Source organism: Balaenoptera acutorostrata, chromosome 3 (assembly GCF_949987535.1).
Source record: "Balaenoptera acutorostrata chromosome 3, mBalAcu1.1, whole genome shotgun sequence".
Classification (NCBI taxonomy): domain Eukaryota; kingdom Metazoa; phylum Chordata; class Mammalia; order Artiodactyla; family Balaenopteridae; genus Balaenoptera; species Balaenoptera acutorostrata.
Genome location: NC_080066.1, coordinates 67157112 through 67227449, shown reverse-complemented (window position 1 = coordinate 67227449; position 70338 = coordinate 67157112). Strand labels below are relative to the sequence as shown.

At 53.3% G+C, this 70338-nt stretch overlaps 1 protein-coding gene across 8 annotated transcripts; it reads right to left on the bottom strand.

The window, feature by feature from the left end:
* Nucleotides 1–21724: 21724 nt before the first annotated feature.
* Nucleotides 21725–69984, bottom strand: TLE3 (TLE family member 3, transcriptional corepressor). 8 transcript variants are annotated; one of them, XM_007197792.2, is made up of 20 exons: nt 68887–69984; nt 68246–68346; nt 67669–67732; nt 66629–66673; nt 48758–48820; nt 47100–47204; nt 39270–39474; nt 37674–37690; nt 33852–33971; nt 32876–32926; nt 32084–32236; nt 31528–31669; nt 30772–30971; nt 29855–29931; nt 28815–29064; nt 28176–28423; nt 27170–27317; nt 26197–26347; nt 25015–25091; nt 21725–23921 (listed from the first exon to the last, which is right to left on the bottom strand). In XM_007197792.2, exons 1-20 carry the CDS (start codon nt 68908–68910, stop codon nt 23814–23816), a joined length of 2349 nt encoding a protein of 782 aa, XP_007197854.2. In that variant the 5' UTR covers nt 68911–69984; the 3' UTR covers nt 21725–23813. The 8 variants fall into 8 exon arrangements, with proteins under 8 accessions (XP_007197854.2, XP_007197849.2, XP_007197848.2 ...); XM_007197787.3 differs by having other exon boundaries at nt 30787–30971; XM_007197786.3 differs by having other exon boundaries at nt 31537–31669.
* Nucleotides 69985–70338: the final 354 nt, after the last annotated feature.

Sequence of the window (70338 nt, the reverse complement as noted above, 5' to 3'; positions counted from 1 at the left end):
CCCAGGTTCCCCCATTGTCAAACAGAGAGATGTTCCACCACAAAGCCGTGCAGATCAAATAAGCAAAGGAAGTCAAAGGGCATCGTAAAATATAAGAATTCTGCACATCTGGAAGTTTTTACTTAAAATTGTTTCTCGCCTGTAGAGGGATGGGATGTTGACAGCCAAGGAAGGGAAGGAGAAGGCTTCTCTGGGAGGGGCTTGGGCTCCCCTCCCTGCCCCTTCTCCGCATTCTCCCCACACTCTGGTTGGGCCTCCTCTGGAGTCTCTCATCCTGAAAACCTAAGAGGCTTCACCTAGACCCTGAGGCCCAGCCCACTGGCACTGATTTCTCACCCAGGATTTCTTTTTATTTTATTTAATTAATTAATTAATTTTTAAAAAAGATGTTTTTGATGTGGACCTTTTTTTTTTTAAGTCTTTATTAAATTTGCTACAATATTGCCTTTGTTCTACGTTTTGGGTTTTTGTTTTTTTTTTTTGGGCCGCGAGGCATGTGGGATCCCAGCCCCCCATCAGGGATCGAACCCGTGCCCCCTGCAGAAGAAGCACAGATTCTTAACCACTGGATCGCCAGGGAAGTCCCTCACCCAGGATTTCTGCTCAGGCGTGTGCTTCTTGCTCTCTCCGGCAGGGAAGCCACAGCCTGAACAACAAACCCACGGCGTTCTCCAAGTGGCACCTGGAAGAGACCCCAGGAGCCCAGGCCCCGCCCGTGGCCAGGATTCAGAGACTGGAGGATCTGCTGACAGGACTCACCAGGGTTCCCCCCAAAGCCCGCCTCCACCCCACGCCCCAATGTCAGCTTTGGTCCATCTCCTTCTCTGCATTCATTAATTACTTTTTAAAAGTCAAATGATTTTTTAAATTGATGCTGCTAATTCTTCTCACTTTTCGATCCTAAGGATGTGTATCTATGGGTAAATGAGAAAACATGAAGGAACTGGCTGATGGAACACCTAACTTGGATCATCAAGGAATTCTAAGGACCTGAAATTTATTAACCTCCCATAAGACAAAAAGACTGCTGGGGACCATCACAGCTAGGGACACAGGGCTGGCCCACAGAGCAGGCCTCTGCTTCGGCAGCTGAGCTGGGTGGGGGGCAGGGGCCCGCGAGGCTCTGGTGCCCCCTAAGGGCCCCCACCTGATACCCTTCAACCTTCTGCCTCCACCAGCCCCTCCTGACCTTCAGCTAGTGCCTTCTCGCTTCATCAGGGCTCCACCAGACTGTCCCAGAAGCTGCCGGCCCCTAAGAGGCAGCAAGGTTCAGGTGAAGGCAGGGCAGCGCAATCAGCCAACCTTCGGCGCCTGTCTGTCGGGTGAGCAGAAACGCTGCCCTCGCAGGGCTGCTGAGAGAAGTCAGGAGGCTGATACGCAAAATCCCCATCGAGGGACGAGTCCTCACCTTCCCATCTCCGCCCAGCCTGCATCCCTGGACCGTGCACTGGGCACTGGGGATGCAAGATGAGTGACACACGGTCCCTACTTCCATGAAGGTCACGGTCCCCCTCTGAAAACTGACCATCTGGGTTCTGGTGGCTGGAGCAAGAACTGGACCACGTCATCAGGGAGGGAACCGTGACAGAGAGAGGCTGGTGTCCCCGATCCCTGAAGGACTCAGGGCTCTTTACGCATAGCCAGGAGGTCCTCTAGGGCCCTGTGGAGGCCGCTTGGAGGCCTGGAGACCAGGAGAGCAGCTGCCTCCATATTTTTTCCTCTTTGTCATCATTTATTGAGCATGTAATATGTGCCAGACAGTATGCCAAATGCTGTATATGTATTAACTCATTTCATCCTCCCGATAGCTCTATGGGATGAGTGTTATTGTTTATTCTACAGGGTAGGCAGTTGAAGCACAGAGAGGTTAAGTAACCTGTCCGAGGTCACACTGCTGATCGGTGATGCAACCAGACTGGACACAGGCGTCAGGTCCAGAGGCTGCACTCAACCGCCGTAGTAACGACTCCTCTAACAGGCATGATGTATATAGCACAGGTCATCATGAAGCAAATGTTCGTGTTAGGAATCCTCCTGAAAGCTTACTGCCCTACTTTACATTTGAGAAGTTAGGCCACTGAAGTGATGATAATTAATTTTCATTGATTAATTAGTAGGAGCCAGGAACTGTTCTAAGCACTTTGCATGTTTTCACTAACTTGGTCTCATACTGTCATGACCCCGATTTTACAAAAAGGAGGAAACTGAGGCGTGGAGAGGCTAAGCACCTTACCCAGGGTCCCCCAGCTGATCGCTGGCAAAGCCACCGTCTGAACTCGGGAGGTCTGGCTGTAGAGTCCACATTCTTGACCACTCTGCTACACTGCCCAGGGTGTGCAAAGTTAGTAACTAGAAGAGCCCAGGCTCACAGCCAGGTCTGTAGGCCATCTGTCCCGAGCGTCGGCCGCTCCCACCTGCTCTGCCCTGGCTGTGATGCCCTTTCCAGGTTAAGATCCTAAGCAGGATCCCAGGCCTCTGGTTCACTGCCTGCCAAAGCAGGGGGTCCTTTCTTTCTGGGCCCTCCTTCCTCCAAACAGGCTAGAAGGAAGCTCTCTTGTCCCTCCAGGGCTCTCCAGCTGCCTCGCTCACCTGGGCTTGGCCTGCGCTGGAGTTCACCTGCCCTCCAAGCCTTCCGGCCAGACTGAGCCCCTACTAGACCCCTGAGGAGCCACGCCTCTGGCTAAGGAGCCGTCTGTGTTTCATTGTGGGGAGCCTCTGGCCCCTTTGCATGGGTGCTCATACTGTAGTCGGTGCTCTTCCTCGGGCTGGTTGTGCACTCCGCCTTCCTGAAATCAAGGGCCCTTGTCTTCTGGGCCTCATTTGCCTTCGCTTCTGGGCCACCTTTCCCCAGACTCACGTCTACTTCCCTTTACCCACCAGTTTCTCCTAAAGGGGCACCATCGTGGCGCCCTGGCCTCCCCACCGCCTGAGTGAGGCTGCCGGTGGCACCCAGCCGGCCAGGACAGGCTGCGTGGGATGGCAGCTGTCACAACTGCACAGCTGGGCCCAGGTCGGGTGGACCCAGAACAGCACAGCGGCCGATCGGAGCTCTGCTGGCCAAGGGCCAGGAGAGATGAGCTTCCCAGAATCCTCCAGAAGCAGCACAGAGGAGGGGCCAGACAAGCTGCACACTTGGAGTCTCACTCAGACCCTGCTCGATGACCTTGGCCACCTACCAATTAATCTGTGTCCCAACTCCACTGACTGTAAAACAGGGGCACAGGTAACACCTTGAGGGCAGCCGTGAGGATGAAACCCTGCCACTTGGCAGAAGTGAAGGGACTCTCAGAGGTCCCTTCTAGCTCCAGCAGGTAATGATTCCGTGAAAACCAGGCAGGTCAGGCTGTATAATGCCAGCATCACGTCTCCTCCAAAACCAACAGACTTCTGCTGGTCACTCAGCATGTGTCATGTGAGACAAAGAGGACTCTCCATGTCCATCCCCAAACCCCCTCCTTCATGCAGGAGCCAGGGTGCTGAAACGCCACCACTGCAGGCACCCCTGGGACTTGCACACCGCTCTCTCCAGGCATCTCTTTTTAAAAGAAAAGGTTTCGAGCTGAGTGTCTTCTCTTACAAAAGGCAGCCCCACCGCATCATGGCCCCTGGATGGGCGGGAGGCACAGGCCTGAAAGCCAGGAGGAGGCACAAAAGAGGGGCCAAGCTCAGGCCTGGAAGACAAACCTCACCAACTCCCATGGGTGGCTGGGGCCAGCTTGGCATGGCCATACCCCTTGGCACCGAGTAAGGGTTTGTCATCCTCACAGGGGCAATGCTTGGCTGTTCACAAAGCACATTTTTACGTACTCTCTTCTGAAACTTCGCAACCTGGAGAGGTAGGTCTATATAGACCCATGTCACAGATGAGGACGCCAAGGACCGGAGATATGGACTCCTCCAATATCACCAGCATATCAGGGGCAGATCCAGGGTAGACGCAGTTCTGGCTCCAAGCCCAGCGCTCTGCCCACTGCACTGCCACCTGAAGCACCAGCAAGAAGCCGTGGTCAGCAGCCCAACCATAGCGCCCCTGCATCCCCCATGGGGAAAGCTTAAGGCGGTTCAAAGACTCTAGGCCAGCAAGCATTTGGCTAAGTCACAGTACTTAGGATTCTGACAGGTCCCGGTAAAAGCCCTCATCCCTGGGGGAAGTCTTTGGTGCCAAAAGGGAAGGAGGAAAGTCCCCGGGGTGGGGGGGCTAAGGGAGGACAGGCTGGGCCCTCACAGAGCAGAACCCACCCACAGCACTGGAGCAAGCAGCAGAGCCTCCAGAGGGTAAGTCCCAGGCTGGGGTGGCAGGTGGCCCGTCAAGCACTTTGACTGCAGAGGGAGGTCTGTGCAGGCCCTGCTTAGATGCAGCTTCAGAGCAGCTGCTGGCTGAGCAGCAGCGGCTCCTATGAGTCGCCTGCATTATGGGGGTGTCTTCGTCTCCAGGAGCCCCATAGCTCAGGGATCTACATGGTCTCCCTAATGAGACAGGAGAATCCCTTCCCTTCATCTCGGAGGGATCGCCAGCGAGGTCCAAGGTGAGCAAGCCCAGCACCAGACAGGGGGCATACAGAGGGGGGCCGCCACGCTGCAGGGTCGGGGGTGTACTCACGCATGTGTGCGCGTGCGAGGGGGTGTGTCTGCGGGGGTGATGAGTGGAGAGAGTGCAGCTGTCAGTGGGAGCCCTGAGGTGTGTCAAGCGTCCGGGCCTGTGGCTGTTTCTGAAAGACAGAAACTGTGCGTGCGTCTTGCTCACCCCACCCACCACTCCCTCCATGCCTATCACAGTGCACCATCACCCAGCTGTGCGGCCCCAGGCAAGGTACTTAACCTCTCTGTGTTTCAGATTCCTCTTCTGTAAAATGGAGCTGGCACTGGGCTTGTGGGAAGGATCTGATGCGACAGCGAAAGGACCTGGTGTGCTCTCTGTGCTTGGCGTCCCTTGTGCCCCCAGAGCATCCGAAAACATGAAGCCTGGCACCTGAGGTCCTCCTGGCTCACCGGCCATTGGGAGAAGGAACTTTTGATCCTAGAAACCGGAACCATCATCAAAAGACGTGAAAGGAGCTGGAAGACGTGACCCCTGGGGAATGTTGTTTACGGAGCACACTTCACGAAAGTAATCATTGTTTTCTCTGAGAAGCAGTTCTCTAAAGGGCCCTTGAAATACCTTACCAAGAAATACTCCAAGAAGAACAATCCCTGTGACCTGCTTTGAGGGATGCCTCCGACATGGGGACTCACGAACCTCGTTCATCCAGATCCAAAGGGGAAGGTGGATCCAAGGCCAAGGACTGGGCGGGCTCCTTTTGTAGAGCTCAGCTTTAAAGCACAGGGTTTAAGGTACCTAAGCAGCTCTTTGTGAATGAATTTTATTATCTTGGTGTAGAAATGTGCCATTCTCAGTCACAAAAGAAAAAAAAACTGAGCACAGAAGCACAGTGCTGAGCACATACCAAGTCTCCACAAATGGCAGCTAGAGTCATTTTTATTATTATGTATGTACTATAAATATTATTTATAGTATACATAGATACTAAAAATACATAGATATTAAATACATAGATATAAATAATATGTTTATTTTAATATTATTATTAATATATATTATCATGCAGGCAAAAAATGATGTTACCTGGAAGAGTGGAAGAAGCAATCAGGTGACCCCCAAATTCATCACTTTGGACAAGAGGACAGGGGCTCAGAGGGGAAATTTGGCAAGGCCAGACCGGCCAAAGTTATGCAGAAAGTCAGGGACGGGGCTGGGATAAGCTCCCTACCTCCTGACTTCCAGGGGCCTGTCACGCTCTAGCCCTGCCCCCCTCCCCACTGCGGGTCAGAGCCCTCTGTGGCCCAGCAGGGGGACCAGTACCCACCACCCCCCCGCAACCCTGATCTACTCGGTCTTTAGGCTGGTGACTCCTGGCAGTCTCACCCTGGCTCAGGGAGGTCCACTCGTATCAGCTCAGCGCTGGGAGCCAGGAGACCCCAGGGCCATATCAGCTGCCCACCCACCCTGCTGCGAGGGACCCTGAGGCCACCCAGCAGAATCAGAACACCCTGGGAAGTCTCCCTTCACCCCTCACTCTCACTTACACATGGGGGTCTCGACTCATCTACGGCCTCGGCCTCCAACTCAGAAGGGGCAGTAGCCCACAGGGCCATGTGAGCCTGGGAGGTCACAGGTCCCCACAGACCCCACCAGGGTCTTGGTGGCTGCTTTCCCGGAAGAGGCCTGGTCCCAGCACTCACTTTCCCTGGCTGAACACTACCATGTTGGGATGAGAAAAAACTTTGAAGTTCTGGAGCCAGTTTTGCTTTTCTCTTGGGCACCAGGGGCTAGGGAAAGTGTAGAGGGATATTTAGAATCTATCCATTTTATTTGCATACTTAGCAGGGGGGCCAACAGACTCAGACACACCTGGGTTTGAAACAAAGCGACCCACTTACTAGCTGCCTGAGCTCGGGAGGTTCTTCAAGTTCTCGGAGCCTCAGTTGCCCCCTCTGTACAATGGGGTAATAAGGCGCTATCTCCTGGAGTTGCTGGTAGAGGCGAGTGAGACCAGGCTTGTAACAAAACACCACAGACGTCAACGCACTGTGATGGGGGAGTGGGGCCCAAAGCTGTAACTATTTGCCCGTAAGAGTCTGAAAGAAACTTCACCAAAATTTAAGCGGGGGTGGGAGTGGGGGTGGGTATCATTGAGGGGCAGGATCTCAGCTATTCCACTTCCTTTTCTTCTTTTCCTTTTCTTTTGACCTGAGTTTTCCAAATATTCCACAATGCTCCTGAATTCGTCATTTGAAAACGATAACAGAGTGAAAAATCAACCCGGCCGCCCGCTGCGATGCGTGGCCGCTTCCGTACCGGGGGTGGGGGCGGGGATGGGGGTGGGGAGGGAGCCCCGGGGTGGGGGGCAGGGCTAGGTACCCTCCCCCGGCGGGCGGGCCCAGCGCGCCTGCTCGCTGGGGTGGCGCCTGGCTCAGACAATGCGAACACACAGTCATTCATTATAACTCAATTACAGTGATTAAAGCTGGTGGCATGCAGAGGCAGGAGGGAGTGTTGCCAACAAAATTTACACTCCGTGTCATCAGCGAGAGATAACAGCAGCTGACGCGGCCGCTCGCCTCCTCTGCCATCTGCTTGGCGCGGGGGCCGCCCGAGGGGCGAGGAGCTGCCGGAGGACCACGCAGCGGCGGAGAGCTGCTGACTCGGGTTGCCCCCCGGCCGGGCTGGGGTCGGGACAGGGCAGCGATCGCTGGGGAGGCTGCCCCTCCCTGCGGACAGGGCGGCCCAGAAACCCGATGTCTGGAACGGGGGTTTGGGGAGGCAATGGCGCCGGCTCTTCTGGGTTTGTGCCCACCGTGGCGGAGGGTGGGACGGGAAGATCTGGGTTTTGCCCCCATGCTGCAGATGAGGAAACTGAGGCACAGACCCATGAGAGACGGCGCACAGTAAGCCTAAACTCACACCTGCTCTAGCTCTCCTAGGGACGATGCAGAGAGGGAGGCTGGGAGGTTGGGGGCCACTCTGGACTGCGGGGAGTTGGAGGGGCCAGGCGGAGGCCTGAGACCCAGAATGAGTCAGAATGAGTCAACGGTGGTGACAGGAGGGCCTATGGGGGCAATGTGGGGGACACCAGCCACAGGGCAGGGCTGCTGGGGGAGTGAGGTGGGGCGTGAGATGGCCATCAATCAGCAGGCAGCGGATCAGACACCCGTGGGCTCTGGGCAGGGTGACTCAGAGGGGCTAGGGGAATGAGACAGGCAGAAGACCATGGCCTGGGTCTGTGACACCATGAGGCAGAGGGACGGGGAGGACGCAGCTGCCTTTCAAGGGGCAGCAATGTCACCCCAGAACACCAGGCCTCCAGCTTTGTCAGCCACAGGGAATAGGAACCTGTCTATTTGACCAGCAGATGAGTTGATCCCCTATCCGGAAAAGTCTCCATTCTGAGCCCCTGTTGACTTGGGGTGGGGTGGGGGAAAGGAGGTGCTTCGGGCTCTCTTCTCCTGGTTATTCCGGTACTTGTTTACCCAGAGCATTTTTCCAGTGGTGCCAGGCTTTAAGGCCACAGTCACCATGGTAGCCTAATGCTACAGCTAGAGCTCGTTTCCTAGTGCCCAAATCCCACCACAAGTCTCATTTGCTAAACTGTCAGCGGCCCCTTGGTTCCCCCAGGATACATCTGAGCCCCCAGGTGTTCGCCTTTGAGCCTCATCTTTCCCCTTTGCCCCAGGGCCTTTGTACATGCCGGTCCACAGACTGAAGCTCTGCCCCTCCTCCTTTGGCCCTCCTCATCCCGCTTGTCCTTCAGAGCCCAGCTTAGGCATTTCCTCCTCTAGGAAGCCATCCCGACCTCAAGGCCAGCTGGGTGCCCCTCCTCTGGGCTCTCATACCTGCATGATAGTCCCCTTGGAGCACCGACCAAAGAATACGGGGGTCATCTGGGGACAGGTCTGTTTCCCACCTCCAACCATGGTAGCAACTTGGGGGCAATGGCTAGGTCCTGTGCATCACTGAAGTCTCAGCGCTGACTGGACAGATGCGTGCATGTGGGTGGGTGGCCCAGACAGAAGCCGACAAAGTGGCCACCTCAGGCGGACTGGCTCAGGAGAGCAGGGGACCCAGCCCACAGGGCAGGGCAGAGAGCAGTGTTAGAGTGAAGAGCGAGGGAGGGGAAGTGAAGGGATAGGAACCACCCCCCTTCCCCAGCCTCTCCCACATCCACCAGGGCCCCTCGGTCCATGCCTGACAAGCCCACTCTGTGCTCCACCTTTGGCTCCCGGGCAGGTCAGACCAGGCAGGGCTGATGGCGTAGGGTGGGGCTCGGAGCTGCGGACTGCTGAGGCCTTCTCTCTCCTGCACATCCCACGTCAGGCCACCTAGACACTGGACTGTCAGCAGCTGGGGACACTTGGAGACATGGTACAAGAGTGAGGTCCCGGCAGGACCACGCCACCCAGCCCGAGAAGCACAGTCCCTGGAATTCCCCAAGCAGAACCGAAAGAGGAAGCTGAGGAGAGGTGTTGAAGGCCGGGGACGAGGTGGGAGAGTCTGCAATGCAAAAGGCACTCAGAGTCAAGAAACCTGGGTTTTTGTTTCAGTCTTGACTCAGGGCTGCGTGAGGTTATTCATTCGTTCATTCTGCAAGCCGAGCTACGGACACAGTGCAATGCTAACGGTGGTCCTGCCTCCATGGAACTTCCATTCCAAGTCACTTGTGCTCTCTGGGCCTCAGTCTTCCCATCTGTCATGAGGGTAATGGCCTTGACCTGGTCTCCCAAAGTGTGGTATGGGGGAGGATTTTTTTAAGGAAGATGAAGGCTCATTGAAAATCATTGCCATCTATATCCAATCTCCTGGGATAAACCATAATGGAAAAGAATATTAAAAAGAATGCATCTATGTATATAACTGGCTCACTTTGCTGTGCAGCAGAAATTAGCACAACTTTGTAAATCAACTATACTTTAATTAAAAAAAAAAAGAAGAAGAAGAAAGAAAAAGAAAATCACTGCCCACAGAGCAGGAAAGTTTTTCCCTTTCCAATTCTCAGTGATTCTGATTAGGTCAAGGAGCAAACTCCATCTGGATGCTGATGGGTCCTCAATGCCTCTCAGTCAGGAGGATTTGAGGCCTAGTTAGATTTGTTAAAATTGCATTTACTAGTGTGAAGAATTTTTTAAAAGATGAGTGATAACCCGTTGAGGATAATGATATACAGTTTCCCTTTTAAATGCTTATATTTAAGCTTAAAAAGTGAATTTATTTAAAGAAAAACTATTAAGTAACTCGGAGGCTGGTGGGTTTTAGTAAACCAGGGCACATATCACCAGATGATAATTTACAAATGACCACAATTCCTTGATCCTTGGGTCCAGGGGCTGCTGCATCACCAGGGTAGCTCTGCTCATGTTGGGGGCAGGGCTCAGGGGCCTGACAGCTGTAGCTCCTAGAACTGGGCCAGCAGGGTCAGAGGAGGGTACCGCACCCTGATAAAAAGGTGATGGTGAGCCAGTTGGTAACATCGGTCCTTGGGGCTTCCCAGGGACTAGGGAGTATGTCCCTAAACAAGCTTGAATGCAAATTACTTTCATTGACAGACAAGCTGATCTACAGCTCACGCACAGCACTTGGCATTAGTTTCCAAACAGTGCTCTGCAGAGAGGGGCAGCGTCTCTGTGCAGTGCTTTACAAAGTGACTCAGGCCTGGGGGCTCCCTCCCTTCTCCCTTCCTCCCTCACTCTTTGTGCCTGCCCTCCTACAGCCCCCCCGGGGGAGGGGTCCTCCTAGGAGTAGCCTCCAGCCCCAGCACAAGGGATCTGTAAAACCTTTAGCCACCCAGGAGCAAAGTAGCTCAGCACTACAGAGGGGCAGGCAAATCGGGGACCAGTGTGTCTAAAATGCCTTTCCTTCTCTCAGCCCACGACTCCTATTCATCCTTAAATACCTAGGACAAATGTGATCTCCTTTGAAAAGGCTTCATGTATTCCTCCCCTTCTGACCCTCCTAAGAGTTGCATGATCCTCCTGACCCCCATAATATGCTGTCCATACCACTATTTATTAGTAACACTGTTTTATAATTGTTCTAATTGTTCAAGTTTGTTTTCCCCACTAATGAGTACACTGCTTGAAGCATGGACCATTCATTTCTATACCCCGTGTCCCTAGCTTCTGACACTGGGTAGCATAGATATAGAGCATCTGTCTATATCTATTGAATCAGTGGGTGGGTGGATGGGTGCATTGGCTTGGCTTAAAGTTCTGAGCTAGTTTTCCATTCACTCTACTTCTCTATTTAAGGAGAGGAAAATTTTTGTTGAAGGCATCGTTCTTTCAGGCATTCAGTAACTATTTACTAAGCACCTATCATGTGACAGTTACTTTGTTAGGGGCCAGGAGTACAGAGTGAACCAAATTTGATCTGTGCTCTCAGGAAGTTCACAGGCTGGAGAGTGAGGCAAGCAGCAAATGGGTAACAAGGGGAGGATTTCAACGTCATCATCACTTATATGTAAAACCACTCAGAATTTAATCAATTTTGAAAGGAAATTCAGATAGAAGATCAATGAGGTTAAGTAAAAACCTGCAACCCTGAATTTGAATTAGAAGTATCAGCAGATGTATAGCACAGGGAACTATACTCAATATCCTGTAATAACCTATAATGGAAAAGAATCTGAAAAAGAATATACATATTATATATATATAGCTGAATCACTTTGCTGTACACTTGAAACTGGCACAACTTCAATAAAAAAAGAGGTATCAGTAGACTTCATGATGTATTTTATCTTTAACAACTATATAAGAACACGTACCTCCTAGCTCTGCTACTGAAAGGATCTAAAAGCAATGACCAATCCATTAGCATCAAGCACCCCTAGCCCCCAGATTATGGCCTCTTAAATACTACTTCCCACTAAAAGGAACTAGGGGTCCTTGGGGAAATGGCTGACTCCAGATTTAGGACAGAAAATGTACAAGATGAGAACATTGTCTTGTACCAGAAAGCAATGAAGCTATCAAAGACTACCAGAGTCATATCAAAAAGACTCAGAAGGCATCTTCAAGAAGTTTCCTAAAATAGGATGATTTGAGAAGCAATAAGAATAACTCCGCTTGACTGAAACATATCAAATATATATAAACCCACATGGTTAGACTGATACTTTAAAAGAAGAAAATCTTTGAGGTTGCTAAGGAACTAACTTATTACTTTGAAAACTGAAAAATAAAGCAAATAAGTAAGTATTTATCCTGCATTTAAACTCTACCTCAAGATAACCAAATGGTTCATGAGGGCCAGTTTCTCTTTATGGAAATATCCAAGCAAATAGATGAAAAAGGAGTGATAGAATTTAAGTATCACCATTTTGCAGCCTCCTAATGAATTCATGCACCTAGACAGTGATCAACCATGACTGCTAACATACAAAAGGAGAAACATATAGATAGTTATGTGCTTCCGAATGGATCAATGAAATAGTCTTGCCCGCCCCGCCTCTCCCCACCCCAAATCAAGCCGGGATCTAATCAAGCTCCAAGATCTAACTACAATTTAGCAATCAGCAAAATTCAGACTGTGAGAAGCTGTGAGGACAAATAATTTTGTTTCTTCAATAAATAAATGTGTGTATGTGTATGTGTGTCAGAGAGAGAGAGGGAGACTGAGATATGAAGAAGGAACCTAAAAGACATTTATCAACTATTGTCGCTTTGTACTTTATTTGGGATCCTAATTCAAATATACAAATTTTTTAAAAAAATCACGAGACAATTGAGGAGATTCAAATACAAAGTGGGTATTTTATGACTTTTAACATTGCTGTTAATTTTTTGGGTGGGTTACTAGTATTATGGTTATATTTTTAAAGTAGATTTCACTTTTTGGAGATATTGAAATATTTACTAATTAAATGATAAGATGTCTGGGGTTTGCTGCATAATACTCCAGTGGTGGTAGCCAGGTGGAAATAGGAGGGGTGTAGGTAAAACAAGGTTAACCCTGAGCTGACAACTGTTGAAACTGGATGGTGAGTACATGGAGATTCATGATACTGTTCTCTCTACTTCTGTTTGTTTCCCATGTTTCCTAATAAAAAGCTAAACAAATTTAATCCATGATGTCTGTGCATGAGATAGTTGCCCATGAAATCTACAGAATCATCAGAATCACAAAATATCTAGGCTGGAGAGGACCCAGGGATTGCTCACCCAGCCTTCAAGCATGACTCCATAGATAAGACCAAGACCTGGAGAGGTCTGGTGACATAGATAAGATGACATGGTGAGCTTTGCTCCTCTGCCACTGGGCATGTGCACCTGTCCCCCCCTTCCCTCCACCATGCCCAAAGCTCCCCTCTTAGTCACCAGAAATTATGATGATTCCTTATCAAGTCCTGATTTTTCTAGCTTTTCTTTATTTAATCTTCAATTATGAAATATTTCAACCATACAGAAGATAATATGATACTACTAAAGCTACCACACAGATTTTAAAAATGTGAACATTTTAAGATTTTCTTCAGTTTTTTTAAAGGTAACAAAACGTGATAGGTAGAACTAACTGAACTCCCATATTCTTCTCCTTTCCCTCCTCACAGATACAATTATCCTGGTGGCATGCTGTGTTCTTTCCACTTGTGTCTTTATAGTTTGTTGTGTATACTCAAATTTATATTTGTTTTGTGTGGATTTATATTTGCCATAAATAGTATCATATCGTATATTTCCTTTTGCAACTTGCTCTTTTCACACAACATTGTGTTTTTGAGATATATCCAAGTTGTTACATGAAGATCTAGCTCATGCATTTTAAAGCCTCTATACAATTTCATTATACAAAAATGTATAGATTTTTCTTTATGTGTTCCTCCAATAATGCATTATTGGTTATTTACAGTTATTTTTTGCTGCTTCAAACAATGGGGCAATGAAAAAATCTCTGTAGGTATCTCTTCGTGTGTTTGTGTAGGAGTTTCTCTAGTGTATATACTTGGAAGTAGAATCACCAGGTCATAGGGTTGTTGTGTTGCTTCTACTTTACTATTGCCAAATGCTCAACAAAGTGGATGGGTGACCCAATCATGCTCCCACAAAGCAGGGTTTGATGATACTAGTCATTCCCCATCCTCCTGGAAGCTGCATGTTATTAAACTCAAAAAGTTGCCAATCCAATGGGAATGAGTTGTTCTGTTTTGCTTTTGTTTTTTGAATTTGCATTTTCCTGATGACTAGTGAGAATGGGGCATTTTCACCGGTTTCCTGGACATTTGTGCTTCCTCTCCTGTGAATCACCTGTTTCTACATTCTGCCCATTTTTCTGTGTTGTTTACTTCCACATACTGACTTGGAAGAATTCATTACATATTCCAGATACCACTTCTGTGTCCGTTATAGGTGATGTGTTTATTTTTTTCATGCTTTTTTATGGCATCTCTTGTCGTACAGGTGTTTTAAATTTTAATGTAGTCAAATTGACCTCTTTTATTTTTTTCATTATAGCTCTCCCTTTCTGTGTCTTGTTCAATGATCCTTCCCCTACTCAAAGTCCTAAGGTTGCTCCCTAATATTTTATCCTAAAAGTTTAAGGATTTTAGTCTGGCTGGAATTATTTTTGTATGTTGTGTGAGGTAGAGATCCATTTTCCCTGCCATAAAGATGGTCTGTTGCTCCAGAACTATTGCTAATAATGCTTTTCTTCAATGATACATAATGGCACCTAGGTCACAGAGTTCATCTCTATGGAGATTTATTTATGGACTCTGTTCTGGTCCACTTGTCTATACACGCACCAAGGGCACACTTTCCTGCTGACTGTGGCTTTACAATAAGTCTTGATATCTGGAGGACAAATTCTCCTTTCTTACTCCTCTTCAAAATTATATTTGCTGTTATCGGTCCTTTATTCTTCAGATAAATGTGAGTATTAGCTTTTAAAATTACATAGAAAACATCCTTTTTGGGTTTTGTTTAACACTGCATTACTGTATAGATTGCTGGGAAAGACAGCTTTTAAAATGAAACCGAATTTTCTCATCAGTGAATATGGTATAGCTTAATGAGACAGGCTGGGTGGGACCTGGGCCCCTTTGCTGCAAGTGCTGCAGTGCTTGCACCTAGACACCTCTCCTCAAGCAACAGAATACAAAGAAACTGCATGGGACTAAAAATAACTGTGTGCATGGTACAGTTGGGGCAAATTCTGGACCCAAATGATACAAAGAGACCAAAAAAACCCAACTGCCACTTTTGAAGAACCTGGAGCAAAAACAGGGCGTAGGGAGCAAAAGCAGGGTACTGAGCATGTCCCCTGCACACAACACCACCTACGGGGTGGGCAAAACACCTAAGCCGCCCCTCTGACCTGACCCCTGGACACACCCTTACCCTCACACGATGTAAGAAGCAAGGTTGCCCACCCACCTTGGGGAGAAAGCAAACAAGGGAAACTGTTGTTTGTTCTCGCTGCCCCCTGCTGCAGCAGGGGCCCTAATAAAGCCTTGCCTGAATTTCTTGTCTGGCTTCTAGTCAATCTCTATTGATGGGGGAAGGCCAAGAATCCTGGTCGGTAACATTATGATCTGCATATATGTCTTTTTTTTTTTTTTTGGCTGCATTGGGTCTTAGTTGTGGCATGCGGGATCTTCACTGAGGCATGTGGGATCTTTCGTTGAGGCACACGGGCTTTCTCTAGTTGTGGCTCTCAGGCTCCAGAGCGCATGGCCTCTGTAGTTTGTGGCACGTGGGCTCAGTAGTTGTGGCGTGAGGGCTTAGCTACCCCGTGGCATGTGGGATCTTAGTTCCCTGAACAGGGATCGAACCCGTGTCCCCTGCATTGGAAGGCGGATTTTTACCACTGGACCACCAGGGAAGTCCCCTGAATAAGTCTTTTTAAAAATTATTTCCTTCTATAACGTTTAATATTTTTCTTCATAAAAGTCTTATGTAGCTTTACTTAGATTTATTCATAGGTCATTTTTGTTGCTATTGTAAATGGGTTTTATTTCTTTAAATTACATTTTGTAATTGATTACTGCTTATGAATAGGAATGCTATTGATTAATAAATATTGATTTCAGATCTAGCAACTTGATTAAACTCTCTTACTTGTTTTAATTGTTTGTATATTTTCTAAGTATATAGTCATATTATTTGCAAATAATCATGATGTTCTTTCATTTCAATCATCATATTTGTTATTTTTTATTCTTTTATTTTGTCCTATTGCATTGGCTAGAGCCTTCAGCACTATGTTGAACAGAAGCAGTAATAATGAGCATTCTTGTTTTGTTGCTGACTTTGAAATCATGCTTCTAAAACTTAACCTTTATCTATTATTGGGTTGCTGCTGGTCTGATTTAGCTATCTATTGTCAGATTAAAGATATTTTCTTTTATTCCTACTTTGGTACTTTAAGGAAAGTCATGAATGGGTGTTGAATTTTACAAAATGCCTTATCTGTTTCTTTTGATTGATGAAACTAAGACTTCCAGCCGTGCTGAAAAATAAGCTGTGTTCTTCAATAATTAGTTGTAGGGTTCTATGTCTCAATTATGTTGTTCAAATCTTCTATATCCTTATCAATTTCTCTCAGCTTGATCTACCAATTTCTGTTAGTGGATATGTTAAAATCTCCCATTCCTCCTTATAAAATTCTGTCCATTTTTGATTTATGTAGTTTCTATGTAGTTTTCTTAGCTTGGGAGCTCCCACTCTACATTTAAAGTCTTTTATCTATGACATTAAAGGATTCCCCTTTCTTTCAAGGTAGGCTATCAAAATTGTTTTACTTTTTTTTTTTTTTTTTTTTTTTGGCTGTGCTGTGTGGCATGCAGGATCTTACTTCCCCAACCAGGGACTGAACCCAGGCCCTGGCAGTGAAAGCACCGAGTGCTAACCACTGGACCACCAGGGAATTCCCTGTTTTACTTTAATTTTATCCAAAATGTCTGTCCACACGGCTAAAGGGAACCCTAATTAGCTTGCTGTTAGATTTGCCAGAATTGGACATGCCAGACGTGCTTTTTTTCAAGTCTTGTCACCTATTGTCAGCAAACACTTGGCATCTGTGATATTCACAAGAGACAAGACCACAGCTCCATCTCACTCTTGCTTCTGGCCTCAGCAGGGCGGGAGGCCCCAAGGGCCCGCTTCTGAGCCATCAGCCCCGCGCTGTCTGATCTGCCTGGGAGGGGAGTTCAGAGTCAGGGTCAGGGTGAGCACACTGTGGAGTTTTCTGGGCATTGACAGATGTGCCTTAATAGATGTGAGGAAGGCCTAAGCTGGGCAGTGGACACTTCTGTCCTCCTTTGCCTTACCTTCCTATGGTCTTCATCTTGAGATCGCTGATCTCCTCTTCTATCTGTGGGATCGATTCTTTCCAAGCTTCAGAGCCAATCCTAACGATGCAGCTGGTGCACCACCCACCCACTCATTCATTCATCCATCTACTCATTCATCTATCCAGCCAGCCAGCCAGCAGCAACATCGTACAAACACTACAAACTGTGTGATCTTGGAACTTCAGTTACATCATCTATAAAATGAATATAATAATAGCATTGACTTCCTAGGACACGTACGAGTTTAGAATTAGACAATGCTTATGAAGCACTGGCAGACACATACTAAGTACTCTATTAATAATAGCTATTATCTTCATCACACACTCACTGATTCATTCAACTAACATTTCCTGATCGCGTACTGCGCATTAAGTACCAGAGATACGAGACACAGTCCCTGCTCTCGGAGCTCACTGCCTGGTGGGAGGGCCAGGTGGACATCAGGAGAGAGGAGGATATCATTAAACTAACAGCCACAATACACCATGCATAGCATGTGCCACAGAGAGCTGGCAGAGAATGCTCCAACCGCACAAAGGAGACACAGCCAGCTTAGAGCAGAGCAGCTGGGGCTCAGGGAAGGGCTTCCTAGAAGAAGTGAAACTGAAACTGAGTCCTAAGGAATGAGCAGGGGTTCGAAGAAGGATGTCGGGCATTCCTGGCTGGAAGAGAAACACATACGAAACTTAAAATCAGAGCGTGGCTTCTCAGGGCATTGGAGGCATGTGTGACTAGTGTGCAAGGTCAAACAGGAGAAAAGGTGAGACGTGACTCTAGAGATGCATGGCTGGGCCTGGGGACAAGTTAAAAGTTCAGACACTGCGCTTGCCCAGGGCCACCGAGGGGCTCCGAACAGGGGAGTGGCGAGGACAGGTGTGCAGTTTATAAAGGTCCCGCGTGAGTGTATCAGCCAGGTAAGGGACCCAGATCACGTCCAGTGATCCAGTGCACAGAACTCCAAGTCTTTGGATGTTAATTGAGGTGGGGACCTAGAGCCTGGGACCCATCATGGGCCGTCTTGAACTGCAGCTCACCGCCTTTATTTCCTCCTCGTCCCCCTGCCCCTCTTGGCTCAGGCCGGAACTCTGGCCTCTGCAGCTCCCTCCTCCTGAGTTTCACCAGCCTGCTTGACCCGAATCTGAGCCTGGCTTCTGCGCAGGAGGAGACTGGCCAGGGAGAGGCAGCAGGAACTGGGACGTCAACAAGCTGGCATGGAGCTAGAACAAGGCAGAGGGGAGAACTAGGTGGGGCGGGGGAGGGGCATGGGGCAGGACATGCCCTCTTACCCCAGGCCTTAGCACATGCTGTTCCTTCTGCCTGGAACACTCTCCACCCCCCCCCCCAACCTCCCTTGGGCATGGTACCTCTGCATTCTTCCAGCCTCAGTTCAGCTCACTCCTTCCAAGACCCCCTTGCTCTGACTCCACGCCCTGGGTAATGTCTCAGCTATGTGAAGTGACATCTTCTGGCTTGTGCCTTCACATATCTCATGGAGTGGCAGTTGTCAGCTTATGTGACTGTTTCTCCCAGCTGGCTGAGAGCTCTGTGGGGGAGGGCAGGCATTGTGTCTTACTGATCTTTGCATCCCAGCACACAGAACCATGCCCGGCACACGTTAGGTTCTCACTATAGAAATGTTGGTTGGATGGATGGGTGGATAGAAGGACGGCTGAAGAAATGAGTAGATGAGTGAGTGGGTGGGTGATGGATGGATGGATGGAAGCATGGGCAAGATGGGTGGGTGAGTTCTAGAATGTTCTCAAGGCAGGATGACTTGACTTCCATGACTACTGTGGGCCATCTCCCTTCCATGAGGAATTTCCTCACTAGTCCTCTTGAAGAAGAGGCAGGAGGCCTCATCCCCTGGATACTAATCCTCCAAACAGTATCATTCAGTCCTGCCCACCAGGCAGCTCCTTCACTAAGGGTGGGCTACTGAGTTTAGGGGAGGGGGAGGTATGAGTCACAATCTCAGCTCAGGCTGTGTGACTCACAGTGGGTTACTTACCCTTTCTGGGCCTTAACTGTCCCATCTATCAAACCAAGGTCTCAGGATAGATGTCTCTTCAAATACAAAAGGCCCAATTTTGGTGTAATGTTTAAAAATACTTGATGAGTACGGTACATTTTATAGAGTACGGTACATTTCATAGAGTACATTTTCTATTGTTGTCACAAAAGAATCAAATGATGCCTAACCGTGTAAATAAAAAAAGGTTCGGGGCTTCCCTGGTGGCGCAGTGGTTGAGAGTCTGCCTGCTAATGCAGGGGACACGGGTTCGAGCCCTGGTCTGGGAAGATCCCACATGCCGTGGAGCAACTGGGCCCGTGAGCCACAACTACTGAGCCAGTGCGTCTGGAGCCTGTGCTCCGCAACAAGAGAGGCCGCGATAGTGAGAGGCCTGCGCACCGCGATGAAGAGTGGCCCCCGCTTGCCGCAGCTAGGGAAAGCCCTAGCGCAGAAACGAAGACCCAACACAGCCAAAATAAATAAATAAATAGCGTTCCCTTTAAAAAAAAAAAAAAAAAAGGTTCATCAGGTTTGTTTGCTATACTTTATATAAAAAATAGCTCATTCTCAAACACTGTGTTCTCGAAAAAAAAATTTACACTCCAGCATCGCAGGAGAGTCCGTGGCCAGTTCATAACATTTAAGAGTCTTGCCGATAACACTTCCAGCTCCAGCATCCAGATCTCTGTATCTGTTCTTTCCCGTAGACCCTGTAAGTTAGGACACTCACTGCCCCTGCTGGGGTCTGGGCTGCCTAGGGGTGGGGAACAGGGATGGCAGTGACTCAGAGAGAGGCCTGAGGGTGACTTGGTCTTAGGAGAGTCACTGCCCCTGCTTGGTCTGGCCTGGACCCTTGTACATAACCTGATGTGACCTAAAACCGTGAAAGCTGGCTTCTGACGACCACGCCCTCCCCATGTGTTTCAAACAGATCTCCTTGCTTTGAGCAAAGGCAGCACAACAGAACTGAAGAACTGCAGAAGCCAGTCCCTTCTCTGGGCTTCAGTGGTGAGCACTGGGACAGCCCACTTGCCCTGAGAAATGGGATAATCTCAAGCCAGTGAAAGCTCATCCTTTATTCACTAGTACTGCCCTGGGCCTATGAAGTCCTGGGCGCTGCCCTCCAGGGAAACTAGTCTAGCTGTGCAAACAGGTGTGTGAAATGCTGCAATTAGTGAGCCTGGATTTTTGCAGCAATAGTTAGGGGGTGACTTTGAAAAGGGCTAAAAAAATGATATCAAGGCTTTCTACCATCCTGTGGAAGAGAAGGTGTGGGCAAGCTCGGGGGATTAAGGATGGAAGTCAGATTGTTTACAATACTTGGGTCTCTCCCCAAAGACTCCAAGAGGCCTCACAAACCTCAGAGTGCAGATGAATCACCTGCAGAGCAGTTAAGACACAGCTTTGGGCTTCAGTAAGAGGGGGAGATGCGGTTCTGCAAGGTGGGAAGCGTGGGAGGGCAGCGGTGGGTGGGGGAGAGAGGAAGAGAGGAAGCAGGCTCGGCATGGAGAGGCTTGGTGAGCTCCTTGCAGGACAGCGGCCGTGATGACAGGAAGGGGTCAAGGCACCAGCAGCCGGTGCCCAAGGATGTGTCCCCAACCGCACTTTCACAGGTCAAATGTCTCTCCCCACCCTCGACTGTGAGCTTCTAGCGCTCGGCCTGAAACTTGGTCATCTCTCCATCCTCGACTGTGCCCAGGAAATCTTGGTAGGACAGCCTTTCTGAGGTAGGTCACCTCCCCTTCTCAGAAATGGACCTGACATTGGCCTTCACTCCCAGCAGCACAAGACTGGAGGTGAGCATTATGAGAGACGCTTTTCTACCTGCTGGGGCATTCAAGCCTCAACTCCAACCCTATCTCGGCACCGATGGGCAACCCACTGGGCAAACACAGAACTTTCTGGCCAGGGCCTGCCATCTGGCCCCTCTGGCCCTCTGCTGTGACGATCAGACCTGGACAAACAAGGAAACTGTGGTTCAAAGGGGTGATGCTTTTACTCAAGTTTGTGCAACCAGTACAAGACAGAGCTGTCAGCCAAACTGTAGCCCCAGATGGGCATTCTTGCTACCTGCTGGAAGCTTCTCCGCTGTAAGCCTGAGAGGACAACCGGCTTCAGATAAATGACCCGTGTGTGCAGTCCAGCTGTCCTTTCTAGGCTTAGAATAGACTGCTTTATCCTGATCGTCACTCCTTTTTTCAAATGTTCAACTCCCTTTCTTGTGTGAAATTAACAGTAAGCAATTGTTTGTGCTGATTTACAATGACTGACAAAATAAGGAGTTTGAAACCGTGTTAGTCCCTATTTCTAGAGAGATTTTGCCCATGGCTGCATGACAGCCAGGAGCCTGGGAACCATCCCAGGCCAGCCCTGCCTCCCTGAGGGCACTGCCCTACATTTCCTATCCTGCCCCTTCTGTAAATAAATCCCTCCTCCTTCAGAAACGCACCCTTAGTGAGCTAGAGAGCGGGATCAGCCCACAACATCTGAATTTAAGCTTAAAAAAGACGGTGGAGGTTTTCAGGGTCCTGAAGTGACGTCACAGACACTTTGCAATTTCACTGGAAGTTCATCACACTTCATTTTTTTCCCCAAAAAGTTTTGCAGTGACAGCTGTATAGGACTTTGGTGTTACCTGTGGGCTTCCCCTCAGGGGAAGTTAAGCACTCCCCTTAACTGTCCTGCGTGATCACTTTTTAGGGCCGGGGGCAGCATGGCAGTGCTTTGAAAAGAGAAGAGCTCACGTTTATGGATGACAAAGGAAGCTGCCCAGGACCCAGGACATGGGGGTGACAGCGCCCCGCTCTCTTCTTGGGGGGAGTGGGGTGGGGAGGGGGGGAGGCAATTAAAACGCAACAATCAAACCAACCTTTAAATAGTAACTTTTAAAAATATAAAAACAGCTCATTACAATGACTTTTCATTTTCTCTTTTCTTCAGGAATCAACTTGTCTTCCACCCTCGCCCTCCCTTGTGGGGAGAGCCTTTAACAAGAGGTGGCAGCTGAGCATCTGAGACCCAGAGAGAGAGAGGAGGGAGAGAGGGAGGTGGGGGGGGGGGACACAGAGGGAGAGAGAGAGAGAGAGGGAGAGACAGACTCTGGATACGCCTCCCCAGTCTTAGAAAGGGAAGGGCGCCTTGCCCATCTCTGCAGCCATGCCAGGTCGGGGGAGGGGCTCACCCAGGAACAAGAGTGGGGTAGGGGGGGTGGTTCACCAGAGCCCCTCCCTCCTTCTCACCAGACAGAATCACGCATTATAAAATAATCCATAAAAATGCAGTATAAAAATTATCTTCCATATGCTACATCCATGGAGAGCCCACCACCAGGACTCACGACGGCCTTTAGCTTTTCCTTAGAAGAAGAAAAAATAAGACCAAAAGGAAAAAAAAAAAAACCCAAAAGACCAAAAACCCACCAAAATCCTAATACCTCAGAACATTTTGGTACCAAAAAGTGGCACCTGCAGGAGACGATATTCTACCTGTAAGCTGTCTGGGCTCCTAAGAGAGATGGGAAGCTCCAAGAAGTCAGCCCCGTGTGCCCCCAGCCCAACCCCAAGTCCCCTCTCCCCAGGCAGGGGGGGAGATAAACCTCAGACTCACAGCTCTGCAGGTTAAATACACACTTTCCCTCTAAGGAGAGAGGAGGAGGTCAGAGGCAGGAAAGGGGAGAGAAGGCATTTTATGAAAGGACATCACTTCTAATTCCTTTTATTCAAATTAAAAAAAAAAAAAAAAAAAGCACCCACATCAGTTACTATTTTTCCTCTGGTAGCTCCCTGAGCTGAGTTGCTATGCTTTCCTCTAACTTTGTGTCCTTTTTAGGTTGTGTCCGAAGATTAAGAAGGGCTGGAGACAGAGTGGCTTCGAGCTTCCATTTCTCATCATGATAACCAAGTGTGCACCAAAGAGAGACGGAGGTCGAGGTCGGGGTGGGAGGGAGGAGGGGGAGGGAGGGGGAGGGAGAGAGGGGGAGGGAGAGAGGGGGAGGGAGGGGGAGAGAGAGAGAGAGAGAGAGGAGAGAGGGAGAGGGAGAGAGAGAGAGAGAGACAGGGGGTCAGACACCTGAAAGGGGAGCATGGAGCTCAGGAGACTACAGAAAAACCCACCATTGCTGCTGCAGTCAGCCCGGGGTTGGCACCCATCTCAAGCTCTGTCAGTCCGTCAGTCTGTCTGGAGCTTGGTCCTGACACGTCTCAAACGATTCCCAGGTCCACATGGAGATACACTTGTCCAGGGGGGTACCTGATAGCCAACCTGGCTGCCAGCCGCAGTGCCTCTCCTCCACCCCAGGAGTTCTCTCCCCGCTCTACTCCCTCTCCATTCTGCACCCCGCTCCCTGCCTCCCCTTCCCAGATGGGAACTTTTGTTGTTGTTTTTTTTTTTTTTAAAAAAAAAAGAAAAAAGCCACCACCACGAGTGGATTACAAATACAGCAGGCGAAATACACGGCTGGCGCTGCCGGTGGGAAGGGGCCTCCTCCCCCCGCTGACCAGTCCGAGATAGGAGTCTGTTATTTACACTTTTCACAAACCTTGTGCGCTGCACAGTCAGGGACGTGAAACCCCCCCTCCCCTGGCACAAACATGTGGTCCACGCTCCAGTGTCCCCGAGCCAGGGCAGGGGAACACATCAAAAACAAAAGGGGAAGGAAAGATTCATGAGGGTGTCTGTGGGGAGGCGGAGCCACGAGCCTCCGAATCAATCTATGTGTAGCATCTGCCAGGATCGTTAAGGGGAGGAGGAGAGGAGAAATCCATCAGAGTCCGTGAGTCCCATCAATCCACGCCTGGGAGTCCCGACTGTGACGGGGGCACCTTCTCAGCCGCGGGAGCACAGCGCTGGCCCGCTCGCCGCCCATCCTCCACGTGCACGGAGCCCCTCGCCGGGGTCTCCCTGGCACAGCTGTGTCTGTTTCTCCCAGAGTTTGACAGCCCTGTTACAGTCCTTGTTTAGTAGATGACCTCATAAACCGTGGCCTTCTTGTCACCAGAGCCTGTTACAATATATTTGTCATCCGCCGAAATGTCACAACTCAAGACAGACGAGGATTCCTTAGACTGGAGGAGGAGAGGAAAGAGAGGGCGGCGAGAGAAAGGACAGAAATTCACTCTGTGGGTACTGGACGCCCTTTCAGTGCTCTCCGAATTCAACCGCCCTCTGCCCGCCCTGGAGCCCACACTGCAAGGCCTTCAAACACAGCCCTTCCCGTTAGAGGGGCCCCTTCCACCTGCTGCCCCACAAGGAAAAGCTCGTTAACAGGGCCCAACGTGATCTTTACAGTCAGCTCTGAGAAGCAAAACAGAACACTTGAGCATGAGCTTTGATCCTGAGTTTACAAACAGGAAAAAGCTTTTCTGAGCTGGGAGCAGGTGTCAACAGGCCAGACTCTCAGCCTGGTGAGCTAAGAAAAAGGATTTGCACCTGAGATTTGAAGCATCCAGTGTAACTGGAGACTTGAAAGTTACTTGTATGATACACTAGATGCCAGACTTCTAGCCTGAATCCAGAAAGTGGCTTGTTGGCTCTGAGAGCAAAAGTGTGACTCTGTGTGTGTGTGTGTGTGTGTGTGTGTGTGGCATGTCTCTGTATGTGTGCGTGTCTGTGTGTGTGGGAGCGTGTGAGTGACCAAGTGAGAGGGTGCAGCATCAGGCCCCAGGTCTTGAAAACTCACAGAAAGCCTCTTCCTTCTCTCCCATTTCCTTCTGGATCCTTCTCCTGCCCCACCTCTCTCCCTACTTGGAAGTGTTGAGATGAAATACGAACTTACTTGAATATCAGGCAACACTGCTCAGAAAAAAAGCTCCCCAGTTTGCTCAAATGCCCAGCACACCTCCTGCGAGGGCTCAGCGTGCAGGCCAAAGCCAAGAGCATGTTTTCACTTCTCCTTGCTCTAGAAATCCTACAAGAGCCCCTGCTTAAAAGCCCTCACCCTGAGGGGTCAGATGCCATTAGCAGCAGAGTGTGCGGCCCACTGATGTGCCCGAGTCCAAGCCCTTGCCTCTGGAGAACCCATCCTGGACCCCTGGCAGGTAGGGGCTGGAAGAGGCCGGGGCAAGTTCTGCTTTACCTCCCCCACCCCTGCCCCCATCGCCGCGGACAGGCCCTGACTCCGGGCAGAATCAGGAGGGCTGCTCGGATGGCGGGTGGTACCTGGAATATGCTGGCTCCATACGGTGTCCTCCAGGCGTTGAGAAGGTTATCTTTCCCAGTGCTCACAAACCACTTGCCTGCGGGCGGGAGGCAAAGGAAACGTCAGGTTGTGGGCTGCTGCCCTCTAAAGTGAGACCCGCCCCATGCATGGCAGGCTGCCATGGAAACACAGTGTGAACTGCTAACCAGTGCTGGGCCAACTCTTCACTTGTGAGAGGCATTTTGTAACTGAGACACAGTAACACAAACATCGACACCCAGAGAATGCCTTTCTGCGCAATCAAGGGGAGGGGAGGGCAGGCTGGGACGGAGAAAGGGAGGATCTGCAGTTAATCACAGGGATTACACTGCCCAAAAGATTCTTTCTAAAGCCTCTAAGGTCGACTGATCCATCTTGATTCTACTACTGGAGATGGCAGGAAGTACTAGGAATGACAAAGCTCTGAGTGGCTGGAGACCCAGCTGAAGGCGGCGGATCTCTGCAGGTGCGCTGCCAGGGCTCTGCCTGCGTTAATGTCCCAGAGCTCCCAAAGCCACGTGGGGCGCCTGCAATTCCTGGTCCACAGAAAGACCCGTCGGGGTTTAGAGAGGACGGGACGCATCAGAGCCGCACAGCCACAACTACTGAGTCCGCGTGCCACAACTACTGAAGCCCGCGCGCCTAGAGCCCGTGCTCCGCAACAAGAGAAGCCACCGCAGTGAGAAGCCCGCCCACTGCAACAAAAAGTAGCCCCCACTCGCTGCAACTAGAGAAAGCCTGCGCGCAGCAACGAAGACCCAACGCAGCCAAAAGGAAATAACTAAATTTAGAAAAAAGAAATAAATTTATATATATATAAAAAAAGTGGGCCGGCAGATATTCCAATCCAGGGCTATGGCCACCAAAGCCTGGGGTCTGAACCACCTGGAAGCACTGCTGGCAGGGCTGTGAGTACCGTTCCTCTGCCCCAAGCCAGCAAGGTCTGGCTCTGGCCTGGTCTCACAAGTGCTTGGTACCCTGTGCAGTATCTGCATCCGAGGATGCAGAGGGGGATGCCAGATGGGGGGTACTGGTCAGGGTCAGGGGGCCTGGTACTGGGACCGTGCTCACTTCGGGGTTCTGGCCCTTCTCTAAGCTTTGGGCCGCATCTATGCACAGAGGGCAGGCCAGGCCTCCCGGGGCTCCTACTCCCCCAGGCTCACCGCAGTAGGCGAATTTGAGGGACAGCACGCAGCTCTCGTGCAGGTGCAGCTGGTACTTGTCGGGCTTGGTGTGGTGCAGCACCTCCACGTTGCTGCTCTCCATGCCCACGGCCAGCCACTCCCCGGTGGGGCAGTAACCCAGCGAGAAGATCTGTGGGGGAGGGGCATAAAGAGATCAGCATCCTCCAGAGCCACAGGGGTGGGGGTTCCTCGAAGGCCCTGCTCTGTGACCCTGAAGACTCAGCGTCCCACCACTCCTTCCCCCAGCACCTCCTCACCTGCCATTTGCAAAGCCAAGCCCACCCCCCACCCCTAGCCCGATAACCCGGGGGAATGGGATCTCATGTTTCATCCCCATTTGATAGGTGAGGAAGTTGAGGCCCAGAGAGGTTGCTGACTCTAGAAAGTGGCAGAGCAAACTCAGAGGTGGCACAGATATTTCACTTTCACAGTTATTCTGTCTGCCTCAGTGACTTCTGCCTTTCCTTAAGAAAAATATGAGTAAATAAAACACTAACGTATTGAATAGCAAGATTAAAATATTAAAACGAGTAATAAAATAACAACAAAAAAAACAGTAATACCTGGCACTTATAGAATGCTTTCTATGAGCCAGGCTTACAGCTAAGGCTTTTAGAGGGACCATTTCAGGCGCTCACACCAGACCCGTGAGGTAGCTATGACTATTCCCATCCCATGTGAGAAAACCAAGGCCAAAGTGCTCAACGGTAGAGGAGCTGGGAATCAAATCCAAGCCGTTGGGTCAAGTGTGTCCAACTCCAAAGCCTTGTCGATTCTGTTTCATTGCCACTTCCTCCAGGAAGCCTTCCCAGATGGCTCAGGTTGGTCTCAGGTCCATTTGCAACGACCAGGTATGAGGGTCCCTTTGTCCCCTGACCCAGCCACTGGGACCTGGGGAGGGAAGGCCCCACGCTGCTCCAATGGAGGGAAGGGGGGGGTCTCGGGGGCACACCTGGGAGGTGAAGTCATGCTGCTGCAGCTGCCGGCCCTCCCGCAGGTCCCAGGAGCGCACGGTGTTGTCCAGGCCTCCGGTCCACAGCTTGGTGCCGTCGTGGGAGATGTCTATGCAGCTGGCCCCATCCGTGTGGCCCTGGAACTGCCTAGGAAGGCCAGGCAGGGATGGCGGTGAGCTCCGGGGAAGAACCGATGCCAAGCGGACAGCCATCCCAGGGGGCAGGCCAGCTCCGCCCGAGCAGAACAGGAAACTGAGGTCCATCGTCCCCCGGGGAGCTTGCAGCAGAGCCAGGCCTGGGCCCCTCTCCTACTCTGCTCAAGGGTCTTGGGCAGGGGCAGTTCTGGGGGAGCAGGTACGTAACAGGGGAACCCCCTTAGCCCGACACCCCATTCCTCCTCAATCTGCATTCTTGATCCATCCTCGTCACCCCGCATGAACCACGTGGCCGAGGCCATAAACCAGCTGCATGGTGCTATGACTAACGCAGACGGCCACACTGCACTGAGGGCCGATGCTGGGCCCGGCGCTGGGGTTCGACTGTAAGGAAGGGGCTTCACTCTGCCCGTTGCATGCAGGGGAAACCGAGGCACGGAGGTTAAGTGACTTGCACAAGGTCACACGGCGGCAAGACTGAAACCCTGCAGCTTTGCTCCCGAGGCCCCACACTTAACCACCAAGAGGTACTGCTCCTCTACTCTGGTCTCAACGCCTCTCCTTCTCCTGCCCTGTCTGTGTGTCTCCACTCATCCGAGTCCCACACTCCCAGGCCTGCTCCAGCTCCCCTTCTCCCCAGAGCCTTGTGCGAGCTCCTGGGCCAAGGAGCCCTCCATCCTCTACCTATGCAGGGCATCTGGCACAAGCTGTTTTCTCACCTGGGTGCCCTCGCCCGCGCTGTTCCGGCCGGCCCACAGCACCTCGGACAGGCCAGTCGCAGCAAAGATACCAGGCACGGCCAGCGAGGCCTTCCCGAGGACGAGGACCCCCGCTCCCTCCCGTGCCTAACCTGACCAGCGTCTGGTTGTGCAGGTCCCACACGGCAATGTTCCCGTCGCTACAGCAGGAGAAGCAGACTTTGGCGTCGGGGCTGATGGCCAGGGCGTAGCAGGCCGGAGCCGAGGACGTCAGCTCGGCCTTGATGCGGGGCGTGGGTGAGGCCAGGTCCCAGATGGTGAGCGTGCTGGCCTCGCCGCCCACGATCAGCGTGCGCCCGTCGGGGAGCAGCTTGCAGGAGCGGATGTAGTTGTCCCTGTTCTGGAGGGGGAAGGGGCAGTGTTCAGCACCACCCACCTCCCCTGCTGGGGACCAGGAGGGTCCACAGCACTGAGCACCCTGGCCGCTTCTGCTCACTTCCTGCCCTTAATGAAGGCAGCTGCCAGTCCGACCCCGCTCCTCACTCACCCCACTCCTCATTCACCCCACTTTCAAACTTTCACTCCCTTCTTCACAAACCCCTGGAGCTCAGCATCATCTCCCCTTACAGACGATGAAAGTGGGGCTCAGGGAGGTTTGCCAGCTTGCCCAAAGTCGCCCAGTCAATACAGGGCTGCACCTGGCCGGGGGGGATGGGGTTCTCCCCCTGACCCAGGCTGCCCCGCTCTCCTAGGCCGGGTGGAAGGGACGCCCGCAGCCCTGGGGTCCTCACCAGGCAGTCCAGCTGGGAGATGGGGCTCTTGCTGCCCGGCTGGCTGATGTCCCAGATCTTCACGCAGCCCTTGCCACCTGTGTAGACGTGCCGCGTGGGGTTGCTGATGGTCACCGCGCACACCACCTCCCCGTGGCTGAGTGTGTTGATCTGCCGGGCGTGCCTGGGGATGCCGGGGCCTGCCAGGGCATCGTGGGGGAAGGGCACGGGCTGCATCTGCCCGTCAGCACTCACGTGGAAAGAGTAGGCTCTGGGAGGGGAGAACCACACTTCTGCCATCTCCAATCCTCTAACAGTTTGCACAGCTCCTGCCCAGCTTGACCGGCACCCGCCCCTGCCTGGCCTCCCTGCCTCCAGGTGTCCCCTCTCCCCAGATCTCAGGGCACCTGGTAACCCCAACCTCCTTGGCCTGGCTGCACTGGGCCGGAAACTGCTGCAGAGTCCAACCTTGGCTTCTCCCCCCGCTTACAGATCCTTGCTCCAAACCAGGTTGCTGACCCCAAACTGGCCGTGAAACACGCTTCCCCACCATCTACAGAATCCCAAACACGCTGACTCCAGAAAGGACCCAGCTTGAATGCCACCCCTCCTCTAGGAGCCAGTGGCATTAGGGAAGAAAACCTGTTTGCGACCCTGCAAATGAATCAACAGGGTGCACATGAGAGCCAGGGGTGAGCCAGCGTGGTCGGCCTGCTGTTTTAGGTGCCAGCTGTGGGCAGAACCCACAGGAGCCCCCAAGGCCGGGGCAGCTCCACGGCATTTGGTTGGGAGACCACAGTGTCCGAAGTGTTCCTTCCCTCTCAGAGCCCAGGGACCACATCCTCAACCCCAGCCCTGTCTCGTTCCCCTTTCAGAGGGAGCCTGGGGGCCGTTCAGGAGTGTGGCTAGGCAGCTTTTCTGGGGTTGCAACCTGGCCTATGGGTACCCCAAGAGGGGCAGACACCTTTCCTCAGGGGAGGTCCACCAGGGCAGGGGATGGGTGGGTGGGTGGTGTGCTCTCCCCTGCCCTCCCCAAGAAGCAGAAAATAGCCAAAGCTTACGGTTTTCCACCAGGAATGGAGGCGAGGCTGGAGGGCAGGCCCGTGGCCCGCATCGGGGGGTGAGGGTCAAACCCAACCTGTAAGGCAAGGCCAGGCCAGCCCTTAGTGAGGGGTGCTGCCATACGTCCCCCCACTATACATCCCCCCCACCGGCTTCCTCCTCCACCACCTCCTGTCCCACCCGCACGGCGCTGCCTCTTCAGAACCCGAGACAGCTGGGCAGAGCACAGCCCCTTGTTCCAGAGAGCACACGGGCCCAGGAGGGCCAAGTGCCTTGTCCAGGACAATGGCAGGAAAAGGATGATGGTCCAGACCCCGAACTCTGAACCGGTTATCTTCCACTCCCACCCCCAGCTCATTCTCCCTGCTCTGCAAGGCCGAGCGGGCCCCTCCTCACTTTGTTCCCTCCCCTGGTGTCCCAGAGGGCTTGTCATGTGGAGAGGAGGCCAACTTGGGTTCAGGAGATCAAGAGAAAAACCGTCTCCTGGAAGAGGACCCCCCCCTCCAGTCTGAACTGCTCTCAATAAACGGCAGACAAATCTTGGTATAACGGGTTGCCCCATTTGCCAAGCCCCTGCCTCGTGGAAATCGCCCGACTCACCGTGGGATTCCCACCCCCAGAGCCCAGAAAGAGAGGTGTCAGCCCCGCTTCCCAGATGGAAAGGGGCAGCCCAGGGAGGCTGTGTTGTGTGAGGTCACATGGCGACTGACGGGCAGGCGGGGTGGGACCCAGGTCTGCTGACCCCCAAGTGTGTTCCACTCTTACTCCTAATAAACACTCTGCCCCAAAGGCAGCTGCCTGGTCGCTGGGCCCGGAAGGTCCCCTTTGGTGTGCAGGAAGGGCCACCCTCACCCCCTCCAACTCCCCCGCTCCTTACCCAGTCCCCCCCAAAAAAGGAGCCAAAAGGTCTACGTACAGCTCCAAAGCTCACCATTGGCGATCGGCCATAGGCGGCGGCAGCGGCGGCGGCGGCCGCGCTCATCTGGGGTGGGATGTTGTGGAGGCCGGCGTAGGCGCTGGGGCTGGTGAGGGAGCCGTTCATCTCATGGTGGCTCATCATGGCAAAGGGCGCAGCGTAGGAGCTGGTGATGGAGATGGGCGTGCGCAGGGCCGAGGCTGCAAGGAGGCAGGCGTCAGCCGGGAGAGGCCACCAAGGGGAGTGGGCCCCCCACGCCTCCATCAAGGGCAAAGCTCAGGCCACCAGGCTGCCTCCCCGCCCAGCAGCAATCCTTCCTGTGTTCTAAAGCTGCCTACTCCAGGCAGTCCTCCTGGACTGAACCCACCGACCAAAGAACCCCATCTTCACAGCCTAAGAAGGTTCGAGCTGAGAGATGTGCCCACCACTTTTTATAGAGCAGGACTCGGAGGCCCAGAGGAGGGGGTTGTTCAGAGCCTCACAGAACAGCAGAGGCAGACAGATCACTGGTGTCCTGACCGGTCTGAAGCTCCTTCCACACACCTAGTGCACAGTGGCTCCAGTAAGCCCTGACATCGGTGTTGAAGCACCAGGCACTCACCTCCTTCTCAAACCTGACCAAGTCCCCCAGAGACGGGCCCTGGGAGAGCCCTGACTCTGACCCCCCTCCCTGGCCCCCATCTGTGAGGCTCCAGCCCTGGCCTGGGGCAGACCCCCTCCCCTCAAACATGGTCAGCCCAGCCCCATCGTGCCTACCCATTATACCTATCGGGTCCATGCCTGGAGGTTTGCCCGGCATCGACCGGAGTCCCGGGGTCGTGCTGGTGCCCGGAGTTGGGGCATCGTTCCTTGGGGTTGGTGTGTTGGACTTGAGCCCAGGGGTGGAGGATTTGTCATTCTGAAAAGGGCAGATGCAGAGACCAAGGGAAGCCATGAAGATTCCTTTCTCCCAAGAGCTGGGCACCACATGAAGCCCAGTGCTGGACCCAGCTCTGAATCTTCTGCCCCACAGCTCCTCAATTCTTGCCCAATCTTGTTTGGCAGGGACTGTGGTAATTGTTCCCATTTAATAGATGCAGCAACCAAGGCTTAGAAACGTTAACTAATAATAAGCACAGGGCTCAGCCTGTAAGTGGTAAAGCCAGGATTTGAACCCAGGCCAAGCCCCAATCCATGTGCTTTCTACTCCAGCCCTCTGCCTTCCACTTAGCACCACTCCAGATCCAGACCCTTTTCCAGACCCTTTTCCCTCTGCCCCCACGTTCCCCACCCTCTCCTAGCCTCTGCGGCGCCAGGGGCAGACCCCACATACATGACCAAGGTCTTTGGTCTTGGAGGAGGGCGTGCTGCTGGAGGAGGCCACCGAGGCGGGGCTGGTGGGGGCGTCCTTCTTCAGGCCACGGGCCTTGTCCAGCCCGTTTTCAGGAGGGGAGTGTGCGGGGCTGACCCGGGGCGTCGCTGGGTCCTAAAAACACAAGCGATGTGGGGATGTGCTGAGCAGTGACGAGCCTGGAGTCTTCTCTGCTCTGGGGACGGGAAGGGAGTGGGCACAGGGCATGGGAGAAGAGCCTAGTCCCAGGTGGGGACAACGAGTTTTTAATGACGTAGTCTGACCCCTTCATCCCACAGATGGGGAGGCCTGGGTGGGTGGAGGTGAGCTGCCCAAGATCAAAGACAAGTTCAGGACTCCAACCTGGGCAGCTGGGCCTCGGCCCTGGGTAGATCCTTTCCAGCTCCCCCTCCCTTGCTAAGGCTGACCCCCAGGGGGCTCACAACCCCAAGATCCCAGGGGTGGTGGGGAGAACAGAGCTGACCTGGAGGACCATGGGGACTGGGAGCCACCCTCCCCTGGGATCTTCAGGGGCCTCTCTCTGGAGACCCATCCTAGGAACCCAGCAGCGCGCACGCCCAGCCTCTAGGCAGCCAAGCCCTGCCCTCCTCCTCCTGACCAGCTGGATGCCCCAACCCCAAAGCCCTCGTCACCCAGCTGGGGCTGCTGGTAACGGTGCAACAGCCGAGACACGACAGCTCCCACCCAGGACAGGAGCAATCGCCAACCACCCCGCACAGGGACAGCCGTCCTGTGACCTGGGCCGGCCCTTACCTCATTGGAAACGTCCACCACCAGATCGTCACTCTTGTCCCCGTCACTGTCCTGCACGGAGAGGTAAGCCAGTGAGAGGCCACGCCCACCCCAGACTGAGCCCAAACCACGCCCCCTGCTTCCACCAGCCAGGATCTGAACCCCGGCCAAACCCCAAAGTCCACACTCTCCCCACTCAGCCCCACCAAAGCTGACCACTTCTCCTTGCTGTTTGCTAGCCCAGACCCCAGCCCCAGGGTCACTCTGCTCCCACGCCCACAGGCAGCCTCCCCAACACCTGCCCAGTTATAATATTTCTAAGCCTGCTTTAACGTGTCACTCTGGAGCCAGACACCTCTCTCCAGCTGGCCTGATATCCATCACCATTTGCAAGTGAGTGCGCTGGTCTCGTTCCATCATTCCCATCACTGTGTGGGAGGGGTGATTAGCCTCATCTCCCAGAAACGCAGCTGAGGCTTCGGCTGTGCAACGTGTCCAAAGCCCCAGAACAGCCAAGTGGCTGAACACGGAGGGCCAGGCCCAAGGGCACCGGGTCCCACACCGCATTGCCCCCTGCCCTCTGCCCCAGCTCTCAACCCTGCTCGGCCTGGCACAGAGCAGACACCGTGACCACCTGTAGGGTCGAAGTGTGGGGATGCCAGGGACGGCCCCCAGAGCAGACCGGAGGTTCTGAGGGGGCCGTGATGGCAGCAGTGGGTTGTTGGCCCATCGGGGGAGGTGCCCCTAGCTCTCCCCAGGCCCCACGAAGGCTGGGATGACTTCCCTGTCCACTGCCTCCTGGCCGTGGTCCGCAGGCTCACAGGACATCGGTCTGTGGACGCTTCCCCTGCCCGGGCCACCTGCCCTCCTCAGCGGGGCAGCATCTCCTGCTCCCACCTCTTCCTGACGCTCCCACGACTCAGGCCCCGTGGGGTCTCCCCCAGCCCAGCCCACCCAATCCAAACCCCAGCGGAACCCGCCGCGCTCTCAGACGTACGTATCGGCTCAAACTGTCCTTCTCCTCCGCTTTCCGCTTCTTGGCTTCCATGCTGTAGTCCGCGGAGCCCCGGTGCTTCTCACTGGCCCGTAGGCTTTCCGAGGGCGACACCGAGTTATTCTGCAAGCAAGAAGGAGAGTTAGTATGAACATTTCATGCACATATTGACATAGCTAAGTGACTCAGAAGGTCAGCTGAGGTGTCATGTGTGTCCTGCAGGTCTCAGCTCCATCGGAGGTTCCCCAGGGACGCCTTCCCAACTCCCCAGACTCGGTTCCCCTGGGAGCGACCCCGGGAGCACGTCAATTCTCTTCTGTAGCTGCTGTTAGATAATTAACCCAGCACGGGCCATTTGCCTCTGGCCTATGAGACCGTATGCCTCATGAGGGCGGGGGTCACGCCTGTGTCCTCCACCGCCCATCTGTGCCTGCCACACATATTTGCTCAAAGAATGGAGAAGCTGAATCTGCTCTGGGTCTCGAAAGATGGATCTGAGCCGACAAACTGGGGCCAAGCGCAATACTTCATCAGCTGAACCCGACAGGAGCGCGGAGACTGATGGGGACGGGGATCGCCGGGGTGCCAACAGGCCTCCTAAGTGTAGGAGGGCAATGGGGCATTTTGTGCGAACACCCTACAATTACAGCATGGCCTCCTACAACTACAGCATGGCCTCCTACAACTTTAGAGAAACGCCAGGGTTATAAAGAAACAAAAAATGCAATGTCATGAAGCCTTTACCCTCTTAAGACAGAAAAAGGTATAGAGGACAGGGAGACTCCCCCCGCTTTGTAATGACGGGAAAGGAGGGGCCCCAAGACAATGGGCAACGTGCCCAAGGTCCCCCAGCAGCAGGCAACATGAAGGAAACCCAAGTTTTTTAGGCCTAGAAGAGACTTAACGAGTTCTCCCTTCAACTACAAAGCAAGTGAGGACGAGAAGAGTTTGGAATTTCGGGCCTGGGAAGAGGGAAGGTGGGCCAACAGGCGAGGCAGGAGAAGCACCCGACAGCGGGCCCGGGGATGGAGTGGTCCTGGAAGGGGAGAGCTGCCCACAGAGGAGGACCCTGGTTGGTGGTGTGATGGGTAACCAGGAACGGCAGGCATCACGTGGCCACCAGCACCGGGCTGGGAGCAGGGAGGGAGGAGCTACGGGCAGGGGTACCTGCCAGCAAACCTCTGTGCCAAGAGAAAAATATCACAACCCCCTCTAGGGGGCTGCCGAGGTTTGCCCCTTCCTAAGAGACCACGCGACACCGTCCCCGCTTCGCTCAGCACCCTCTTCAGGGCACCTGCCCTGGATCAGGCCTGGGGCTGGATGCCAGGTGTGGAGGAAAGAACAAGACGCAGTCCCTGCCCTCCAGGATCTCACAATCCAGCTGGAGGGAAGGCCAAGTCCACTTCATCCCCATCCCCATCCCCAGGGGTGTGTGACGAGGCCACGTGGGGACCCAGAGGGACGTCTGCTCAGAGGAGAAGGGCGTCAAGAGGCAGGTGGAAAGTCTCCCCACTTCCCCAGAGGCCGGGGACGGCGTTCTGGGGGGAGCGGGTGGGAGTGGTGCGGGAACCAGCCGCAGAACTTTATTTCCTCCCCTAAGCCGGTTTCTGGGCAGCCCTTCCCTGCCAAGCTTCTGCCTGAAGCAAATTAAAATGGCAGAGTTATCAAGCCTTGAAGAAAATATGGAGGTTATAATGGAAGCGCAGCTCAACCTTACGCGCAGCTCAACCTTACGCGCAGCTCAACCTTCCCCGCAGCCGGGCAGGCGCGGCGGCGATACACGCACAGCCGTGATTCAATTAGCCGCGGTGAGCGCCGGCAGAAAAATCGCCGTCATTTCATTTCAGTTCCTCTGACGGTGGCCGCCCCGTGCTAAGCAGCGGCGCTCCCAGCCCCTCTGCTCTCGGGTGGGGCAGGCGGGGAGGAAAGGGGGGCGCGCGGCTGCTCGCGTTTCTCCCCGCGACCAGGGCCACGGCTCAGAGAACAGCGGGCTCTTTCTTCTCCTGCAGTCAGGCTGAAAACCCTCGCTGCTACCGGAGGAGAGTCCTGTCAGGCGTTTAGCGGCATCGATCCAGCCCGCCTCTGGCTGGCAGGCGGCCAAAAAACTAAGTATTTTTTATTGCTTCGGCTAGGCAAGGAAATATGAATGAAGCTACCTCTAATTGGACTCCAGACTAACCCCTCTGGGACAGCTTCCAGCCCATTCCACTCCGACACGGCCCTGTCTTTCCTGCCGGGGCCTCATCTGTTGACAACCTGGTTTCCAAAGGGCTGATTACGTTTGTCTACACTCCCTCCAACACCATGGCCGCGTGCACACATGTGAGCCCCTACTGCCTCTCCCCGGGACGCCCCACACCCCCTCCCGGCCCAGGACAGCGTCCCGATTCATTTCCACGGAATTCTCCAGTGGCCCAAGGATGGCCCCTCTGCCCTGAGTCTGGACGTCGGCGAGCACTGCGGAGCGAAGAGCCCAGCTCTTAGGGGGTCCCCATGGGTTCCTTTTAGCAGAAACCGTTCACAGACGGGGGCACAAAGCCAGAGCCAAGAGAGACAAGGATGAGCATGAGAATGTGTGAAGGCAGGGAAGGGGCCGGGCACCCACTTCTCTCTGCGGCAGATCCCTGTTAAGCAGGTAAGCTCCGGGATCCTGGGTCCTGTTCTGAGCAGGGGGTCTTCCTAGCTAAGCAGAGAGGCTGGCTGGGCAGGAATATTGCCATGTTACAGATAGAGAAACTGAGGCTCAGAGAGGCCAAGAGGACTACCCAACCTCCCATGCATCTGGGACCAGACTGAGCCTTGAGGTGTCCAGCCCAGCCCTCCAACAAGGCCACCTACTGGGATCAACACTGAAGCAATCAAAACGGATTTGCAGTTTCAGCTGTTCCTTTCTTATGCACCTAGCCATTCCTGGGCCCAAATGACCTGGATTTCTGAGCACACAGGCAAGTCGAGAGGGGACGTGAGCACTGCCGCTAATGGGAGGTTTAAAGTCAGCCCGGGTAGAGGGCTGGCAAGGGGAGGTGGGTCGGGATCGAGAAGCCGCCCAAGGAAGCTGCTGTCTAGATGGTTAGTTAACTGCCTGACCTTCCAAGTCCTACTTAACACGAGGTAATAACCAAAGCCATCCTAACAGATTAGATGGCCCCAGATACAAGGACGGCGATGAGGAATAAAATAGCTGTGCTAATCGCTGGAGGATTTTTTTTATCCAGACTCCACTGTGCTTATTCAGAAGGCTTATTCACTTGAAACAGAACCTCTGAGCCTCAGTGTGATCAGAAAGATTTACAAGAAATTCAGAGCTGACAGACACGCAGGCAGCCTGCCCTTAACGCTCTCTTGCTAGCACTTTCCCAAACCGAGTTAAAGCCTAGAACAGGGAGAAACCTCAGGTGCTGGGAGGAAATGAGGAGGATATAGGATCATACAGGGGTCAGCCAATCTGGGGGGCAGGGAGGCACTCTGGCCCCAAACGAGGCGGGGACCAGGGTCCCGAGCTCTGGGTTCAGCCCTGTGACTCCACAGCCCCCCTTGGAGGGCCCAGGGCTGGCTGGCTGACCTCTCCAGTAATCAACTCTCGTATAAAAGGCGGTTGGTTAGTAGAGCCCACTTAAGCCAGCTCTTCATTTAACAAATGATGGCCCTGAAGCCTGGAGAGATGAAGGCTTCCCCAAGTGCAGGTCACTCAACAGGGGACAGCAGCACCTCTTTCACGATGACACCCTTCTCCCAGGAGCCCACACAGGGTTAGGGCTGACCCTCCCCCAGCACCCAAACACCAAACCCCGCCCCCCCAACAGGTTCCAGAGTGCTGGCACTTACCGTGCTGGATTCTCTCTCTTTGGGGACAGAAGGCCAGGGCAGGAGGAGGGGCAGGTCCCCCAAGACAGAGAAACAAAAAAGAAAGCAAGGTCAGTCTCGTCCAGTTGGCTTTTCTGCTTCGCTAGTTCACGGGTTCTAAAACGGGCAGCGGCCTGGCTCTCTGAGTCACCGCGGGTCAACCAAGGTAGGGCCATTAGGTGACGTCTCTCAGTTTGGAAATCAACCGCCCCAATTCCAATGTTTCACTCGGCCACCAGGCCCCGGTGGGGCAGCGGGGGGGATCTGTGGCCTAGCTCTCCCTGACATGCCGAGAAGAGCACCAAGATTACTGGTCAGCAGTTTTTAAAGCCATAAACTTGGGAAGGATCGTGCTATGCAAAATATCCATAGGACCTGGGAGTTGAGAACATTATTGTTATTAAAAAAAAAAAAAAAAGGAATTATGGGAGTGGTATTTTGATGGTGTTGTTTTTTAATTAACACTCTTCTCTGTTTCTTTACCAAGACGCCCCTGGAAGCTGAGGTCTCTGATTATTTGCCCGGCCAAGCACTAGCTCCCTGATCCTCCTGTCTGTTGTGAGGAGGCCCTCTTCCTCTGCCAGGAGGACCATCCTACTGCAGGGGCAAAAAAAACTTAGTCTCTGGTTCCCATGACCTGCTACTACCGCCCCATGGCCCCGGTCCCGGGCAGGATGGTAACACTCCAAGCCCCCTGTGCCCAGGGTCAGCTCATAAGGCATTGGCCATGTGCCCCAGTAAATATCTAAGGGCAAATCAAACCATCATGTGGTGCACCTTAAACAGAATAGTATGTGTCGATTATCTCTCAATAAAGCTAGAAAAATAATATCTAAGGGCAGACCACACAAGGTGGCAATCTCTGCAAAGGGTCTGCTAGGAAGCCAGGCCCTCTCCTTTCCCGATCAAACTAGGCCCTCCCAAGGCCCTTCTCGGCGCAGCTTCAGGGGTCTTTGCGGGACAGGCTGGGGTTAAGGGTAGAGGACGTTCTCATTCCCAGTCTTCCCAATCATCTCCCTGCAGCAGTGTCACCACTACCTCTACTTAAAGACAGTCCCCTAATGAGTCTTTACTTGAGCGCCAACTGGGTATCTTTTCCAATGAACACAGTCTCTGTCCAAGGACTAATGATCCTGGTGAGGATAAAACTCTTTCCAGGGTAGGAAACAGAAGAACGGCAACAAAGGGCTCCGTCTTGGGACCCCAACTCTTGAACTCTTATGGGAATTTGAAAAGAGACCCTCAGCTTGGCCAGGAGGGCATCCTGAAGGAGTGGGACTGGGGCTTCCCCTTGGAGGGTGGACACGGCGTGGCTAGGAAGATGGGAAGGTACTCCAGGAAGAAAGGACAACATGTCTTCCAGGGCAAAGAAGAGCAGGTACACATCAGGGATTGGGGGGTGGCCTGGGGGATGGGGGTCCGGTTTCCGTGTACCAGGAACTTAATAGATGGCTCCAAGCCTTTTGCTAACTCCTGGTCCTCGGGTGACAGCATTTGCTGTGTCTATTCACAGAGGGGCCTCCAAAACCTCTGCCCCCCGCCCTGCACTCTGCCCTCCGCCCCTGCCCCGGGCCGCACCTCTGTGGTCCAGCTCATGGTGGTTCTTCTCGTCCTTCACCGACAGGTGGGCCTGGCTGCCCAGGGCACCAAGCGCCAGCAGCCCTGAGCTGCTCCCCGTCACTGGGGGGATCCCTGGAGGCTGGAGGCCTGACGGGTGGGGTGGCAGCTGCACCGGGGGGCCGTGCGTGGCGTGGGAGAGGTGCTGCGCCTGGAGCTGCTGTTGCTGCAATGAAGTTGGTGGTGAGTGCGGCTGAGCAGGGGGGGCCGGGGAGGCCCGGGCCAGCCCTCTTGCTCCTCCAGGAAGTGCCGGGGGAACATGCCCCCCAAACCTCTGCCCCCAGCTCAGGCCACACATGCTGTCATGCTGGAGGAAGTCTGGTAATGGACCACAATTGAGACACAAGATTTATGATGGCAAACACTCCATCTCCTCTCCAACCCCAGTCTCAGGACAGAACTTCTCACTGCATGTTTCCAAGCCCAAGATAAATACAGCATGCATTTAAAAGCCAGTCATCGGGGTTCCCTCTCCGCTGAGGGTGATCCACTTTTAAGCTCCTCGCGGTCACAGTTTTGCTCATGCTTACATGCCTGCAAACGTCAGCAGCCAGCGTTTCCCACCCTGAGCCCGTACCCTGGGGCAGACTCTTTAATTCTGAGGAACTCCACGCCTGTCTTACAGAGCGGGGGCAGGACACAGCAGAGGAGTCCCGAGATCAAGAGGAGTTTGGGGCCAGTGGAATGAGAGCCAACGTCACTGGACATCAGAGTGGAGAACAGGGTAACAGGAAGAGTGGGGGCTTTGGAATCAAGACAGACCAGGATTCAAATCCCAGCTCTGGCACTGACTAGCTGGGTGACCTCAGGCAGGTTACTCACTAAGTGATCTCATAACAATAGCTGAACGTTTCCCAGAGGCCTTTCCATGGCTCCCTCCCCTTCCAAAATCTAGTCGTGCATTAAGTCACTTATTATCAATAGCAAGGATTAACAATCCCTAATCAAGGATTCCGCTCAGCACTAGCCTCAGAGCCTTCTTTTCCCCCTTCCCCTTGTGCTCCCCCAGCAGCCAAGACAAAGCGCCCTTTATCATTCCCAAAATTGCGTCAAGAACCATGGGCACTGTGGCGCAAGCTACACCACAGCTGAATATTTCATAGGGACTGAAATATTTCTTAGGAATGGCTGGGCCCTTGGGTACACATACATCTTTCTTCTCAACGAGCACAAAAGGAGGGAACAGAAATTTACTGAATGCCTGCATGAATGCCTGGGCCCTTTCCAAATATTTTCTCTGACCCTTCCAACTACCTGGCAGAAGGGTTCTGCCCATTTTACAGATGGCAAACTGGCACTTAGGGGCTGGAGTGGGCGGCCAGTAACTAGCCAAGTCTCACCACTAGTGTGGTATCTGGACTCAAATCTGTCAACCACCAACATCAGCCAAAGAATGTTCCTAAAGAAACCCTCCTCCCCAAAGCAAGAAGAGTTGGTGGGGGTGACAAAGAGCCAAGACGTGACAAGCTCGCCTGTCAGTGTGAACCGTGGCTCTCAGGCCACTGATGACAGACAACAAAACACAATGAAGGCCCACAGTTCTGGACAGATGTGAGGCTCCAAGAGGCAGTGAGTGTGTTTGAGGTCAGGGATTAAGAGCCCCGCTCTTCCCCAACTAAGCCGCAAACCGCCAACCTGGTGCACCCCCACATTTAACAGCACCCCCAGTCACACCACACTCCTGGCCCCAGAGAGCTCATTTCTCAGTTTGGGGAGAAAGGCTGGGACCCACGGCCATTGCTCCAGACCTAGGACATCTCTTGGTGGGCAGTTTACGGAAGCTGCCGGTGGGCACTGGTCCAGGTGGCAGCCTGACCCCAGATCTGCCTCGAGACGCCAGAGCAGAAACGAAGCCAAAGGGCCCCCTGGAAGCCCTCCCCATCATCCGGGTCACAACAGGTTCCTCCTTTCTGAGAGTGATGACAGCTCAGACTCTGGAGCCAGACAGACTAAGGAAGATGTCCTGCTCTATCTTTTATCAGTTATAAGACCTTAGACAACAGTGGACCTCTCTCAGCCTCAGTTTCCTCATCTGCAAAGTGGGGATCAGAGCGCAGCCCACCTCTTCAGGCTGTACAAGGATCACGTGCGTTACTACACGTGAAGGTAAAGTAGGCGTTCAACAAACATTAGCAAAAACTATGAGTGGACCACAAATAGAACTGCATCTTTCATCTTTCTCTGATCTTGGCAACTCGTGAGCTCCAGAAAGAAGGGACCTTGTTTTATCCATCCCAGCACCTCGAGTGGGGCCTGGCATGTTTGCCCAGTACACATTTGCTGGGTGAATAGATGAAAATGTTGGAAAAGGGTTTACACAGAGAGGCTGGGAAGTAAGTCAGCAGAGTGGCTCTGTCCAAAAGCCATCCACCTTCCCAGATCCAAGCCTCCTCTTGGTTGGGACGACGAGCATCAGCGATGCATCCTGCTTCCCAAAACATGAACCAGTGAACCAGCACCAGAAGCTTGTAACAAAGGCTGTGGTTGCAGTGGCTGTTTGGAAGACAGTGGCTTTCAAAGCTGCTGAGCTTCCCAGACGGAGAGGGTGGTTTTCAGCCGTGGCCCGTCAAGCAGGAGTGTCTCCTTTGCAACAGAGGAAAGGCAGCTTCCGTGTACTTCTCATCTTCAAATACAAGAGCACCCCCTGCACAGCCAGAAATTCCCCTGAGGTCTGCTCTGGGTGGTTGGAAGGCATAGTCGGGAGCGGCCCAGCAGGCTCCAGGAAGCAGGGACTGAGAGCCGACCTCCTCCCAGGCTTCTCTCCTGGGGCGAGGACAGACGCCAGGCCTTGTCGGGCCAAGGGTCTGCTAACAACAGTCCTGGTTGCGATAAAAGAGTGAGATAAAGTCCTTGCCGCAGCGGGGCAGGGGGAGCTGGCTGGCAGTGATCCACCCGTCTCTCCGTCCCCGTGTCGCAGGCAGGGCACAGCCATCCTCAGGCTGCATGTCTATCCCTGTGACATATCTCTGACTTCAGAGGACGATGTGCAGAAACACAGTGACATCCGAGTGGGAGGGGGACAGCGTTTCCAACTGGGGACAATTGGGATCGAGTCCACCGTCCGAGGATGGCACTGGGCTCGCCACTCTGCAGCAGCCTGTCCCTGGCTTCCACCATTCCCTCCAAGACCACGATTTCTCCGTCCACCATAGGAAAGGACGTCAACAACCCACCCCCCAACCCCAAAAGAGGGGTGAGGCGTGTGGAAGCAAGCCCCCTCGTGAGCACGCCTTCCTCCCACCTTTAACATTTCATGCTGGAACAGCAACCTGTCAGAGAACATGTCCCGTGGGGCAGACGTGTGTCTCTGTCCTCACGTGCGCCAAATGCCCAGGTCCCGGGCTCCGAAGGTATGGCCACTTACATGGGAGGCTGCCGGGGAGGCCCGTGCTGGCCGAGTCTGTGTAACTGGATTATGCACATTGCGCTTCATGCCTCTGCTACCTGATTTAATGCTTCCCTTCTCAGGTTCATGATCTGGGTTAAACCTAGTGAAGTTGTCTAAGCATTTCCAGGGCTGAGACCCACCAAGGACACCCAGACAGAGTCCTAACTGCATAAGATGCAGACGCCCTGCCCTCCCAGGAGAGGGAGAGCAGCCCCGGCCTCTACTTCCTGCCCACGGAGGTGGCCCCCCAGCTCCAGGCTGAATTGTGCCTTCATGCTCTGTTATAGTTTGGAGAGCTCACAACAACCCCGTTATCCCCATTTCAGAGACGGGAACAGGCTCAGGGGGAGGCGAAGGAACTCTGCTAAGCCAAAGTAACCAGAGCCAGGACGCAAACCCAGCATGACTTCTCTCTACCAGGGCCCCCTGGCTGAGAGAAACAGATGCGTTCATTCTAAGGCACGCTCTCTGAACCATCCTTCTCCCGGTCAACTGAACCCAGCTCATCAGCATCCTGGAGGGAATGCGAGAACCTCAGGACTGGCTTCAAAATACCCAGTGTAGTTTTTGTAACAAGCTAAAACCTCCCCCTTCCTCACCCCGCTCACCCAATTTAAAAAAAGTAAGAAGCACCAACAAGGACCTACTGTACAGCACAGGGAACTCTGCTCAATATTCTGTAATAACCTAAATGGGAAAAGAATTTGAAAAAGAATGGATACATGTATATGTACAACTGAATCACTTTGCTGTATGCCTGAAATTAACACAACGTTGTTAATCTATACTCCAATGTAAAATAAAAAATGAAAAAAAAAGTAATCAAGCCAACACCTATATCTTCCACTAATAATTTCCAAGGGAATGGCGGCCAAATTGTCAGTGGGGCCAGTGAGGTACGTGTCCCTCCTCCTGCCAGGTTCAGTGACCTTGGACCAGCACAGAGCAAAGTAAAACGTGAGTTCTGAAAACGGTGGGTAGCATCAGTTCACAGGTCTTTAATCTGCTTGGGGAGGCGTTGTGCAAGCTGCTGACCAAGGGACAGTATTTCACCCTTCATGCGCAGGAATCTTTTGACCCTCGAATGATCCCCCAATAACTTGGATCCAAGAAAAAAGGGTGTGTAACAGGTCTGCAGTAATTGGGTCCTGGCAGGCCCCGGCGAACAGACACACACCTTCAGGCCTGCCTTCCCCAGACTGTCACTTGAGTTCCCAGTGGCCCTGTGTGGGGTGGGCGGACTGGGCCAGCAAGCCTGGGCTTCCGTCAGCCCTTCTGTCCCCTCTCCCCTCACACCAAGCTGACGCTGGATTCTGGCCTCTATCACCTGGAGGGGAAGCCCTGGAAATACTCTAATTCATGTGATAAATACACACCACTAGCTGCAGGTATGCCCACACCAGATGTGTCTACCTGACCTCTCATCTCTCTCTGAAATGAGCCAAGATGTGAACCCAGAATCCTTCCACCCCACGCCCAAGAGAGCCCCAGATGACTGACTTAGGAGCGCACGTCAAAGGAAACTTGCCCAGCCCTTCTCCATCTTTTCGCAAATGGGGAAAACAGGCCAGAGGAATGAAGTGACTTGCTCAAAGCCCCCCTAACTCCCAGACCAGGGGGCTGGGCTACTTCTCCCCCAAGAGGGGCAAATCGGACAGTACCATGTGGGTAGACACAAGGCTTCTGGGCCCTTCCCTTCACCGCCCTTCCCTGCTGGGGCAGGACTCCTGCCCTTTGGCCACCAGCCCCCCCGGCCCCCTGCCACCCTCCTCCCATCACTCTCTCGAGTCAGCCCGGCCGCAAGCCCGCTGTCCCTCTCCTTCCTCCTTCACAGGATGCCCCGGCTCAGCGAGCCATCCTCAGCCGTCCCTAATTCCTGCCTTGTGAGGCTCTGTCAGGCGCAGTGATTAGATGGCTGCCTCCTTAATGACAGGGAGACGGCCGCATTCACTCAGAGCCGGAGAAGCAATTACCTCGAAAATGGGGGTCACAGGCCCCACTCGTTGGCTTTAATTGAATTCCAATATCTGCCTCGAGCTGCCTTGACCTAACGTGTAGCTTCCTAAATACTCCTTGAAGGAAGTGGAGCTAATCCAAGCAGCGCTTCTTCCCCCAATTCCACTCTTTTCTTAGAACTTAAAAAAAAAAAAATTTTCATAAGAGGAGTTTAATTCCAAAGGGGTGGGGGGGAGACAGTGGGGGAGAAGGGACTCCGTGTGGCCACGGCAGGGATGGGAAGGCGGGGCCTGGAAAGCAGATAGGGACGAGGAGCTGAGAGAGGAGAAGTATCAGAGAACACACTTCCCACCTCGAGCCCTCATCTGCCACTCTTAGCAAAGCCACCACACTGTGAACTGGCCACTGAGGAGGACACAGGCGCCACACCAGGGCTGGACGGGAGGTAGGGGGGTAAGAGCCCTAAGCCGAAAGCCAGCCCAGGGCCTCTGGCCTGGCATTGCTCCTGAACCGTGTGTGACCGTCTGTGAATCACTCCCCGTCTCTGTAAAGCAAGGGCATCGGCTGGATCAGTGGTTCTCTACCACGGGCCATTTCATGCACTGCCCCTGCCGGGACATCTGGCAATGTCTGGAGACGTTTTAGGGTGTCACACCTGTGTGTGGGGGGGAGGGTGCCACTGGCAGCCAGTGGGGGGAGGCCAGGGCTGCCGCTGAACACCCTACGTGCCTCCTCACAAAGTATCTGGCCTCAAAGTCCACGAGTCTTGAGGCTGAAGAACCCTGGGCTAAGACGGTTTCCAAGGAGACTTCAAACTTTTACCATATTATGATTTCCCTGCTGGGGGCTCTGTCTCCCAAGCTCACTGGCTAAAAGCAGTGACCAGTCACTCCTGTTGCCCTTTCTGGCCTCCTCTCTGCTCCTGCCACACAGTAGGTGAGCGTCTGCTCCTTCCGCCTCAACATTGTCAGGATTCAGCCGAGGCTAACGCTCCCCCTGGCCATCCCCCAGCAGCACTCAGCAGCTGCCAGGGGACTCAGACCAGAAGGACAGAACCCCGTAACCATCACGGGTCCCAGTAATGTGTTGGAGGATCAGGATCCACCAGCATCACTCTGTCACTCCAAGCCCACCCCTGCCGGCATGCCTGGCCCAAAAAGATGAACTGGTCCACCCCCTCCTGTCACAGATGCAGAAACTAAGGCCCGAGGAAGAGATGGGACTGCCTGAGGTCACATGGGGAAGAGGCTTAACTAGAACACAGGCCTCCAGGTTTCTGCCCCAGAATGAAGAGCCCAGAGTCATCATTCATCCCACCAAGCAGAACATTCTAGGCCTTCAGTTCCACCTTGAAATAATGACCGTACTTAAGAACAAGAGGAGGAATGAAGACCAATCAGAGGGCTAGAGGGACCTCAGCCAACCAGTCTACTGCTTCCCAAGCCTGACTACCCTTCCGAATGATCTAGAAAACTTCAAAAACACAGATTTCCGGTTCCACCCCAAACCTAAGGAAAAGAACTCTGCGGTGAGTGCCCTAGAATTTATTGTTCAGAAGCTCCGTTGGGAACCTGGATTCAGCCATCTGTGGATGGGAAGCAGTGATCTCACCCACCCTGTTCATTTTAGGGACCAAAGGAGGACAGGTGCATCCTGAGGCTAAGAGCCTTGCCCAAAGTCCCCTTGAAAAATCTGTTTCTCCTCAGATGCTTGTCTTAAATATCCTTTTGCAGCCTCATACCAAAGCAGCAAGCAGAAGAAAGATGCTGTGTGAATCCCAGAAACGCACTAAAGATGTAAGCCAGGTAGGAGCACTAAAGGGGAGAGATCTGGCTTCCTCCTTTCACTGAGGGGCCAGCCCAGAAGTGGGCCTCACGAAGCGCTCTGCATTATCTTTTCCTGTTCCCGGGTGAGATGGGACTCCTAGAACATCAGGGAGACCTAGCCAGGGGCCCTGGCTGGACTTGACATGGGCCCACGATAAAGACTCCGCCAGGCAGCTCAGCGCATGGGACAGCAAGGCCCAGACCCAAATGCCACAGCACGTTTCACATCACAGCACAGCAGAGACAGTTCTGATCCCAGGTGGCCAAAGAAGGGCAGACCTTTGCCAGTGAGGGGACAGGCCCCCGGGGAGGTGGGAGAAATCAGGTTGGCCTCCAAGGTGATCCCAGAGTCCACGCCCCCCCGCAATATTGGGAGACACCGAAAGCCGGGAAAGGATGGGGCTGATGAATTTCGAGGTGGATCGGGGCGTGTCGGGCACCCCTTTAACTTGGGGCCTGAGAGGCAACCGGGGAGCCACAGGGAGAGATCTCTAGGTGGGTCCAAGCCCATGAGATGCTGGGAGAGGCCGGAGCCCTGGGGCTGCCATTCTTTGAGGCCAGCTAAGGTCAGGGTCCATCTCTGGTTATGGTAAATGAAAGGAATAAAAGGGCTATACACACGGTGAGAGGCAGATTGGGGAGTCCACGTACCCCGATGATGGCGTTCAGCTCCGTCATGGTGACCTGCTTGGCTCGCTCCACCGCCTGCGCCACCTGCTGCTGGTGCTGGAGGGACCGGGTGTGGGTTAGAGGCGGCCGCCGTCCCCGACCGACCAGGGAGGCACGGGGGTAGGGGACAGGCGGTGACACAGGAGGCAGAGGAGGTCCACTGACCAAAGCAGGACACAGGGAGGACGGGGGACCCTTTAAACCCTTCTCAACGCGTGCCTATTACTTCTGTAATCCACACTTCCCAGAGTTTTAAGTTAAAATATAGAAGAGCCAAAAAAGGGCTATCTGTCCACCGTCTCCCTCCGCCACGCAGACAAAAAAACTGCCTTCCAGGCATCTGAGAATGGGCTGGATGTTAGAAGATGCTACTGAATGATTATTCGTTTTCTAAATGTGGTGACAATAGTGCAGGCACGTAGGAGGGTGTCCCGTTTTTAGGAGAGGCAGCTGGAGCGGTGAGTGCTGTGAGTTGTCAGGATGTTTGCAACTTACACCCAAAGGGTTCAGAGGAAAAGTACGTGTATCTACAGATACTCAACCTGTATCTATCTAAATAGAAAACGAACAACAACAACAACAAAATGGCACAACTTTATAAGCTAGGAATTCGGTGGTAACGTGTCGATGTAGGTTCATCAGTTACTCTGGTGTGGGATGTTGATGGTGGGGAAGGCTAGGGGACATCTCTGTACCTTCCACTCAGTTTTGCTGTGAACCTCAAACTATAAAAAATAGAGTCTATTTAAAAACAAAATTTTTTTTTACTGCATTCATTCCCTTCAGCCTTGAAGTGAAACCTGCTTCATAAGCAGCTGTCTCCCCTAATGGGTTGCAAGCTCCTAGGACATCACTATGTCCTGTTTTTACATGAATTCAATCATGTATGGGTCACTACTGCGACTCAGAGACCCAGGAATCCCGGAGGGAGCGAGGGTGGTCTCAGCCACTGAGGGGGGCCTGGAGGGCAGGTCTGCCCCAGGCTGGAGTGAGCTCTGCTGGGCGGAAAGGGGGCCCTCTCGGGCAGCCCACCCATCTGCCCTGCACCACGGGGCCTCCTTGGAGATGCTTTTCTCCTACTGCCCACTGGTCCAGCCCTGCCTCAGGCGGGGGTCTCTTGCAAGTGTGCTTAGAAGATGATGTGACTGACTTGGTCATGCCTCTGATGAGGACACTCTGTCCTGGGGGCCGGGGTCCCCTTTGGGTAGTGGTTCTCCTCGCAGGGTCTGGCCCTTGGTGCTAACTGGCCAGGCTTCCTTGCTCTTAGATGTCTCCAGGTGTGGAAGCTGGGGCACGGGGAAGCAGAGGCTGGGAATGCTGGTTGGGATGGGGTAGGGACGGGGCAGGGCGGGGAGGCAAAGAGGTACCCACTGCCCACTGTTAGCCCCGCCGCAGGCCAGGACCCTCCTCTCGGGGCTCAGGCAGGGGCAGAGAACAGGTTCCACTGAAGGAGCAAGTGGCCCCTCCGATGTACCAGAGGAGCTTCTGTAAAGCCCCAGGTGGTCAACTTCAGTCCACATGAACGGACAGGGGCCGGGGCTCCGGTGCGACCTAGGCAGCCACTGGGCTGCTCTGCAAGAAACGGAGGGCACAGTAAAAGAAGGGCTTACCTCTTGTGACAGGAAAGGCATGATCTGTGCTAAAATCGTGTTCAGTCTCTTCGCAATCTCTGTCTGCAAAGGAAAAGAGACCGCGTGAGGCTCAGGCCAATAAATCAAGTCGCCAAAATGTCAGACTGTGGAAGGACAAGCTCCCCCCCCAAACCGCAGACCCCCGACGGGCTCCATCCTTCCACCCTCGGTGGGCCTCCTGCCAGGAGGCCTCGCTAAATCCACAGCGTGAAGCAATCTCTTCCAACTCCCTCCAACCAGGCTGCCTACATTTCAGGGAGCTCCAATTTCCTATCAGAGGTGGTCTCTGTGTTTGGTTCAGAGTATCCAGTTCGCCTCCTCTGGATGGAAGCCCTAATCAAAACAACGCAAAACTAAACAAGAACAAGCTCCACACCGCCCACTGCGGTGAAACCCATCACAAACAAGAGTGAAACGCAGTGTGGTGAGAAGGAATTGCTATGCCCAGCGGCCCCAAGGGCAACAGCAAGTCAGGCTCTCAGGCTCCCAGACAAATCAGGAGGTGATGGAAGACGCCCGGCTGCATGTACCAAAGTGCTCCCTGGGGCCAGCCTCACACCCGGCGGTATCTGCCTTAAAGGGTCTCCCTCGCCCTTCACTTTTCACTGCCGCCTCTCCCCCACCAGACCGATCCCTCACCCTTCTATGTGCTGCCCAGCCTGAAATCCCACCGTTGACGCTTCCTTTTGGGGGGCATAAAGCACTGCCTTCTCTAAGATGATGCTTGGGATGTAACTGACTGGATCCCTAGCCCTTCATCTAAGTTGACCACAGAAAGGCAGATCAATTCTCTACCCCACCGCTAACCCTCCAGAAAAGATCACATTCAGAAAAACATCAACTGATTTTGCCACCCGTGTTCCATGTGAAACCATCTCCGATGAAGAATGGTTTAAAAAAAAAAAGAAAAAAACAGTGGGGCTAAATGGTTAACTGAATCCAGACAGGAAGGCCGAGGACCACTGACAGACAAGTCTCAGAATTGCTTCTCTTATCTCCTTCTGAATCCCGAGGCCACCAGGACTGAGGTCCCAGAGCTGGCTTCAAGGCTCTCATCAGCACATAGCAATCTTTCAGAGACAAAACCATGACAACAGCCTTTAAAAATCTGTGATCATCTGCATGTCAAATGACTCTGGATGAGAAATCCTTGTGCACTTAAAATAAAAGCAACGTTGTCTGAAGGCTTACAAACAGACCCTGGCCCGCAGCAGAATTCCTGGGGCCAGCACCCCCTCGTCCCCCCAGCCCCCAGCCACTGATGAGGATACCCCTGGCTTGTGAAGAGACAGGCCACGGACCAGGAATCTGATGGGCCCTTGTGGTCCCACGTCCTGGGGCTGCTGGCAGGCTCCAACTCAGACCGCCTGTCCAGGGCATCAGGGGCTCCTGGGTGGGGATCAGAGATCACCGCTCTCTCCTGGAACACTCTAGATTCTCAGGAACAGGCCCAGTCTTGACCACTGTGGGCATCTGGGATAAAACAAGTCTTTGGTGCGAAAGACAGTCCCCCATATCCTAGACCAACTGAGTGCCAATAATGGTCCCCACATTTCTAAACTTCCAGGGTGGAGAGGGTATATCATCCTGGCTAAGCCCCATGGGACTCACAGCCACATCTGCACATTCGGGGTATATTCCAGCAAGGGCACTGTACAACAGTGTGTCATACAAACTGGGTTTGTCAGCATCAGTGCTACTGACATTTGAGGCCAGATAATTCTTTGTTGCATGCGGCTGTTCTGGGCATTGTAGTGTTTTTAGCAGCAAGCATCCCTGGCCTCTGCCCACTGGATGCCCATCATTCGTACTGTAAGGAACCTGGGACGATTACTAATTATTGTATAAATTATTAATCTAGGTAAGTGGGAAGAGTTCTACTCCAAAACAAGGTCCTTTCTCACTTATGTTCATTTTTCTTTCCCCAAATTGATTGATAGTGGGCAAGTGGGGATAAAATATAAGAGTCAGGGTTGTACACGTCAGGAGTTCTAGAAACAATCAACTCAGTCCAAACCTGTAAGAGCAACATACTCACTCAACTGTCACATGTTTATGTGCCAAATAAGAATACAAAGTTTTATTTAAAACAAAAAGCAAAGAGAAATAAACAAAATACACCATCCTCACTGCTAGGGAGCTCATTGGTCCAAGGCTTCTTACCTCAAATGACTGGCATAGCAGAGGCTGGTACACAGTAGGCGCTCAGTAAATGTTGAGCCAAAAGAATCTCGCTGGCCTCCCCGCATTCATTTTTTGAGACTTTAGATTGCGGTGGCCCCTGGCCAGGGATCTGGGCCTGCCCCACTGTGGGGGGCATCTGGGGCAGGGGCAGTGGTGGACGGAGTGCTGACCTACAACCAGGAGGTAGGGTGGACAGCAGCCCAAGTCCTTCATCGACAGGGTGAGGCAGTGGTCAAGCCAGACCAGCCACAAGCCGCCCGTTGGGCTCTGGCTGCTATCCCCTCCCCAGCCAGGAAGGCAGGCGCAGGCTCTGAACCCTCCCCATCACTTTGGCCTGCTCAGCAACTACAGCTCTCACCGTTTTTGGGGTGGGTGGTTATAAAGGCGTCCCAGCTGTTGCTTACTTCCTCTAGCAAACAGGTCAAGTGTCAAGATCTTGGTAGGTGAAGGAACAAAACAAAAAGTAGCTGACCTCCCCTCTCCCCGCATCTTTTAGCAAATGTGCGGCCACAGGCTGCCCCCAGGTGGGATCTTCCCCTGCAGGGCCTGGTCCAGAGCCCAGCATCCTCCGGTTATGAGGAAAAATCTGCCGGGATTTCATGTAGCTCTGCCTGGTTCAAGACTTGGCATCCAGGCTACTAGGTGACCACGGCTGGGTCGCTCAGAAGCCCTGAGGGTGGCTCAGACCAGGTCTCCTCTCATCTCACCCTTCCACCCACAGGGAGCAGTTCTTGCCTCCCAACCCCACACATCAACCAAGGGCCAGCAGAACAGCTCCACACAGATATGGAATATTCCAGAGGCCTGGGCTATCAGCCTTCAGGCTCTCTCCTGGGGCCCAGACTTAACGAAAAGCGGCCTCCCCGAGTGGCAGGAAGGACCCTGGCCCGCCACGAGTTAGGACTGTACAGTGCTGGGGGAGGGCAGAGGGAAGGGGGCGGTGTCACACTTGGTCCCTGTCCTCGTGTCTGGGTTTTTTTTTTTCTGGGAGGAAGCGGGGGTGGAGAAAGCATGCAATCCCATCCCTCCCAGCTGGGACCGTCCCCTGCCGGGGAGCAGCTCTCCCCTCCTGGTCTCCCCACCACGTGCAAGCAGGAATTGAGCCTCGGTCTTCTCTACATAGACCATGCAACCCTGAGAATGGGCTCAGCGCATGCTGGTGCGTCAAAGAATGAACAGGAAAACTGTTCCCTAAACGATTTTTTTTTTCATGTTTATTTTTTTGAGGGTGGTGACGGCAGGAGCGGAAGCTCCTGCAAATAGAAAGTTGACCGGACAGAACCACTCTTAACAACAACGATAATAATAACGGCTAACATCCGCCGACCCAGCTGTTCCAAGCATTTTGCATGTGTGAGCTCACAAGAACCCTACAGGGAAGGCATTTCTTATAAATCTCCAGTTTTCAGATGGGGAAACTGACGCGTGGCAATTAGGCAACGTCTCTAAACGTCTTCCTACCAAGAAGCCAAATTTTGACATTTTGAGAGAGCTCAGAGAAGTATTTTTGAAAGAAAAACTACTGTCAGGGTTAATAATTGACAGCATTTCCGATTAGGGCAGCTGTTAAAACAGCATTTGATCCAACTCAAACAAGCTCTAAACATCACTTCCAAGAAAGGAAAGAAAAAAAATCAAGACGTGTGACTTTAACAATTGGGACAGGTCACAAATCACAAATCGGAACTAGATCCTACGCTGGAAAGCTCCTTTTGGCCTTCAGGGCACCCTGTTATCAATAAGGCAGCTGGGGCTCACGGGGTGGACCTTCATCCTTCCTCCATCCTGGTCCCAAAAGGCCACTGCCTTTGAGTCAGAGCCTCGGAGGAGAACCTGGGAGGCGGCGGGTGCCAGGCAGCGGGAGGACGGCTTCCTTTGGAAAAAGGTGTTTGGGGAGTCTGGTGCTGCCTTTGAAAGTTTCTTTTCAAGTGTGGTTCAGAGAAGGCCGCTTTGCTGGTGGAAAAACATCGTTCCTCAGAAGGAACTAATCTACTCAACGCAGACAGAGAAGCCGCTCAGAGAGAGAAGCATGCACAGAGATGCTGCGAAATCCGGAATCTGCGCTCTCAACTAGGCGCAGGAGGTACACCTGCCCTGTGTCTCCGTCCAGGCTGTTAGGCAATAAATGACGGAACACAAGATGGGGTGGTGGGGGGGGGGGGGGGCGGGCGAGTGTAGTTTCCCAAAGAGTAGTCTGCTCCACGTGCCTTAGTGACCCCCATTCACGCGATCATCTCATTAGAGCAGAACCTCTAACCATCCTGCTGTAAACGGAGGGCGCCAGAGCTTTCTCAAAGTACACTGCTCCAGCCACACCCTTACATTCACATTTGCTGCTGTTCCCATCCGTTGGGCCTTTGACCCATGACACTGAATGAAGGGAGATGGAATCTGCCCTTGGTCCACACCCCGAGCAACCTCTTGCTCCTGACCGGCAGCACCCAGCCAGTCTTTGGCTTTTTTTTTTTTTTTTTTAATTTAACTGCCTGCTCAAGCCGACAGCCACTTCCAGGAGACCGTCTCTCCGGTATTTAAACTGCCAGGTCGTCTGGACCGATCAGCTCTTGAAAATGCACACTTCATTCTAACCTCAGTGCAATAAAAACAAGGAGAGGGAAGAACCTGGCCGCTTTAAAGAACATGTTCTGACCCCAGAGCCACACCGAAATGACCTGGCGTTGCCTCCCAGATCAGCCTCCAATCTAGCTGCATGGCTTTGGGCAAATCCCTTCCCTCCTCTGGGCTTCAATTCTGTTGTCTGCAAAACAGAGGGATGAACTGAATAACTTATAAGATCCAGGAGCCATCATTCAGAGTTTGAGAATGCTAAACATTCCTGAGTTGCTCTGTGACACGATTCCTCCAGAAAGCTCAGTAAAACAGAGCAGAACGTGAGTTTAAAGGATGAGCAGAGAAGAGGCAAGCCAACTCGAGACACGGATGGATGCCGGGTGGTGGGCTAGGCTGGGGCTGGCTGGGCTTGGTCCCCAGGACCAGTCTTCATGGCCCAAACCATTCGAATGTGTCCATCAGCCATACTGCACACAACAGTCACAGAGCAGACAAGGAGCAGTGATGTCTTATTTGTAAGTGTCAAGCAGCTCCTGTCCTGGTTCTTTCCGTGATTCACAAGGAGCTGAAGACAGCCATGCAAGGGCTCTTCAAGGTGTCTCATTTAGTGGGAAGTAACGCAATTAAGACAGCCAAAGGGCCACTCCTAGGTTCCCGGTTTCACTTCTAAAACAAGGATTGCTTCACGGGACAACCAGCGTCTTGGGAAGAACAGCGTGCTGTGATTCTGGAGCCCCGTTTGTGGACGTGTGTGAGAAAAATGAGCTGAGGAAAAGATACCTATGTGAGACGTGAGTTACACCCCAAGTCACGATGGAAATGGTGCTTTCCCCCCCCCAGCTCTGTGTCTGACAGGCCATGTGACCTCTGGACTGGTGGCTGGGCCTTGGGTTACTCCTCTTGAAGCATGTGTGTCTGGGGTGGACACTTGGTCTGCTCTGGGGTTCTTGAATTTGGATCGGGTTTTACCTGGTTCTCTGACTCAAGTCCTGGGGTGTTCAAAGTGAGTCTGCCTCGTCTTGAATTAACATCACAGGGGCACAGGGAGAGGCTGGGGGCCACGCAGAAGCAGGAAGCTGCAGCAGCCAGGTGTCACAGTCACCCCGCAATCAAATACTGGGAGATTCCAGAACAATGCATCTGAGCAATTTTACCTTAAAGTATCCCACTGCATTTCCTAGGCAATTCTAAATTGATAGGCCCTCAATTATTGGACTACGAGATGAAATTCCTTGCCAAGCAGTTTCTCCTTGGACCAAGCTCAGAGAGCTCTGAAATGAAGCAAGTGGGTGTTTTATCACCAGAGAGAAGGAAGTCCAGGGACAGGGAGGTGTGAGGCCTCCAGCAAAAGCCAGTGCGGGGTTCCCAGGCCCTGCTTCATCCCCGCCAGGCACTGGCTCTAGGGGAGGGCAGCTCCACAATGTCTTTAAGAAGGGGGGAATAAATGACCCACTTAGCAGCCCGGGAGATAATGACCCCTGCTCCTGCAGGGGCTGGGGAGGTTTACATCACAGATCACTCAATGATAGGTGAATCTCCTTAAAGGCCCTTTTAGCACTGACATATTGATCAAATTATATATAACTACAACGCCATTAAATATTTATGCTTCCAAGGAAGCCTGCTGAATTCTTTATGTCGGGAGGGCTCGGAACAAAAAAAGGCCCAGCCCTGGTGTGACCCTGAGGATCTGTCTCCCGGGGGAAGGAAGGGGACGCTGGCTGGGGCCAGCCTGTGACACTGGTCCCCGTGCCCTTCACACAGAGTAAAGATGGCAGAGAGGATTTAACACACTTGCCCTTACCCAGCGAGGACAGATGAAAAGCAAGGGAGTCTGGGGGCCCCGAGTTGTGACATGACCTTCCCACGTGCTCCCCTGAAAGGAATCCCACCTTCCTTTTCTGCGCCCACCAGAAATCTTGGACATTTTCTGCCAAGAGTCTAGGGAGTAAGGGAATTGGGAATGGTGACGCTGAGTGAGGAAGCGGGGGAGTGGCGTGGGTGGGAGAACAGAGGAAGCATCTAGGCCACTGACCCTGGAAAGAGTTGGCAACGCAAAGTCTGGAGACCTGCATTTCCGCCCCAGGTGTGTCCTGCGCTAGGACCTCAGCTTCCATTGCATGAAGGAGGCAGATTTGGGTCCAAGTTAAGAATCAGAGCTCTCAAAAACGAATTAGGTGCTGTGTGCAAGTGAGTACCCCGTCCTGGGGAGCATTCAATGGCAACCCTACAGGGACACGGGCGTGGACACCACTCCATGGGAGGGACTTGGAAAGATGACAGCCAAGTCCCTCCCTGGCTCTAAGACTCGAGACTTTCATTTCTCAGACTCTCAGTTTCCATCCACCGGGCTTCCTGTTAACAAGATCCAATAATCTTTAAATATTTGTTCACTTTAATTTCTTGGCTCCCAAACACATTAAACTCTGCTTGCCTCCCACCCCCACTCCAGGGAATGGCCCTCAAAGAGCTTGCTTGTGAAGATGGAACAGGGAAAGCCTTTTCAGATTACAGCTTCTCCCAACACTGCCCATTCATCCCAGGCACGGCAGACCCCACCAACCCCCCCATCCCTCCCTCCCTCCCCTCAGATAACCCCCTGGTCCCCTCCCCCACCTTCCCAGACTCCACTGGCCAACTCCCGCCAGGAGGGAAAATTCTCAATTCATCCCTGAGGCGTTGCCATGGCAACCCCCAGCCACCTAATCCCCCTTGGAACATTATGCAAATCTCCCTTTGCCCCTCAACAGGCTGTAAAAGTCACATTACCCTTGCAGAGGCGGCTCGTTAAATTTTGGGAGTCTCCCTGTAAGGTCAGCGCTATGACTTTTTAAGGACAGGGGCTCTCTGGGAAACCTGGGTGGTGGGAAGGAGAAAATGAGGTGTTGGGGAAGAAACAGACTGACTGTGGGCAGAAACAGTCCCCTTTTACCCACCCCATCCCTGAGTTCACAACCCAAGAGCATGGCCCTTCCTTAGATTAAAAGGGTCAGAGGGGCCTCTCTTCCCCAGACAAGGATGGCAGGCATGGTGGCATTTCATAAGCCATAAAAATCAAGGTCAGTTATGTAGAAACTTGCTTAAAGGATCGGCTCCCTCTCAGACTGGCCTCCTCCCAAACCACCAGCACGTTCAACATCTCATTTCACAGATGGAGAAGATGAGGTCCAGAGAAGGCCCAGCTGCCCTAGGTCACACAGCAAGACAATGGCTCTGGAGCCAGAATTCCTCCCCCTAATCAAGGGTTCTAAACCAGGGCAGGTTTTGCTCCCCCAGGGACACTGGCAGTGTCTGGAGACATTTTTGGGTGTCACAACTGAAGCGGTGCTACTGGAAATTAGGAGGTAAAGGCGAGGGACGCTGCTCAATATCCCGGGAAGCCCAGGACAGCCCCACCACAGAGAATTATCTGGCCCCCAAATGCCAACGGTGCCCAGGTTGAGAAACCCCAGTCTACACATCGCTGACACTCATGTTTCACTGAATTCTTAAAAAGCTTTGTCTGAGGACTTCCCAACACTGGAATCAAAGCCTTGATGTACAGGTGGGTCTGAGGGTGGGCCAGCGTGGAGACCACAGAAGACCACGCCTTAATGTGGCCTCTGGATAAAGATCACTGGTCCAAATGAAACAAGCCGAGTCTCCAGTTCTGAACCCCGTCCTGGTCCACCGTGAGACCGCAATCGGGTCACTTAACCTCTTGAAACGTCAGTGTTCCTACTGTTAGGTGCGGCTCTTGGTGTCCACACTGTAGGGCTGGCATGTGGAGCCAACAAGTCACAAAAGAGAAAGGGCTCTGGGAAGTCTTTCAACATGTGCAACACCAAGGAGCTGGGTCCTCGCTCTCTGAGGCCTTGGCAACTTTGGGGACTGTCCCATTGTGAGAATCCCCTGTTGAGGTCTCCCCACACACAAGGGGGGTACTGTGCTAAGCGGTTAATATGCATCATTTCACATTATCCTCAAAACACTCTCTATAACTGCACAGTCCAACATATGAAGCCACCGGCCATGCGTGGCTAGCTAACGTTAATTAAAGTTCAATTTGAAACTCAGTTCCTCGGTCACAGTAGCCACATTCCAAGGCTCAACAGCCCCACGTGGCTGGTGGCTACCATACTGGACAATAAGATAGACACTTCCACGACTGCAGAAAGTTCTATCAGGCAGCACCACTCTAATAGGTAGGCATCCTCATCATTTCCATGACAAAGTCAAGTTCGAAGAGAGCAGATGGCCTGTCCCAAGTCACACAGCCAGTAGATCCTAATCTAGGACTCAAAACTAAGTTTGTATGACTTCAAAGCCTAGCCACCAGGACAGGCCGTCTCCCAGCCCCTGGTGCTCTGCACCTAACTTCCCAGGATACCCCTTCGAGAACCAACTGACTCCTGATAGACAAACTCTGATTCCACTGGCACCTTCATGAAAAAGGGTTTATCAAAGACCCACCACCTGGAGGCCTGGGAAATGCCCAATGTTCCTACAGCACCAGGGGGGGATTAAGACAGGGGCCTGGTCAGGGGGATAGCGAGGGAGAGCCAGGTGGAGATCCCTTGAGAAGTGGGGTGAGAACCAGGTTAAGAGATTAGAGAGAAACCGGAAGAGGCTAAGAGAGAAGACCACCCATGCACACACCCCACCACCACCTCCACCTTAAGGAGTTCCTGCAGGCTAGGCTCCCCAGTGCCACACACAAGTGCCAGGTGACACAGAGACCAGCGTCAAGCCAACAGTGGGAGGACTGTGGCAGGGGGAGGGCAGCTCTTTGGGGGGCTCTAATGCTTCTCCTCGTTTCGGGCTGGCTTTATGGGGATACCGTTTCTCTGGGATAAAGTGTGAGGTCCTAGGAGATGGGGCCATCAACCTCAACTCTTCCGGAGTCTTGCCCTAGGACTTCTGCTCTTAGGCAAAGCAAGATGAGCACCGGACGGCAGCACTCTCCACGGGTAAGGGGTCTCTGAGGAAGGGCCCCCTTCTCTTCTCGGAGTAAGTAAGGGTTTAAGGAGAGGCTAAAGCACCCACTGACTGATCAGCCCTGGCCCACTCACCACCTCCATCTGCCCGATCTCATGGGTACTCTCTTCCCACCAGGCCATTAAGCCCCTCATTCCACACCATTTGGTATCACCTGCAGCTTCTCCCAGGCCCATGAGCCTGCCCGACCTCTTCCTGGGCGGGAAGTCTGATAGTCTCCGTACCCCACTCACACCTCAGCTGGAGGACTGCCTCCCACCCCTTGCCCCCCAGACACACTAAACTGCCCCGCTCGGCCCCAGCAGAGATCACCACTGGTTCACAAAGCACGTCCCTGCCAGGGTGCTCAGTTTCAGACCAGGAGCAGGACGGACCTGTTGAGGGCTCTCCCTTGAGAAGTGTTTGGGGACCGGGTAGGGGCCCTTCCTCCTCCAGCCCTTTGTCACATAGTCCTCACCTATCGGCTGGGTGGTGTAGGAGTCTAAAAGCAAAACCTCCCCAGCCAGCCAGGCAGGAAGAGTCCCCTGCCCTGCCCCCAGGTTGCAGGACTGGTGGAAAGAACTCTTTCTGCCTTTGAGGGAAGATGTAGCCTCCCAGGACAAACTAAAAAGTTCTCATTCGGAATTAAAAAAAAAAAAAGTCGAAGAGCTGTGAACAATGGTTATCAAGGATTTAAAAGGGCAATGAGATAAGGTCCCAACACTTGGAACTCCAGGCCCAAATAGATAGCTAAGGCATGACAAGCATCGTTTACTAATTTACCTCCAAGCCATTAACCCTTGCTTCCTTGCTACTCAGGTCCTCCTGTAATCCAAATTCAGCATGCTTTCCCTGGTTCTTCCCCATTCCTTATCCCCCCCCCCCATATCTCTGCTTTATCATCTTTCCCCAACTATCTCGTTCCTCACCCCCCTCCCTTTCTTCCCCTCTCACACTTAAACTGTCCTGTCACGTGAGACGGGGGAAAAAAAAATGGTTAAGCCTATCAGAGACACGTTATAATACAGGTTTATGACACAAAGTTCTTCCTACCAGCACGACTTTTGCAACCACAGGCCTCTCAGAAACCTGAGAAAGCCTGGTATCCTTCCCAGAAGGTCCGTGATGCTATACAGGGTCAGGGAGACTCCCAAACTGGAACACAACAATCCCAGAGTCCCCCACAAAATGCACACTGTGCACCCGGTTCGGGCTCAGGGGCCCCTGTGAATACAGAATGGTCTCGTCCCTCAGGGCGCTCAGAGCCTCCACACCGCCCTCCTCCCCTCCCAAACACAGCCCTGTGGCACCCTGAAGTATACAGGTCATCTTCACATGCCAGGCCGTTCGTGCCAGGGTCTGATGCTTTCCTCCTGGTGTGTGTGTGTCCTGGACCCAAATGCCTGTGAGTTTAGGTTTCTAACATGAAAATGTCTAATCTGCTCTGCAAACAATCAAGTGCTACAGAAATACGAAAGGCTATATTATTATAATCTACAATATTTGGTAGATCAAATTTTCACTCTATCCTTGACAAAGGCTTTCTCTTGGGATTATCTGGAGATGGCGGCAGCTGCCCCAGCACCCCGCCTGTGTCACTCACGTGGCGGGTGAATGAAACGGGGCGCCTCTGAGAGGACAGGGCAATGGCCACAACCAGACTCAACCCCAAAGGGGCTCCCCTGGAATCTCAGCCCCACTCCTGGGAACTTGGTTCTTCCTTCACCCTTCAAAGGACGCAATTGGTCAGGGGAAGTTCTGGTGATAGCAAGTGAAGGGGGCCTCTTCCTAAAAGGTTGTTGAACCTTCAAAATCGTGACATCACTGGGGTGAAGGGGACGGAGGTCTTTGTTCTCAGGCAGAATCTTCAGGGCTGAGTAAATGGGTCCCCTGGCTCATCCCAAGCTGGGATGAACCTCCCCTGAAGAAGGCAAGTCCCTGACCTCCCCATCTTCATGATTCCCAGAGGGGCCTCTGCAGAAGAACGACCTCCTGGAATCTGATTTGAGGGACTTCGAGGTCCCTGATCTGACTCCCCAAAGGCTGACCCCTCCCTCATCAGATGGCCTCTGCCTGCACATCCACGGTGACAAGGTGACAGTTTGGAAGCCTGCTCACTCCACCCACATGCTCACCGTGCAACATCCCTAGCAAACAAAAGAACTCAACATCACTGCTGGGGAGAATTGCAACTCCCCCATTATCTCCTCCAGAAGACCCTCGGGGGCGGCACCAAACCTTACTTCTGTGGCAGCAGGAAATTCCCCCCCTTCCCTAAGTTTCTCCTTAGCCTCAACCTGAGAAGGAACATTTATTTTGAAAGGCAAGAGAAAAGCAAAAGCCAAGGGAGAAAAGCAAAGAGAGAAGGGGAGAGAAAGCATCTTGGCTGTGATCTTGAAAACAAGATATTGTCCCTTTAAGCATATAAAAACAAGGCCCTTGAGTGCGCAGTTCTCACTCTGGTACACAATTATGGGTGCTTTCAGCTGTCTAGCACTACTTCAAGTGCTCTCTTAAACCAGACTGTCAATGGCATGTTGAAAGCTATTTTGCTGGCTGCTATCATTAATAGCAAAGTGGAGAGCTGGGCTGATGAGAATTAAATATGGGGGAGGGGGCAGGTCATAACCAGTCATTACAGAATTACCAATATGAGCAAGAAGACAATGCCACTTTGGGGAGTAAAGTTCAAACCAGCAGATGACGGTGGGGAAGCAGGCCACAGACTGCAGGAAGCGGCCCCCCCCGCAACCCCGCCGGCCCGGCAGATGGACTTGGGCCAGCCCTGGAGAGCCATCTGGGGACCAAAGAGCCACAGAGCGGCGAGTGTGAGAGCAGAGAGGCCTTGGAGATCACTTTGCTGCAACACGTCACCACCTCACCTCCTGCCCCAAGTGGAGTCCCCCCTCCCCGCCCCGTTCCCAAGACTTGTGGACTTGTGGCTTCCGGGACACACCTGGCTGCCTTTCCAAGCACTGCTGCTGCCCCCCCCCCGCCCCCGGCGGAGCCTCCACTGGCGGCTCCTGCCTAACGAATGCAGCCCTCCCTTTAAGACGCGGCTCAAGTAACAGCCCTGCGGTGTAGTCTTCTCTGACCCGACTCCCCTTTCCCAGGAAGGATGAGCCCTTCTGTCCCCGGGGGCTCCTCCTGTGACACTGGCCCTGTTAGCACTTACTTCACTGCATTGCAATGACTTATTTAGATGTCCGACTCCCCCGTGGAGGGAAGGGTGTCTGTGGAACAAGCCCCAGACCACACCCGGCACATTCCCAGGCCCCTAATAATCGTTTTGGGAATGAGTCCAACCCCCTCATTTGACTGATGGAGAAACTGGATGGTGAGCGGTAGGAAGAAGCAGGAGGAAGCCTGCAGAGCCGGCGGCCAGCCCGCAACGAACAACCCCCATCTCCGACTCACACCCTCCGACAGCCCAGTAATCCTGAGCAAAGGAAAAGCAACGTGTTTACTGAGCACCCATTATGTGCTAAGTGCACGTAGGTGTCCTGAGCAGAGGGGCTTGCCCCCCAGCTATGGGGGTGTAGGAGGACCTCCTGCATGCAGATCGCAGCAGGGCACACCACTGAGGTCTAGCCTGGATCACCTTTTTGCCCCCGGCATCCCAGGATTTTGCACAAACGGGATGGAAAAACATTTTCCCCCTGCGCAGGAAGGAAAAGGGAATTCATCCCTTGGCTGACTCACTCCTACAACAAAAAAGAAAACAAAGGGCCTCTGACCTAGGCTAGACCCTTCCTGTCCGAGCTGGGGAAGGAGGAAGCCACAGGCAGAAAGAAGAACTCCGTGCCCTCCAGGAGCTCCTGGTCCAGCAGGATTCATGGAGAGTCTTAAATAAGGAGCGAGGCAGGCACCCCAGGCCAGCATGACGAGAGGAGAGACTGTTCCGGAGAAAAGCGACAAGGCAAGAAAGTCAGAAGGAAATCAGTGGGTAGAGCGGTTCCTGGATGCCAGCATTCTGACCAAAATAAATGACACTCAAAGGTTTTGTTCTTAGCTCGACTCAGATGCCACACAAATAGGCACTGCCCTAGTATGAAGACCCAGGTCCCTTTCAATTTGAGTGTTCCACCTTCTCCTCACCAAGACAGACTTGATTCCGGGACAGGGTTTTGGTAACCTCACCACGTGCTGGCCCCCTCTGGCCACCCACACATTCACAGCGGCCACAAAACTTCAAGATGTTATCCCTAGAGGTCTTCCAGCCCAAGCCCCTTGTTATGTAGGTGTGAGGACCCAGAGAAGGGCAATGACAAATGAAGATGTCCCATCTCCCTCTTCATCCATGTTCATGGCCACCCCCATCCTTAGGTGAAAGAGTCACAGGTTTTATCACTTTACCTTACCTGTGACCCTTATCTCCGGGATTGCTAGTTATGCATTGTGTTTATCACTAGGCGCATTGAATCATTAGTTGTGCAAATAGCTAGCGGATCAGAAGAGGACCCTGGGCGGGCAAAGATGATTCATCCGATATGGTTATTCAACCAGAAATGGGGGACTTTGGTGTTGCCAGGTTTGGGGCCTTAGCCTCCTGAGATAACGCAGAAAGAAGCAACAATAATTAAAGACACAGAGTGCTATTAGTAAATAAGCGCTCTTCATTTCTTGAGTTTTGCTAAGAGACCTGGGGTCAGGAGGAAAAGTGGCAGCGGCAGTTCCTCTGCTAACATGGGACTGGATACCTTGGCTCCCCTGCCTGGGCCTCAGTTTCCTCATCTGTGACTTGAAGGGTCTGCAGGAGATGCCAAAGGGCTCTCCCAGTTAGAACAGAAAGTTAGAAGAAGTGTTGCTCGGTGACAGGAAAGTGGGGGCGCGACACTGTCCCCAAATCAAAAGGCCTCTGGTGCTCTTCCAAAACCTTAGCGCTCACCAGCAGGGGGGTGAAAAGATGGCCTGCCCCAGCTTCTCAGAGCATCAGTGCCTCAAACCCAATGCACTACGACTGCTCTGGAGTGCTTGTTTCTACGCTGGTGATTTGTGGCTGACAGTGGAGAGCGCCAGCCTCTGCGGGAACAAGAAGGGAACTGACGAGCTGGCCAGCCATCATCGCCTCCCTGGCCTTGCTGAATCACCCTTGACATCCTGCCTGGAAGTAGAGGCTTGGAGGAGGTGGGTGACCTCTTGAAATCTCGGGCCAGGCCCATGATGCTGTAACCTCTGCTTTGCCACAATTAGGGAGGGAGGGGAGGAGAAACCATTTACTGCCTCTCTGGGATCTGACAGCTTGGAAGAAGAACGGAGAGGGAGACAGAGAAACAGCCAGGAAAGGAGCCAGCCACAGTTGAGTTTAACCTCTCGGTAAAATAAAAACGGGCTGGACGCACCTCATCAGCTGCCCTCTGTCAATACTCAGGCCCATCTGGCAGAACCTGAGGTTCCCACCTAATAGGCATTTCCCATAGAGCCAGCAAAGGGCTTTTGAAAAAAATATGTGGTGGTGCTGGTAAGAGGTGTGTGTGTGTATGAGAGAGACAGAAAGAGAGAGACAGAAAGAGGGAGAGAGCGCGGGCGCGCAGGCTGAGGACTGCCACACTCCCCAAGGTGCTAGTTCTGGAGAGCGTCCATTATATAAAAGTACAGACAGTCCCCGCCCCCCCGCCCCCACCCCAGCTTCAAGATGAAGAATCCAGCCTGTTTGTTCCAGGCAGATGTAATCACACGAACAGTCAAGTCTAGAGGGCAGGACACTGCATGAATAATTCAAGCACTCCAGTCACTTGATTGTGTGTGCGGATAAAACACCAGTCAACCGCTAAACAGGTCAGCTGATAAACTTGTTTGCTCAGGCCTAACCACCATCAGCCAAATGCACCCAAGACCCACACTACAATTAGTGGCTGGTTTTCTTCTGCAGAACCCTTGCACGCCTAGGGAGTGGCCAGCCCCAGGAGGTCAGGGCTGCATTTCTCAGTGCAGGGTTTCTTCACCTCCTTGCCTCTTTGTTCCTACACAGCCATCGGGCGATTTCGCCCAACTCAGAGATTGCCATAAAACCGGCAAAGGCACTGAACTCAGAGCACGGAACACTCCTGTTGGGAAGCAAGTGGGAGCTGAGGCTGGAAGGCAAAGGTGAGTGGCAAACAGGGTAAAGTACTGTTTAGAAGCCAGAGGCCCAGATTTGAGTCCGCCTCCCTGAAGCCTCAGTTTCCTCACCTACAAAAAGGGGGCAAAGAATACATCTATCTGCCTCTGGCAGCTGACAGGATTAAATGAGACCATGTCGCCAAACCTCAGGCATTCTCCCCCTAAGAACCTGGTTTGGTTGGGGACTGGCCAGAAGTCCCAGATGCACACAGCTGCTCCTTATGCAAACCCCACCACTGAATGTGCTAGGAAGGCGAATAACTCTTCCTGGGTTCAGAGTGTCCCCAGGACTCCAGGAACAGCTTCGCTCCACCAGCCAAGGTGGATTCTTTGTGCCAAAGAACCATCCACTCACAGACACGGGGAGCACCACCCACGCAGACCTCAAACATGCAACGACATATTACACCTTAATTACGAAGCTCTTAGAAGAACGGCTGCTGTAACTTTTAAACCTGGGTGCAATTACCCTGTTTAAACACACCCAAGATACCAAGCGCTGAGGACAAAAAAAAAAAGAGGGAGTGGAGAAAGGGATGAGGTGGCATCCTGCATAACAGCCCAAGGTCCTTGTACACCTGGGACCCCAGCTGCACTTCACACATTCTTACTGGACCAGTCAGACCCAGTCAGTTCCACCTAAAGTTGGGCAGTCTCTAGCCCAGACTCCCGAGGAGGAGAAACATCTTTACTTACAAAGTGGTGTCTGTTTACAATTCCTGTGAGTCAAGAAGTAAAAACCTGGTAGCCTTCACGTGCCTCCCCAGATTCCTCAACAAACTCAGCTCCCTTTCTGGCTGCCCTTCACCCAACACTGGGGGGGGGTTCCCTCCAGGAGGGGAAAGGAAACTACATTCCAAAGACTCTCTGCGAAGCCACTGGAGTGGGCAGACAGGAATCTACAAGCATTCCAGAGGTCACCTGCCCTTCTCACCTGCCCTGGGTCCTGCCCCCTTAAAGAGCGAAATTTAAACCTTGTAAACCACTGTTCATTTAGAGCAGAAAATCCATTCAAGGCACGGTCACCAAAGGCTAGAATGAGTCAACAGTCTTCTGAGATTTCAAGAACACCAATTGTTAAAGAGAACAACCGGCCTGCGCCATTTCTCCTTGCCAAGTCAATGCTAATCGCTGGCCAAGCCAAATTATAGGCGGCCTCTCCTCGGAACACAAATACACAAACAGGCCTCTCCCACAGCCCAGCCCTGCACCCAGGATGAGTTACTGATATGCACCAAGATAAAGGTGTTTGTATTTGCCCAGTTTGAGGTATACTGTTATTAGAAGAGTGACAATACGGGGTAGTTTACATATCCATCACACACTACCACACTAGCTAAACTGGTTTGACTTCAGGATTTCAAAGCTGAGCTCAACCCCCAGCCATCTCAAAAGTCCTGGCTAGGCTGCCCCAGGCTGGTTACTTCACCTCTCGACTTCATCTTCCTTCTCTGAAAAATGGGAAAGACTGTGGCCGCCTTCACATTAAGATGGAGATGAAAAAGTTGCCTCATATACATAAGGCATTGGGTTGTATTTCATTCTGGCTTTATATTTTTAAGCGGTTGGTGGCTTGTTCCCTTAAATTTTGACAGCTCAGCCTGGCTTTTAAGACTCTTGAAGTTTAATCTCATCAAGGCAGAACATCGTATTTTTGTATACACACACGCACACACAAACCCTCCTGCCTTTCCTCTTGAAAATTTTACATTAAAACAGGTAACAGCCAGCCACCTCTGGGTTTCAGGAGTTTGTAAAGCAGATCCGGAAGGGACAACTTTTCTTTTGCTCCTTCCTCCTCCACCAAGATCCAACACCAGGACAAACTTCACAAGCTCGGACGCTAGAAGCTCAACATGTCCAAGAAATCAACCAAGCCTCAAACCCTGCATGTCAAGGGCTGGATCCGTTCACTCTTCAAGGAGGAGGAGGAGGAAGAGAAGAACGAGGCTCATTTTCAAACAGGAGGGACCATTTAAAAAAATCTGTGTATTAGGTAAAGTTTTTAAAACTAGACATATATGTTAAAGCACTTACCTGCTTGTGCATTTCAATGTTCAAGCCATAGGACATCTCGTAGTACTAAAAGTAAAAAGAACTGCCGTTAATGCACAACACCGATGTCTGTTTGTGTTCCACAATCAGCTTTGGGGAAGGTTTTGGCAAAATGGTACTTTTATGATACATTTGCTAAAGAAGTTTAAGTCAAAGCCCAAAGCCAGCTATAAAGGGGTTGCAGAGCTGAAGACGGGCTCATGAGTGTTGTTCTCATTGCAACAGAACATCCTATGTGCAACAGTATTATGAAGAGCGGGGCCCTCCCTCCCACCAGCCCTGCCTGTGCCATATATCCTGTTTATACAAGGTTCTGGTTCAACAGGGAATCATGTGTACACTGGGACCCTCTCGTCCTCTGAGAGTTATTTAGCAATGTGTCCAAGGCCTCTTATGTGGAAAGCAGTGCAGGGAGCCTCGCTTAAGGACCTCCGGTGCCTTCCTCACCAACAGATTTAAACTTGCTGGAACAGACACTGGGAAAAGGGCGGACGTCTACACACTGTCCCAGGGCCGATGAGATTCTCAGTTGGGGGAATCCCTGAGCGTACAGTGGAGGCAAAAGCCTCTAAAAGGCTCCTCCACTGTCAGAAACCCCTGGGAAGAAAGGGGGTAGGCGGAGGGGCCTTATGTCCCACTCTGGCTAGATCCCAGGGCTGCAGAGCAGTGAAGTTTTCAAACACTCCCAGGAGATCTCTAAGAGAGATTTTTATCCAACCCTGACATAGGCTGATCCAACCCTATCTTACTAGCCAAGATAAGACAACCAGCCCTCTGGGAAACCTTCAAAACACAAATTAATGGGGCACAAAGGAAGTGCACAAGTGCCTGGCCTGGGGTTTGGGTTTCTCTTTCTGCCCCTCCTCTCACCCACCCTCCTCCAAGTGGCCGGGCTGAGGGAGGCTGGTGAAGGGTCAGAGGGCACACTCGGATTACACGCGCTCTGGGGCTGCCCAGCGGAGGCCGGGCAGGGGACCCGACTCCAGGCTCCCCAGGCCCACGCCGCCCCGGCCACCTCTCACCATCACATAATGGCGCTGCATCTCCGTCTTCTCGTTCGCCAGCTTGTCGTATTCCACTTTGAGGCTGCGAGGGCAGAAGGAGCCGGCTCAGACTTGGCGCCTGCACAGCCTCCTCCGAGGCCCCAACCCAAGGGCCTCTGGGAGCCACTTTGTCACTTTCCTGACACCCTCCCCCCGGGGGGACCCCCTTATCCCGCAGCCTCGGGCGGAGGGGGGCTTGGGTACCCGACACGGGGAGATGGAGCGAAACAACCTGAAACTTCCCGCGGCCGACAGAGTGGACTTATCCGGGCCGCGGGGGAGCGGGACCCCGACGCTAGCTCGCGACCCCCAGAACCCGGAGCGAGCCGGCTCGCACCCCGACCCCTCACCCTCGGGGCGGCGCAGGGAGCCGGGAGGCTGCCGGCAGCAAAGGGTTAAGGCGCCGCGCTCGGAAAGGGGAAACAAAAGGAGGAGGCCCGGACTGCCCCGCCGCCCCGGGGTCGGGAGCCCGCTCGGTCCCCTAGGGGTGGTGGCAGGAGCTGCGGCGGAGATGCCCCCGCCCCGCCAGCCCCGGGGCGGCCCCCACTGGCCTTACCTGTGATATTGAGCTTGCAGGAACTGGAATTCGTCTTTGATCCTGTCACAAGACTCAGCCACCGTGAATTTAAATCCCGGCTGCCCGGGTTGATGGGGAGCCTGAAGCCGGCGAGGACAAGACAGCGGAGGGGCGGGGGCGTCAGACCCGGCTCCAAGCTGCCCAGATCCCTCACTGGCTTTCCCCGTTCTCCCCCCGCACCTCCCCCCGCCACCATAGGGCCGCCCTCACAGCCCAGAACCTTTCCAGCAAGTTTCTCAGCTCCCCAACGGGGGAGGGGAGGGGGGGGCTAATCTCTCCCTGTTGGCCGCGGGGCTCCCATTCCTTTCACGAAGGGGCTCCCATTCCCTTCTGGGGCGGGGGAGACACAACGAGTGAGTTGGGAGACTTAGGCGAGGGAGCGGGGGACAGCGTGAAAACAGTTCCCCAGGACCACTGGCAGCCCCCCACGCCATTAGGGAGGAATTAACCTCCTCTCGTAACGGCGCCCCCCCATCCCCATCCCCTTTGTGTGTGCGCGCGCGCGCACACACACGCACACACTATAAAGGTAGCAACAAGCAAAATGGAGGTGCCAGATAAACTGCCTCGTTTACCCTGCCATGATAGATGCTTAAATAAACCGAGTTGCAATTACTCACCGGATGTCTGCCTTGCGGATACATGGCAGGGAGGGGTCGTGATTCCGAGAGCGTGGAAGCGCCGAGAGCCCGGGCAGGGGAGGTGCGGGGGAGGGGGGAGCCAAGCCCGAGCGGGGGGCGGCCGGGAAACCGAGAGCTCGTCCCCGGCCCCCCCAGCCCGCTCTCACACCGAAATCCCAGAGTCGGGCGCCCGCCCCAAGCGGAGACAAAGAGCCGCGGAGCAGGCGGCAAAGTCGTCGGCGGGCGCCGAGGCCGGGCGGCGGGCGCGGGCTTTGTGCACCTAGGGCTCGGCGGGCTGTGGCCGGCCGCCTTCCCCCCGCTGCGTGGAGCGCGTCAGAGCCGGGGGCTGAGCGGACATCGTCGTCTACCCGGCGGGTCCAGAGCGGGGTCCCGAGGTTAGGGGGCCCCTCCTGGGGCAAGCGCGGGCGCCCTCCGGTTCACTCAGCGCGTCGCGCCAGTAGGGAGGCGCGCCGGGGCAGCCCCAGCATCCGGGGCGCGCGGGTCCGATCCCAGCGGCGGCTCTCGGCGAGAAGAGGAAGGAGGCAGGCACCGGGGTGGCGGCTTGGGGCCGCAGGAGCGCCGGAGGGTGAGGGCGGGAGCCCGGCGCGGGCGCTTCGACGCCCCCCCTCGGAGAGGAGAGCCTGCTGTTCTGTCTGCTACTGCCGCCGCCGCTGCAAGCCCTTCCCAGGGCCGAGGAGGAAACTCCGGGCTCAGTAGGTGGGAATCAACCGCCCTGGCATCCTAACTCCAGCAGGCACAGGAAGCCGCAGCAAAGGGGTCCTCGCTGCTCCCAGCTCGAGCGCCGAGTCCCCAGCGAGGAGCGCTCGGTGCCGCCACCGCTGCCTCGGAGCGCGCAGGCAGGAGAGCGCTGGAGGGGAGAAGCAGCCCGAGACCGGGGAGCTCTGTGGCTTCCTTCCTTCCCCTCGGATCGGCTCTCCTCTCGCGCCCCGACAATCCCCCCAAACACACACACACATATACACACACACACACACACACACACACACACACACTCGCACCAAAAAAAGTGCCCCGGACCTGCGGATACCACACACAAGACAGGCGAGGGAGACGAGCACGAGGTCTGAACTGCCGCGAGAGCAGTTCCAAATAGGGACTGAAAAGTAACAAAATAATGTGGCAGCTTCGCCCGGCGCTGGCCAATGGGAACGCGGGGCCCCCACGTGGGGCTGCCGGACTCGGCCTGCGACTGGGCGCCGCCGGGCGCGACGTCACAATGCCCTCTTGTGTCTAAAACTATGCATGAAAAGTAGCAATCAGGCCCTACCCGCTGGTGACTTTCGCATGGGAGTGAAAAACAGCGCTCCTCAGATCAGGAATTAACCGAAAGACATATAATAAATAGATATATTATAGTCCTGTGCTGCTAGGGGTTTTTTCCCCTCCTCTCTTTTTTTTTTCCCACGATCTACTAGCAAATAATTATTTGGC

What these genes read in the sequence shown, in the direction of transcription:
- TLE3 (XM_007197792.2), bottom strand. Translation starts at nt 68,910, where the DNA reads ATGTATCCGCAAGGCAGACATCCG. An exon ending in ATCCGCAAGGCAGACATCCG is followed by an intron (nt 68,347 to 68,886) that starts GTGAGTAATTGC and finishes CGCCGGCTTCAG; the next exon opens with GCTCCCCATCAACCCGGGCA. An exon ending in CCTCAAATTCGCCTACTGCG is followed by an intron (nt 25,092 to 26,196) that starts GTGAGCCTGGGG and finishes TCCCGCCCGCAG; the next exon opens with GCAAGTGGTTTGTGAGCACT.